Raw genomic sequence first — 64,892 nt, 5'->3', positions numbered from 1 at the left:
AGACCCTGCTTGAATACCTTCTGCACTTGTCTGAGTCTGGTCTCAAGACCAACTCGGTAAGGGTTCACCTTAGCGCAATCAGTGCATACCATTACCGTGTGGAAGGTAAGCCGATCTCAGGACAGCCTTTAGTTGTTCGCTTCACGAGAGATTTGCTTTTGTCAAAGCCCCCCGTCAAACCTCCTACAGTGTCATGGGATCTCAATGTCGTTCTCACCCAGCTGATGAAACCTCCTTTTGAGCCACTGAACTCCTGCCATCTGAAGTACTTGACCTGGAAGGTCATTTTCTTGGTGGCAGTTACTTCAGCTCGTAGATTCAGTGAGCTTCAGGCCCTGGTAGCCCAGGCCCCTTACACCAGATTTCATCATAATAGAGTAGTCCTCCGCACTCACCCTAAGTTCTTGCCAAAAGTAGTGTCGGAGTTCCATCTGAACCAGTCAATTGTCTTGCCAACATTCTTTCCCCGTCCGCATTCCTGCCCTGCTGAACGTCAGCTGCACACATTGGACTGCAAAAGAGAATTGGCCTTCTATCTGAAGCGGACACAGCCCAACAGACAGTCCACCCAATTGTTTGTTTCTTTTGATCCCAACAGGAGGGGAGTGGCTGTGGGGAAACACACCATTTCAAATTGGCTAGCAGATTGCATTTCCTTCACTTATGCCCAGGCTGGGCTGGCTCTTGAGGGTCATGTCACGGCTCATAGTGTTAGAGTCATGGCAGCGTCAGTGGTCCACTTGAAGTCAGCCACTATTGAAGAGATTTGCAAGGCTGCGACTTGGTCATCTGTCCACACATTCACATCTCATTACTGCCTGCAGCAGGATACCCGACGCGACAGTCGGTTCGGGCAGTCAGTGCTTCAGAATCTGTTCGGGGTTTAGAATCCAACTCCACCCCTCTAGGCCCATGTTTATTCTGTTCCAGGCTACACTCTCAGTTAGTTGGATAAGTTGGTAGGTCAGTTATGTCCTCGCCGTTGCGAGGCCCAATTGACCATGTTTGTTGTTTTGAGTGAGCCTGGAGGCTAGGGATACCCCTTCAGTGAGAACAAGCAGCCTGCTTGTCCTTGGAGAAAGCGAATGCTACATACCTGTAGAAGGTATTCTCCGAGGACAGCAGGCTGATTGTTCTCACAAACCCGCCTGCCTCCCCTTTGGAGTTGTTTCTTCCCTTGTCTTTGTCTTGCTACATACGGGACTGACAAACACGAGCCGGTTCGGGCGGGAAGACGGCCGTGCGAGGGCTAGCAAAGGCCTTTGCTAGTGAAGTTTCCGATTGGAGGCGGCTGCCGTGGACATCACCCATCAGTGAGAACAATCAGCCTGCTGTCCTCGGAGAATACCTTCTACAGGTATGTAGCATTCGCTTTAGTTTAGTTGTGTTGCAGAGATCAGGCATTTATGTTGGGTTGGTAGGGTATGCCTTTTTAAACAGATAAGTCTTTAATGTTCTCTGGAAGTGTAGGCTTTTGGTAATGCATTCCACAATTGTGTGCTTATGTAGGAAAACTGGATGCACAAGTTGATTTGTATTTGAGTCCTTTGCAGCTTGGGTAGTGCAGGTTTAGGTATGTTTGTGTTGATTCGGATGTGTTTCTCGTTGGTAGGTCAATCAAGTCTGTCATGTATCCCGGGGCTTCACCGTAGATAATTTTGTGAACCAGTGTGCAGATTTTGAAAGCAATGCGTTCTTTGATTGAGAGCCAGTGTAGTTTTTCACAGAGGGGTTTTGCGCTATCAAATCGGGTTTTTCCCGAAGATAAGTCTGGCTGCCGTGTTCTGAGTGGTCTGAAGTTTCTTTAAGGTTTGTTCTTTACATCCCACATAAATTCCATTGCAGTAGTCTACATGGCTTAGTACCATTGATTGTATCAGGTTGCGAAATGTTTCCCTCGGGAAGTATTGTTTCACGCGTTTGAGTTTCCACATTGAGTGAAACATTTTCTTTGTTGTGGATGTCACTTGGTTCTCTAGTGTTAAGTTGCGGTCCATTGTAACACCGAGGATTTTCAGGCTGTCTGAGATAGGGAGGGTGTAGTCTGGGGTGTTGATAATTGTGGGGTTGTCCACGCTGTGTTGGGATGAGACGAGAGAGTGTGTTTTTTCTTTTTTGAGTTTTAGTTGAAATGCATTTACCCAAGAGTCCATGATGTTTAAACTGATCTTGATTTCACTGGTGATTTCTGTCAGATTAGCTTTGCAAGGAATGTGTATTGTGACATCGTCTGCATAGATGAAAGGGTTAAGGCCTTGGTTGGATAGGGTCTTGGCTAGAGGGGTCATCATTAGGTTGAAGAGGATTGGTGATAGTAGTGATCCTTGTGGTACTCCACAGTCTGCTTTCCACGGTGATGATATGTTTGAGTTTGATTTTACTTGATATGTTCTTGTGGTTAGGAAACCTTTGATCCAGCTTAGTATGCTACCACCAATCCCGAACTTATCTAGTAATCTTAGTAGTATAGTAGTATATTATGGTTTATCATGTGAATATATAGATATAGATATATAGATATATAGATATATAGATATATATACACTTTATTCACTTTTATGCACTGTTTATGTTTTGCTGCACTTATTTTACACACAGTTGTGTCTGATGATGGTGTGAAGTTTCAGCCAGTTTGTGAATATTAATTCCACTTGCCTGTATGCTAGGAAAAAGAGACAATGCTCTTCCCTATCTTTCAAATTCCACGCTGAGGACCCAACATACATAATTATTATTGTTTTTTCATATGTAATTATTTCTCTATTATTTACACACACTATATATTATTTTGAGAGAATTTTTTGGATTCTATAAATGAATATTGGACAGTTCAAACTCCCCAGTGTGACATCTCTGCACTCTCTTTTTGTCACGTCTGTGGCTGTGACCACCTCAGACTTACCCTTCTGGTGGCCTCTGTTTGCTTCTGTGTTAGTTCTGTCTCTGCCTTGTGTGCTGATTACTTCACTAGATGGCACCTGTGTGGGCTATGCCTCTCTGGGGAGCCAGCATCTAAGATAGCTTTCTGCCTGTGCTATGCCAGCTTCCAAAATGGCTCCTGTCTGTCCTTCCTGTGTGCTCACTTCCTATGTGTTCCAAGCCTCTCCTTGGTGTCAGTGTGTTTCCTGCTTCTGTCCTGCAGTCGGTGACATCATCAGTGAGAGCCTTTATAAGTGCTGTACTTGCTTTCAGGGCCTTTGCATTGCCAAAAGGTCGTCAGGTTAGTCAGTGTACTGTTGCGCTACTACATAGCCTTGCTTTGGGCTTTCACTCTTCCTGTTCTGGGCTCTTGCTAGTCCTTCTGGTGCTTTACTCAGTGTTTGAAGCTTCAGCCTTTGTCTGTTCCCTGTCCGTGTTTGGAGCTACTGAAGCTTCAGCCTGGGGTTACTTCCCTGGCTGTGTTTGGAGCGGCTGTAGCTTCAGCCTTTAGCCTGCTATTCCTGGTTTATTCTATTGCCTGCTGCCTGCCCCAAAGACTCTGCTAGTTCCTGGTCAATTCTCCTGTCCACTGCCTGCTCGAAGACTCTTGTTTTCCCTGGTTATTCTATTGTCTGCTGCATGCCCAAAGAATCTGCTAGTTCCTGGTTAATTCTACTGCTGCCTGCCCAAGACTCTGATTTCCCTGGTTTATTGTACTGTCTGCCGCCTGCCCAAAGACTTTGCTAGTTTCTGGTTTATTCTACTGTTTGCTTCTGCCCAGCTTGGGTGTATACTCCGAGTACTGCTTCTGCCCAGCTTGTATGTAAATCCTGAATCCTGCTTCTGACCAGCGTATGTCTTTATCCTGAGTCCTGCTTCTATCTAGCTTGTATGTATTTCCTGAACCCTGCTTCTGCCCAGCTTGTGTGTATATCCTGAATCCTGCTTCTGCCCAGCTTATGTGTTTATTCCATACCCTGTTTCTGCCCAGCTTGTGGGTTGATCCTGAACCCTGCTTCTGCCAAGCTTGCCTGTATATCCTGAACCCCATTTCTGCCAAGCTTGCCTGTATATCCTGAACCCCATTTCTGCCAAGCTTGCATGTATATCCTGAACCCCGTTTCTGCCAAGCTTGTCTGCATATCCTGAACACCGCTTCAGCCAAGCTTGTATGTATGTCCTGACCCCTGCTTCTGCCAAGTTTGTATGCATATCTGAGCCCCTGCTTCTGCCTAGCCTTTGCGTTTACCCTGTCTGCTTAGTCTGTCTTGTGTTCTTGCCTAGTGGCTGCGTAGCAGCCTTCAGTCCTAGTCTAGTACCTAGCCAAGCCTCCCTCGTGTACCCTAGACCCAGTGGGGGGGGGGGGGTCCTCTGGGCCTTCAGTTCCTGCCCTGTCCTGCAAGTCCTGCCGGCCACCTGCACTCAGGGGCTCAACTCCTGGGGGTGGTCAAGCGCAGGTGAAGCTGTTCCTGTTCTGCCTCAGTTGCCTGCCTCAGTCCCGAGTTCCAGTCCTGCTCTTCCTTGTATCCGGTTCCAGGGTGGTCTTGCCTGCCTCTGCTGCTCCTTGGCAGTGGTCCAAAGGCTCACGAATTCTGGTTCTGCCTTGCGAACCCGACACTTTTATTGTGAGCTCAAAAGAGAGATCTGTAAATTAACTGAGTTCTGCAAAAGAGATCATCTCAAGCCCTTTTAATTTTTATTTTTTTTAGTTATTTGCATTTCTAAACCCACTTTCAAAGCAAATTACATTCAGATACAGTAGGAATCTCCCCACTCCAGACAGCTTACAATCTAAGAGCCTCATTTAATGACATGTGTTAAATATAACTGTTAGTGTGCATTAAAGGGTTAACTCAAATTCACAAGCATTAAGGGATAATTCTATAAGGACCCACCCAGTTGCAGCTGACAAGAAGGCATTTAAATGGCAGTATTTTAGTTGCTGACACACGTAAGTGGCCTTTCATTTATTTATTATGTATTTGGAGTTTGCTCACACCTTTTTCAGTAGTGAGTTACATTCATGTAAACTGGGTATTTCTCTGTCCCTGGAGGGCTCACAATCTAATTTTGTACCTGAGGCAATGGAGGGTTAAGTGACTTGCCCAAGATCACAAAGAGCAGCAGCCACCTCTGGATGTCAAGACTGGTGCTCTAACCACTAAGCTACTAAAACACCAACTAGTGGAAGAGTACCATGCAGGCACAGGCCTTACACCACTTATTGGGCTGGTATAAATGCTCGTATCTTAAATGTACACGTGTTTTCGGCCATTTGCACTAGTTTTCTATAAACAAAAGTGGCCACCAACTTTTCTTTACCGCTGGTCTGGCGACAGCCTAATCAGTACATTGTAAGCCACTTTGAGTCTGCACAATGTGGAAAAAAGTGGGGTATAAATGTGCTAAATAAATAAACAGGCTTGAAATGGACATGTTATAGAATATGAGGTTAGAGCTCTTCAGCTTAGAAAAGAAACAGCTGAGGGGGGATATGATTCAGGTCTATATAATCCTGAGTGATGCAGAACAGGTGGAAGTGAACTGATTTTTCACTTTTTCAAAAAGTATAAAGACCAGGGGACACTCAATGAAATTACATGAAAATACTTTTAAAACAAAGAGGAGGAAATATTTTTTCACTCAACAAATAGTTAAGCTCTGGAACTCGCTGCCGGAGGACGTGGTAACAGCAGTTAGTGTATCTGGTTTTAAAAAAGATTTGGACAAATTCCTGGAGGAAAAGACCATAGTCTGCTATTGAGACAAACATGGAGAAGCCACTGCTTGCCCTGGGATTGGTAGCATGGAATAGTGCTACTAATTGGGTTTCTGCCAGGTTCTTGTGACCTGGATTGGCCACTGTTGAAAGCAGGATACTGGGCTAAATAGACCAATGGTCTAACTCAGTACGGCTGTTCGTATGTTCTTAAAATTGTTCTCCATTTGCATAATGCATGCATGTTAGTAGAAGAGGCCCTCAGTACCTGACACAATAGAAGAAGTAATTTGCTCTGGGTCATATAAGCAACAGTGTGCTTGGACCCTGACTTCCCTCATTCTGAGCCCACTGCTCTAACCATTGGGCTACTCCTTCATGCTACTCTTCCAATCACTATGACTGCAATTCAAATGTAAAGTCCTGTAAAATGACACATGCGAGGAACTACTTACATAAAGCCATCGATATAGGTGTTGGACAGTCCGGGTGACCCTCCTCCGTAGGCCGAGCTAGTTTCTCCCAGCCAGACCTTTCTGTTGGGCACAGTTTCATTCACAATCTAAATAACATGAAGCACAGGAGGACAATGAGCTCAATGTGGGCCCTGGACTACATCACAGATATGCAAACCGTACAGCAGTTACCTATCGACTGGCCACATAAAATATTTGGATCTGCCACCCAGGATTTGCTAGTATTTACTGTGCTGCAGAATTAATCTTAAGACATTTAAAAGGTGCTTTTCAGCCTGGAGGACTGAAAAACAAAATATCACCTAGGCTATAACACACACACACTCAGGTATACAGCTTTCATTACCATTTCCTGTTTATTTATTTATTACATTTGTATCCCACATTTTCCCACCTATTTGTAGGCTCAATGTGGCTTACATATTACCCATTTGCAGACTCCGGTGAGAACAAAAAGTGTGCATATTATTAAACTTTATTTTTACAATAATTCTGGGGCTCCTTCCTGTATGTGCTGAATCCAGGTCTCCTCTAACTACTAATCATGGAGCAGCCATGGGGCAGCAAGGCGCTCCATGACCTACTCTGCAAAGACCTGGAGTGTCACTAGGGATAACAAAAGATTTCAAAGCTTTTGTCCAGCCTTGCTAGGGGAGTATGGCAGTTTAGACTGTGATACTGAAATAGCAGTAAACTGCTTTAAAGAATCCTTTCTTCCCCTTCCCAGTATCTCTCCCAGGTTTAATCTGTCTAGCAGCAAAAGTGCAATCCAGGGCCCCAATGCTCAAAGGTCCAGCGTTAAAGCCAACAGTGCAAAGCCCCTAGTGCAAGAACAGTGCAAAAACCCAGTTCTCAAATGCTCAAAGCAAATTATGTGTGTGCTATGAAACTGAAAGCAAGGGGAAGGAATGTGCCTGGTGCATGTGCATAACAGTTTTATGGTAATCACAGTTCTTGTACACATGCCCAGGCAAGACAGGAAGTGCAAGCAGACTGGATGTGGAAGCATAGCATACATCTGCACTGTTGTTCTTCTATGCCTTTAAAAATACAAGCATCTCAAAAAAAGTTTTTCACTTCAGAGGCTCTTATGTAAGCGCAGAAAAACAGGCATCAATGTGTGCTTGCACGTTCAGTTTTGCTCGAACTCACACACATTTATTTCTCACTATCAACCTTTATAGGTTGCACAAGCTTCCTTCTGCTTCTAAAAGAAGACAAAAACCAGCAGTTTAAAGTGAGAAATTCTGAAGAAATCCTCTCTTCAAAACCTTGAATGCCATCCCCAAGCTGGTGGTAAGTTTCCAGAGTTAAGAGCAGCATTTCTTTCTGCAATGTTCTCCGACATAGGCGTAATTTGACTGTTTCATTTGGGGGGGCAAAGGATGGGCGGAACATATTAGCGTATGGGCGGAGCTTATTAGCATATTCATTTGCATATATACATATGCAAATAAATATGCTAATATGGAGGAAGGAATTGAAATTTACAGGCAAAATATCACAGATGCACATTTCAAAAAGCTGACATAGTTCAATTAATAAATTCTGAATAAAATACTTGTATCTACCTTTGTTGTCTGATCATTTAGTTTTTCTATTCGCTTTGGTCCCAGTGTCTTCTATTTTATGCAGTGTCTTCTTTCCAGTAGGCTTCCCTCTGCTCCCCACCCTCCGAGTCCCATCCATCTCTTGCTCCTTCCCTTTGCTCCCCACCCCTCCCATCCATCTTCTGTTCCTTCCCTCTGCTCATCATCCCTCCGTCCCATCCATCTTCTGCTCCTTCCCTCTGCTGTGCCTGACCTGTCCCAATCCCATCCATCTCCTGGTCCTTCCCTCTGCTCCCCACCCCTCCCAGTCCAATCCATCTCCTGGTCCTTCCCTCTGCTCCCAACGCTCCCAGTCCCATCCATCTCTTGCTCCTTCCCTCTGCTCCCCACCCCTCCCAGTCCCATCCATCTTCCATCTGCTGCCCTTCCCCCCCCCCCCCGCACGAGGTCCAAGATTGTGACTCCGCCTACCCCCTCTCTTCCTCCCTCCCTCCGGAGCAGGCAGCAGTCTTTTTCAGCGTTCCTGGCAGCGGTAGCGTTGTACACGCTGCCTTCGGTCTGCCCCGGAAGCCTTCTCTTCAAGTTCCTGTTCCCACCTATGCGGGAACAGGAACTTGAAGAGAAGGCTTCGGGGCAGAACCAAAGGCAGCGTGTACAATGCTACCGCTGCCAGGAACGCTGGAAAAGACTGCTGCCTGCGCCGGAGGGAGGGAGGAAGAGAGAAGGGTAGACGGACACGCTCCTCTCCGTCCGCTTGGCTTCCCTGCCCTCTCTGTCTGCGTCCCGCCCGAAAGGAAATGACGTCAGAGGAAGGCGGGACGCAGAGAGGGCAGGGAAGCCAAGCGGATGGAGAGGAGCGCGTGCCTGCTTGTTTTTTTTTGTTTTGTTTTTTAACTACTGGCGTGGCGGCGCCTCGTCGTCGTTTGGGGGGGCATTGCCCCCCCCCCCCCCCCCAGTCTACGCCCATGGTTCTCCAAGCATCGGTAAGGAATACCAAATGACCTCATCAACATCCCTTTGAACACATTTAATTACAATTTGCGACCATGCTAGAGCCCTCTGATCATTCTGCACACATTAACATGCAGGCTAGTCCGGCGCAAATTGCATCTAACGCCAGCGTTACATTTTTGAGCATCGGCCCCCTGGTTTTTCAGAAGATACAGCACCTGAAAAACGTTTTTTATCATCAGTATCAAACCATCCAACACAATGGGATTCAGGAAATCCTTTTCAGAAGCAGTTCTTCCATTCACGTAATAACTGGAAAACAATAACAACAAAAAATTTAAAAAACAAAACAAAACCCACAGACACCGTTCAAAAAAAGAGTAATTATGTCTTGCTCTCTAATCTAGCAGAGGGTGTCCAGTATATTAAGCTCAGATTTTATCAAGAACTTGATAAGTTAAAAGTTTTAAGAGTCCTTTTCTAAGCTGTGGTTAAGTACTAACGCATGCTTGCTGCAGCAACAGATGGCTTACTGCGAGGCGTCCCACAGTAACTTTTAGATGTGCAAGCGCTGCCCATGCACTAAAAAATAAAAAATGTGTTTATTAATATGTGATAGAAATTTGTTTTTTTTAGCGCTGGGGGCAATGAGTGGGCGTGTTCTGCACTAATCAGCGCAGCTACATTGCCACTCGCTAACCAACTACAGCATAGTTTACTGCGTGAGCCCTTACTGCTTACATAACGGATGGCAGTAGGGACTCATGCGCTAATGGCCACACAGTAATGGGAAAATTAGCACGTGGCCATTAATAGGGTAAACAGACAAATTGGCCATTTTACCCCTGTAGTAAAAATGGCCTTAGCATGTGGGAATGACCTGAATAAGGGAGCTAAGGCCACTTTTTACCACACTTTGATTAAAGGCCCCCTTAGCTTGGTAGGAATGCCAGGTTTACTTGTTCACCCTTTCTTTTTATTTCTTCTGTCTGATAAGTGATGTCTAAAACAGCAATGCACATTAGCAGACTGGGGGAGTGGCCTAGTGGTTAGAGCACCAGTCCTGCAATCCAGAGGTGGCCAGTTCAAATCCCACTGCTGCTCCTTGTGATCTTGGGCAAGTCACTTAATCCTCCATTGCCTCAGGTACAAACTTAGATTGTGAGCCCTCCTGGGACAGAGAAATATCCAGAGTATCTGAATGTAACTCACCTTGAGCTACCACTGAAAAAGGTGTGAGCAAAATCTAAATTAATAAATGTTTTAGAGCTCAGTTCACTTAGGGGGTCTTTTACAAAGGTGTGCTGGCATTTTTAGTGCACACTAAACACAGACATGCGCTAAACGCTAAAGACACCCATAGGAATACATTGGCATCTCTAGCGTTGAGCGCTATTTTTTAGCATGCACTAAAAACGCCAACATGCCTTAGTAAAAGACCCCTTAAAATCTAAGGATTTTTTTTTACTAAGGCGTGCTTACGTTTTTAGCATGCACTAAAAATAGACACACGCTTGAACTATGACAAATCCTGGGCACTCCCACTGATGCCTTCGGTAAGGAGCGCCTGGCGTGGACCTTTCCCTCTCAGGTGGGCAGAAGATTCCCTCAAATATTTGGGGATACAAATACCAGCAGACTTGAAGAAGCTGCATGAACTTAATGTGACTGTTTTAATGTCAGATACTAAGTCGAAGCTGGAGGCGTGGGAGAACCTCCCAATATCCCTATTTTGGCGAGTGGCACTGTATAATATGTTTATTATCCCAAAATGGCTATATGTCTTTCAAACAGTGCCTCTTTACCTTTCCAAAACGGATGAACGACAACAGAACAGACTTTTAAATAAATTTCTGTGGAGAGGGAGGAAGCCACGGCTCCCATTAATGATGATGTGCACCCCAGTGGAATATGGGGGGGTGGGCCTCATTAGCTTACGACACGTGACTGTCGCCTGCGGAATGCGGCACATCAATGACTGGCATAGACGAACCTCAGATTTTTCAAACACCCCCCTGGAGAGGCGGATGTCCCCGGTTGCGGACTTGGGATGCCTCCTACACTTGCCGGATAGGGAGACCCCTGTGGAACTACACCAGTCAGGCATAATGCCAGCAGCGCGGGCCACATGGCGCTGGGTGTGCCGCCTACATCATTTCTCGCCAAGGGTAACACCATTCTTACCTATATGTGGCAATCCGAGGTTTCCAGCGGGTAATTTGTACCCAACATTTGAACGCTGGGAGAGACAGGGACTCAAATATTTACTACAGGCAGTGACCGATGAAGGAAAAATTAAACCCTTTACGGAGCTACAAAGGGAGTACAATATTCCCAACAAAGACTATTGGCATTATTATCAACTGGCACATTATATTCGGGGTCTTCCTTGGACGGACCTGACTGAAGATGTCAGAGAGGAACTATCGACGGCATTCTCCTTTGAGGCACAACAACGAGTGCCACTGACCTTCTACCACAGACATATCAAAGACTCAGCCTCAGAATTGGATTATAAAAAATTGGCGGAGGCCTGGACCATAGACCTTGGAACCCCTATTGTAGTAGAACACCTTAAATCCTTTATTCTGGGCATTCGTAAGAGGTCCAGGTTCACTGAACACTGGGAGACATGGTATAAATTTGCGCTCCGAATGTACATTTCACCGCGTAGAGCATTCCACATGGGGACCTCCTCCTGGGGAGAGTGCCCAAGATGTGGTGCGGAGGGCGTACTGATTGGACACATGTTCTGGGGATGTAGGAGAGTGGAGAAGTTGTGGAGGGAGGTACTGTTGCAGGTCTCTACTTGGTGGGGATCAAGGTGGTACTATGATGTATTATTACTGTTTGGCAGACCCCGCCTAGGGCTACCAGCGCCTAGAGGCTATAAATCATTTGCCAATAAGGTGACTTTAACAGTACTACTACTACTACTACTACTATTTAGCATTTCTATAGCGCTACAAGGCATACGCAGCGCTGCACAAACATAGAAGAAAGACAGTCCCTGCTCAAAGAGCTTACAATCTAATAGACAAAAAATAAATAAAGTAAGCAAATCAAATCAATTAATGTGAACGGGAAGGAAGAGAGGAGGGTAGGTGGAGGCGAGTGGTTACAAGTGGTTACGAGTCAAAAGCAATGTTAAAGAGGTGGGCTTTCAGTCTAGATTTAAAGGTGGCCAAGGATGGGGCAAGACGTAGGGGCTCAGGAAGTTTATTCCAGGCGTAGGGTGCAGCGAGACAGAAGGCGCGAAGTCTGGAGTTGGCAGTAGTGGAGAAGGGAACAGATAAGAAGGATTTATCCATGGAGCGGAGTGCACGGGAAGGGGTGTAGGGAAGGACGAGTGTGGAGAGATACTGGGGAGCAGCAGAGTGAATACATTTATAGGTTAGTAGAAGAAGTTTGAACAGGATGCGAAAACGGATAGGGAGCCAGTGAAAGGTCTTGAGGAGAGGGGTAGTATGAGTAAAGCGACCCTGGCGGAAGATGAGACGGGCAGCAGAGTTTTGAACCGACTGGAGAGGGGAGAGGTGACTAAGTGGGAGGCCAGCAAGAAGCAGATTGCAGTAGTCTAAACGAGAGGTGACAAGGGTGTGGATGAGGGTTTTGGTAGAGTGCTCGGAAAGAAAGGGGCGGATTTTACGGATGTTGTAAAGAAAGAAACGACAGGTCTTGGCGGTCTGCTGGATATGAGCAGAGAAGGAGAGAGAAGAGTCAAAGATGACCCCAAGGTTTAGAGCTGAGGAGACAGGGAGAATGAGAGAGCCATCAACAGAAATAGAAAACGGGGGGAGCGGGGAGTACTGCAATCGCTCCTGGCAGGGTGGACAACCGGGCAGTGTCCGGGAATTCAACAATGGCGTGTCAAGTTGATTGTACTGATGAGACTTGAAAGGCTGGATATACAGGACTGGAACTCGGAAAGAGGTGTAGAATTCCAGGACTGTTGGAACCCCTTCTGGAAATCGTTGTCACCTGGAGTTAGAAGCAGACTTTTAAATGTTTGAATGCTTGCCTGTTCTTCTGGGAAGGAGGGAGGAAGGGAGGGGACGGGGAGTTAATTTGGGGGGGGGGGGGGGGGGGGGAGAAAATAAATGTTTGGTGACGCAGTTAGAGATGATGTTATGATACAGTTTCGCTTTATGTTCGTGTTGGAACATTGTATAAGTTGTGTTACCACTAATAAACAGAATTAAACATAAAAATAGACGCACGCTAAACGTTAGAGACGCCCAAAGGAATACATTGGTGTCTCTAATGCTTAACATGCGCCTATTTTTAGTGTGCGCTAAAAACCTAAGCGAGCCTTAGTAAAAAAAAAAAAACCCTGAATGTAGCAACATCTTCAGTCAAAAATGAATTCACTGAGTCTGGCAAATAAGTATAACTGGACTCCTTGTTTAACAAATGCATCTCAGGTAACTGAATAAACCCCCCTCCCCCTTGAGCAAGTCCAGTCCTCAGTCAGAGGAGTGTCAGCTTCATTACAGTGTACACAGCCCTCCTTTAGCCCTTTATGGACATCAGTAATGTCTGGAACTGGCTGCAGGAAGTAAAATACATAGGCTTCCACTATGCTTCCACTATGCTGTCAGCTGGAACAAAGGGACAAGACCCCCAAAACATTCATTCTCTCTTCAGCCAATACATTGTTCAATTTAAACATGTGCCACAACTCAGCTTCAGAGGACGCAATGGAGGAAATAAAGCAAATGAAATCAGAAACATACTTTTTCCGTCACATACAGGGTCATCCTATAACAGGCTGTCTGATAGGAGTCCATTCTGTAAAGGAATCCAAGTATTTACTTTCCTTTGGACAATACTACCAGGTATTTCTGTGCTTAACATTGAAGCAAGAATATAAAACATCCCAATGCTGGCATCCAATTTATATTCCAAAGCTCAAATTCAATCGAACCATAGGAGCCCTTTCACATGAGCTACTGCTTGTGACTGGCCTTACTCTTCACTGACTCCAAACTAAGTGCTAAGATTGCAACTATACTTAAAGTCAAAATTAGTATTGGTGAAAACTTTATCATTTCAGAAAATCAACTGATCTTGAACTTGACTGGTAAAGGACAGACCGACCGACATGGGCCATGTTTCGACTCTGCATCAGGGAAGGTTCTGTAATTAAATTGCTAAAGCTGCCTTCTTCAAAGTGCTCAAATTTACTTTACCAGTCAAGTTTACTGTTCTGGGATCTTGTCAGGTACTTGCAGGGCTTTTTTTGAGGGGGTACTTGGGGGTACTTTGCCTGCTACAATTGACCCATGGTCCTCATATTTTAATGAAAGAGCTCAGGCTCTACATACAAATTCTGCCTTGTCAAAGATGCTGTGACTGTTTGCAGGGGGCCTGGCTATTGTGGGGTGGGTCCCTCAATGATCATCCCACCCCTGAAGGGTGCCCTGGCATTTGAGTACCGGCACCTTTTTCGCTAGAAAAAACGCGCTGGGTGCTTGTAACCTGGATTGGCCACTGTTGGAAACAGGATACTGGACCAGTGGTCTGACCCAGTATAGCTATTCCTGTGTTCTTAAGTTATGTTCTTCGATTGATTTTTCTAGTTTTAATTGCAAGAATCCCGAGTTTCACTATAAACGCAGAAGAGAATGCCAGTTTGGTTTATTGCATCATTCTTACTCAGGAACAACTGTTTAAAATGGGGACAGCAGACTCATCTCTTTTGCCAAAAATGTAATTTGGACATAAACTTCCTGTTTCATGCGTGCTGTACATGCCCCTGAGTAAAATCCTTCTGGAATGCAATAATAGTGTACTTGGAGAAGATATTACAATCCCTATACCGGCTTGTACAGTGGGATTTCGTTTGGATCACTAAGACTTTTGCGCTGCAGGACAGAGGAGACTGTTAACTCATTGGGAAAGCAGGGATTGTTGGTAAAAAGATTATCTTGGGGGTTTGGACAGTTTCACATACACCCTCATATTGGGTGTAGTGTAATAAGTTCCATACCTTGATGATTTTGGAAAGAAATGTGGCTAGGGCATCCTTTAAGTGTAAAAGTGTAATCCTTATTGATGTGGGATAAATATATACAATCCTTATCGCCTAGAGCACGTAGCAGAGTATTAAACTCTCTTTGAGAGGCCTTTGGGATCCTAATGTGGACACTGAATCTCTGTTTTGTTTTGTTTTTATTCTAAATATCTCAAATTGTCTAGAGTGCACTAACATATATCAAAAACTTGCGGATGCACTCTTGCTATACAATCTGTGGATAATTGCACAATCTTGAAATATGCCGGATATTTTATAAAGTAGCCTCAATAGCCCAGGGAACCATTAATTAGGACTCCACTGAATTGGCCTGTATCATGGGCTCCTCCTACTTTCCGAAAAAACATCCACAAGTAACAAAAAACTCCCTACTCAAGGGAGAAAAAGATCTTGTGAACAAAAAAACGGATAGAGGGGTATTTTAGTAATCTAGTGCAAATATCAATATAACTATAAGTGCATTACACCACAGAGAGTAATAAATGGAAGTAAAGAAAATATGTATATAATCACTTCATAATCCTCTAAAAATGTATACTGAAACGATATTCAAAAGAGAACCACCATTCATTAAATTACTACTTGATTAGAAACTTTTTCAATGTTGGAATATGCCACTTATCTTGAAGCCTGGAACTGCTATCACTTCAAAATTCGAGTAGCCAGATCCACCAAAAGCAATTATGAACGGTTTCCAGCCCTGGTTCATGTCTTTCAGTCACATATAGTTCCGGTTGTGAAGTGAAATTTATATGCGTGGGTACTGCTACAGCGGTTTATATACTCAGCCGTAATGTCTTCTTAATTTTCTCGACAGCAAGGGACCCCACTGTTTCGCGTTCTTCATTAGGAGAAATATCCAAAAACAAATAGATTTGTTTCTTTTCTATCCATCGCGAACCTTGGTCCAGAACATGGCGACTATTAATATAGAACGCCAACATTAATAGCTCCACCCTATGGGTGTTCTTTAGTTATTTAAGGTAGCCAATCGGTGAGTTGACCTGCTTGTGTTCTATTGTCCAATCACTTCTATTGAGAAATTTAAAGAGATAAAATCCTCTTTAGGGAAAGTCAACTTGCTATAGTTAATTGATAGAAATTCTGTAATGAAAAGATGTTATACTATGCGATTTGAAGTTACTTTAGAATAAATCTTGAATTTCCTAGAGAAGTTAACACTCACCACAATTGATTCTATCGATAATCTTGCATACTTAACGTGTTGAAAAAATATATGTATACACACAAAAAAAGTCCTCTCTTCTCTAGGAAATTCAAGATTTATTCTAAAGTAACTTCAAATCGCATAGTATAACATCTTTTCATTACAGAATTTCTATCAATTAACTATAGCAAGTTGACTTTCCCTAAAGAGGATTTTATCTCTTTAAATTTCTCAATAGAAGTGATTGGACAATAGAACACAAGCAGGTCAACTCACCGATTGGCTACCTTAAATAACTACGGAACACCCATAGGTTGGAGCTATTAATGTTGGCGTTCTATATTAATAGTCGCCATGTTCTGGACCAAGGTTCGCGATGGATAGAAAAGAAACAAATCTATTTGTTTTTGGATATTTCTCCTGATGAAGAACGCGAAACAGTGGGGTCCCTTGCTGTCGAGAAAATTAAGAAGACATTACGGCTGAGTATATAAACCGCTGTAGCAGTACCCACGCATATAAATTTCACTTCACAACCGGAACTATATGTGACTGAAAGACATGAACCAGGGCTGGAAACCGTTCATAATTGCTTTTGGTGGATCTGGCTACTCGAATTTTGAATTTTGAAGTGATAGCAGTTCCAGGCTTCAAGATAAGTGGCATATTCCAACATTGAAAAAGTTTCTAATCAAGTAGTAATTTAATGAATGGTGGTTCTCTTTTGAATATCGTTTCAGTATACATTTTTAGAGGATTATGAAGTGATTATATACATATTTTCTTTACTTCCATTTATTACTCTCTGTGGTGTAATGCACTTATAGTTATATTGATATTTGCACTAGATTACTAAAATACCCCTCTATCCGTTTTTTTGTTCACAAGATCTTTTTCTCCCTTGAGTAGGGAGTTTTTTGTTACTTGTGGATGTTTTTTCGGAAAGTAGGAGGAGCCCATGATACAGGCCAATTCAGTGGAGTCCTAATTAATGGTTCCCTGGGCTATTGAGGCTACTTTATAAAATATCCGGCATATTTCAAGATTGTGCAATTATCCACAGATTGTATAGCAAGAGTGCATCCGCAAGTTTTTGTTTTTATTCTGCAATTTTCAGAAGGTCATAAGAACACAGGCCTCCTGATACTGGATTAAAGTTTTGAATAGGTGGTATTTGGGTTGGGGTGGGGGAAAGTTCTATTCAAATATTTTTCCTGATGACAGTCAACTGCTTTGTTACTTGCGGTTTGTATTATACTGGTCATCAATATAAATGATTTCTCAACATAAAATTCAATAAAGAGACAATTTTGGAGACAGTGCTTCCCTTAAAACCTCCGTTCTGCTTACAATATTTTTTTGCATACGGTACTTGCCATGGATTCCAACGTAACTGCACTATGGGAACTTCTAAATGTCATTCCAGTAATATGACTCTGAGAAGCACCAGTGATGTAGCCCCATGGATTTCATGCATGCACTAACTTCAGAACTCAAGATTCCACAAGCACAGCACCACATTAAAAAAGAACAGATCCCATTTTCTAGATCATAGCCCTGTGTGTAGTTAGTGACTGCTGCATACAAGAAAACAGTGAAATGCATTCTCAAGAGGAAAGGGAAGGGAAATGGGACTTGATATACTGCCTTTCTGTGGTTTTTGCAACTACATTCAAAGCGGTTTACATTGTATATACAGGTACTTATTTGTACCTGGGGCAATAGAGGTTTAAGTGACTTGCCCAGAGTCCAGTTATGTCAAAAGATTAATTGTAATAATAAGGCACATAAGGGCTAACTCTGAAAAGATTTTTCCCATCTAAACAGAAATATTTATAAATATGGCTAATGCATATATAGGGGAGAATTCTATAAATCATGCTTAAAAAAATTGGTGCCAAAAAACCTGCTTAAGAGCTATTCTATAAGCTGTGCTTAAAGTTAGGGGCAGTTTATAAAATAGCGCTTAAGTGCAGGGGTCGTGTATAAATTTAGGCGCGTCCATTTGTACCAATGAAAACATGGTGCAAATGCCCCGCCTAAATTTACACGCAGAACGCCCTTATTCTATAATTCCATGTGTAACTCAAAGCCACACCCATTTGCCCCAAAATAACCATGATCCTCCTATTTCTGTGCCCCCTTTTCCAGGACACAAGTAAAATGTAGGTGCAGATCACACACCTAAACTTATGTGTTTACATGTTAATCGATTTCAATTAGTGCCAATAATTGTTAAAAAGTCAATTATTGACACTAATTAGCTCATTATTCAGTTAACTTGTGCATGCAAATTGGGTGCACTGCACACCCAAATTTGCATACACAATTTATGGCTACTTTTATAGAATTAAGGGGGGGGGGGGGGGTAGAGCCTAATATTCAAAGGATTTATGCTTCTAACTTTGAGAGTTATGCTCCTGAATTGGCTGTTTGAAAAATGTCTAGGACAGAGTGCCTAAAACTCATACTCAAAATTTCACTAAACTCCTAAATTTAGAAGCATAAAACGTGGATGTCAATAGGGGTGGATTTAGGGCAGGGAAAAGAAATTAGGAATTTAGCACTGATTTTCAGGACCAGCCTCATAAATTAGGCTCATAAATCTAAGTAGATGAACGGCAGGATTACATTTTTAAGAATAACTTTAAGCTCCTAAATTAAGATGAATTTTCAGCTGAAAATCTAAGCTAAGTTTGGCTAAAAACAGAGCTCATGTACTTTTTAAATCCTGGGCTCATAATCTATATAAGAGCCAGATACTTACTGGTGCCAAGTAACAGAACTGATGGCGTTTCCTCCTGCTTTAAGGAAACTGCAAGGAAGAGAGAGTTAGTGTGGTTGTTTCATTGTATTGCCTCATGTTCTAGAATCACTGAATGCTGGGTGGGGACGCACACAGGGGCCCTTTTACAAAGGTGTGTAGGCGCTTATGTGCGTTCAACGCACGTCAAATTGGTGCTACCACGTGCCCTGGGTGGTAATTTCATTTTTGGCGTGCGCCTAAAATACACGGTAGAAAATATTCTCTATTTTCTACTGTGGGGCCCCTGCCCAGCGGTAATTGGCAGTCGGCGCACGCTGCACGCTTACCGCCCAGTTAGCGTGTGAGACCTTAGCACTAAGTCAATGGGCAGTGTTAAGGTCTCAGGCCGAATATGGATGCGCGCTGGTTTTCATTTTGCCGCACGTCCATTTTCCGGCACATTAGAAAACCCCCTTTTTTCCAGGCCTGCTTAGGAAATGGACCTGCGCGCGTTCAAAACATGCACCTACACCAGCACAGGCCACTTTTGGGCGCACTCTCACAGTGATTTATTTCACACTGTACACTCATCTAGTAATCAGATTATGAAAGCTGCAACTGCAGCGCTTACAATTCATGAGTTCAAGAATACGTCCTCCAACTATTCCTTTAGGATCATTTATACAGCACTGCCAATATACATACAGTTAGACAGAAAATGCAGCAGTGTTGTATTTGGAATTAAAAATCACAGGGTTGAATAGGGGGACTGATCCAGGCCTGTCAGTTTAACTTAACTCTCTCAATCTGTCATTCCTAGATAGGTGAATAAATCATATCCTGAGATAAAACCCTGCTAAAACTGAACATTAGACCTGCCACAGTATGATAGTAGAATAAAGGGCTGATGAAAATGAAAAGAAACTAGGGCTGTGCATTGATTAAAATTTTAATTGCGTGATTAATCACACAATCCAGCTTTGACTGGGGTCGACAGCTCCGAGTGATGATGGGAGATGCCCCCATACAACCTGATCTTAGTCACACTCCTTCCAACAACACAGCTACATATGCGTTAATTGTGCAGCCCTACTAAAAAATACAATATTTTTTTTAACCTTTGTTGTCTGGTGATTTTTATTTTTATAATCATCTTCCCCTCCCCTCTCCTGCCCTCCATGATCATATTTTTTTCGCTTCTCTTTTTCCTCCCCTCCCTTCTATGGCCACCATCTCTGTTTTTTGATTCTTCCATCCCCTATTTCTAGCATCTGTCCCACTAATGCCCAAGCTCCCCCCCCCCCCCCCCCCCCCTCGGTCTGCATTTTTCTTTCTCTCTTTCTTTTTCCCCCCAGCACTCCAGCAGCCCCCTCTGCTCTGTGCATTTCTTCTCCCTGCTCCTCACAGCCCTCAACCTTGACTGCTGCAGTGAACAAACGCTGCTTCTCACCTGGTACTAAGCCTCTCTTTGTAACAGGAAGTTCTGTCAGAGGAGGCAGGCACCAACTCTTATCATCTCCCTCCACTCCATAAGCACCATCTCCTCCCTTCCCTTCCCTTCTCTTCCCCTGGCATCATCTCCTCCCATCTCCCTCCCCTCCATGGGCATCATCTCTTCCCTTCCCCTCCTATGGCTCCATCTCCTCCCATCTCCCACTCCTCCATGGGCTACATCTCCCCCCTTCCCTCCATCCATGATAACCATTTTTTCACTTTTCCTCCCTTCCCTTCTATGGCTACCATCTTCCTTCTTTAATTCTTCCATCTGTTATTTCCAGCATCTGTCCCTCTAACATCCCCCCCTTGCATCTCTCTCTCTCTTCTCCTCTTTGTACCGCTGCAGTCCCCTTCTTCCCCGCATCATAATCTCTCTCTCAGTTTCTCTTTTCCTCTTTTTCCTGCTGTGGTCCACCCTCCCCCACATGGTCCACATCTTTTTCTCTCTTTTTGCCCCAGGGTCTCACTCTCTCTCACGAGAGGATTGTGAAAAATTACAAGACAACCTTACAAGACTGGGCATCTAAATGGCAGATGACGTTTAATGTGAGCAACTGCAAAGTGATGCATGTGGGAAAGAGGAACCCGAATTATAGCTACGTAATGCAAGGCTCCACATTAGGAGTCACTGACCAAGAAAGGGATCTAGGTGTCGTTGTTGATGATACGTTGAAACCTTCTTCTCAGTGTGCTACGGTGGCTAAGAAAGCAAATAGAATGTTAGGTATTATTAGGAAAGGAATGGAAAACAAAAATGAGGACGTTATAATGCCTTTGTATCGCTCCATGGTGCGACTGCACCTTGAATATTGTGTTCAATTCTGGTTACCGCATCTCAAAAAAGATATAGTGGAATTAGAAAAGGTGCAGAGAAGGATGACAAAAATGATAAAGGGGATGGGACGACTTCCTATGAGGATAGGCTACAGTGGCTAGGGCTCCAGCTTGGAGAATAGAGAGCTGAGGGGAGATATGATAGAGGTTTATGAAATAATGAGTGGAGTGGAAAGGGTAGATGTGAAGCATCTGTTTACTCTTTCCAAAAATACTGGGACTAGGGGGCATTTGATGAAGCTACAAAGTAGTAAATTTAAAATGAATCGGAGAAATATTTTCTTCACTCAACGTGTTATTAAACTCTGTAATTTGTTGCCAGAGAATGTGGTAAAAGTGGTTAGCTTAGCGGGGTTTAAGAAAGGTTTGGACAGCTTCCTAAAGGAAAAAGTCCATAGACCATTATTAAAATGGACTTGGGGAAACTCCACTGCTTATTTCTGGGATAAGCAGCATAAAATGTTTTGTACTTTTTTGGGATCTTGCCAGGTATTCGTAACCTGGATTGGCCACCATTGGAAACAGGATGCTGGGCTTGATGGACCTTTGGTTTGTCCCAGTATGGCAATACTTATGTACTTATTTCCCACCGCAGTCCCCCTCCTCCCTAGCATCACTCTCTCTCTCATGTTCTCTTTTTCCTGCCGCGATCCCCCCCCCCCCACACACACACATCACTCTCTCTCTTTCTCTTTTCCATCTTTTTCCCACCGTGGTCCCCCTCCCCCCACCCCACATCACACTCTCACTTTCTCTTTTCCTCTCCCCCCCCCCCAACCATCTGCATCTTTCTTTCTCTTTCTATCTCAGGGCTTACCCCGCAGCGACTTCTCAAGGCGCGGCACAAGGACAAGCAGCTCCTTCTCCCTGCCTCACTCGCCTTAAGCCTCTGTAGCAGAAGTTCTACCCCCTCTGACAGAACTTTCTGTTACAGAGAGAGGCTTGGAGCGCACAGAGGAGGCAGCTGCTGGAGCATCGGAGAGGTAAGGTTCCAGAAGGAAATAAAAAAGGGAGAGAGACTTGGCCAAGTGCCGAGCTAACTCGTGTGAAAAATGTTAATGCAAGTTAAACATTTAATGTGTTAATTGCGTTATTAATGCATTAAATGTACAACCCTAAAAGAAACGAATCCACTGATATTCAGCACTATTTAACCAGCAGGAATGGCTCCTGGATGGTTAATAGCTGGTTATCTCTGTTGAATATTAGCACTTAGTGGCTAACCAGATATATCGAGCGATATAACTGACTAGCTGTCAATATTCAGTACTTCACTGGCTAAGTTTAGCGGCCAAACCAGACCGCATAAATAGCAGTCCTATCCTTGGCTGCTATAAACGGGTCAGTTTAAGCTGGTGAAAAAACCCCGGCTATTCAATACTGATCACCGGAAACAGCCTGGCATTGAATATCTGGGCTGAACGCCAGTCGCAGCACTTAGCCAGCTTGCCTCCCACGGGCTGAATATCAACTGGCAAAACTTGGTCAAAATAACACTAACATAAAAGAGTGTCCACCATCAGCCAGTGTTCAGTACCGTACTTGCATAGCTACCTAGGCAAAGCTTGAAACTGCCTTTGATGTGGTCCTACATGCCCGGCTCATTATGCAGGCATCGGCAATGAATATTACTGGTGTCCACATAACTCTTGGCTCCTCCCCAACTCCTGGCAAGTGCCATGGGGGTCACACTAGATTTTCGGTAGCACTGTGCGCTTAAATGTTGCCGAAAATCTAGCGACGGCCCACTCATTGTGATTTAATTGGGCAAGAGCCTGTTCTGAATATAAGGCTCCTTGATTTCAAGTTGTAATGTAACCTGTAGGAACATTTAAAAAATGAACCCCACGTCCACCTTTTTCTCTTTTACTCAGTTGCCTGATGGTTAGAGCATTGGGCTGTGATCCAAGGAAGCCTGGTTCAAATCCCGCTGCTGCTCCTTGTGATCTTGGTTAAGTCACCTAACCCTCCATTTCGTTAGGCAAAGACTTAAAGGACAATTCTATAACTAGGTGTGTGTAGTCATACACATCTTTCACATGTAAGGGCACAAAACAGTGGTACTTTCATGCATAAGTGCGCTACACACTATTCTATCAGGTAGCGTGTAAGTGGTTTAGCATGTAACATACACATGGGTGAAGCATGTCTCCAATTTACATGCATAACTATTAGTTATGTGCATAGGCCTACATTCTATATATGGCACCTGAAAAATCTGCATGGAAAAAAAAATACGCCTAGGCATATTCTATACTTTGTAGAGTAGGCCTAAATTTCTGCACGGATTACAGAATATGCCGAGTGTCCATCCTCGTGACTAAATTTAGTTGTGGGCAGTTATGCCAAACTTGGTGTAAATGCTGATGCCTAAATTAGGAGTGGTCTGGGTGTACTCTATAACAATACGCATAGATTTGTGAAGTGCCCATGACCTGTCCATTCCACACCCATGGCCACGCTCCTTTTTCAACTATGAAACTTAGAATTTATGGGCATCATGTTACAGAATACACTTACACTCCGGTTTACTAAGCAGCTCTAGCGGCTGTCCATGTGCTAGTGCCGACACGGCCTATTCAAAGCGAATGGACCGTGTCGGCCCTAGCGCATGGACAGCCACTAGCGCTGCTTCGTAAACAGACCTTTTACACAGTTGTGCATGTAAATTCTAATTAATGCCAATTAGTGTCAATAGTTGTTAATTGGCAATTATCGCACTGACTGGCTTGTTAACTAATTAAGTTGTGCGCGCAAATCCAGAATACGACCGGATTTGCAAGCGGAGCTTAAAATGTGCTATATAGAAACCAGGGGATAGCGTGGAACTCTTAAGTACACCCATTTGTGCCTGCCATTGATCTGGCATAAAAGTTCCCATCTATCTTAAGTGCGCCAATGCTGACGTGCTGGCATTCTAGCATAGCATCTTGGCGCTCAAAGCCATTATAGTAATGGTGCTCAGGACACCTAATGGGAAGGGCCCTGCTATAGAACTGTCCCTTATATTATAAGCTCTTCGGAGACAGTCAAATAACTACTGTAACACAATGTAACTCACCTTGAACTACTACTGAAAAGGGTGTATGCTAAAGCCACATAAATACATAACTATATAAATAACTTCATTTTCCAGTAATTTAGAAAAGATCACCAATTTTTATCTCCCATCTACGAATGGCCAGATACAAATGATTTTTACCCTAAAAGTCTCAGGACTCCTTTTACTAAGCGGTAGTAAGCCCAATGCGGGATTAAGTACTGCCGGGCTACCGCAGCAGCCCGGTGGTACTTCCCAGCCCTAGCACGCCGTCATTTCCAGTGCAGCTCGGTTACCAACGGGTTAACGCGAGAGCCCTTACTGCCACCTCAATGGGTGGAGGTAAGGTGTCTCCCCCTCCCCGAAATGGCCGCACGGCAATTGCTTTGCTTGCCACCTGGCCATTTCCTGTAGGAAAGCGAGACTTCCCTTTTACCAGCTGTGGTAAAAGGGGGCCTCAGCACGTGTGTAAAACACGAGCTGACGCCAGAAAACTAGACATCTACTGTGGACCTTGGACACTGAACTGGCCAATGTGATGGAGTACATCCAGAACTATTTTGGAAATGGAAAAATTGTTTTACCTCTGTAGAAGCTTTTGAGTTTTCTTTCGAGGTTGCCCAACATCGGGACCATAGAGGCCAGAAGATCTAAAGATACTGTAGCTGCTCAGAAGCTTATGAAGTTGAACAAAGTCTTGGCCAAGCTGGCTACCATCAATGTAGATGCCTGCTTTCTTCCTGAAACTGTTGGGCTCTAAAATGAACAGCAAGAACTATAAAAAGTCTGCAGTGAAAGCACTTGCACTGATTTACAATGTGAAATGTGGAAACTGATTGTAAACCACAAAGTACTGTTAACAGTGAGTAATTACCAGAATCCTGACCAAAGAATACATCTATTCTGGGATCCTGGAAGGGAAGGAAGAAGAGAGGCTAAAGATGAGAAACTCTAGTTTTGCATTAGTTCTTGGTTTTCTGAAATAAAGTATGAAAAAGTCTTGGTTCTTTTTGAAAGGCCCACCATTGGAGACAGAGAGACAGAGATCTCTGTTTCAGAGTATGAATACATAACTTGTGTTTTATCTGCTTCTCTATTACCATTATGGAGTTTTTTCTGCTTATATTCATTTTGTGAACTGCTTTGACTTGTATCGCAAATGAAGCAGTCTAGCACGAATGAAATAAATGAAAAATGATAAAACTGAACATTCCTATACAGAAGGGAAGGATGGATTAGGAAACAGACCGGATGACCTGATCTGTGGTTCAATTTCTTCCCAAGTAATTGTAAGAAAACAGTTAAGTTGTGCTACCAACCTTAAGACCCATAGCATGGTAGGTTCAAGCAATGTGGGTGTCTAAAGCGAATGCTACATACCTGTAGAAGGTATTCTCCGAGGACAGCAGGCTGATTGTTCTCACTGATGGGTGACGTCCACGGCAGCCCCTCCAATCGGAATCTTCACTAGCAAAGTCCTTTGCTAGCTCTCGCGCGCCCGCGTGCACCGCGCATGCGCGGCCGTCTTCCCGCCCGAAACCGGCTCGAGCCGGCCAGTCTCGTATGTAGCAAAAGAGATACAAGGGAAGACTCAACTCCAAAGGGGAGGCGGGCGGGTTTGTGAGAACAATCAGCCTGCTGTCCTCGGAGAATACCTTCTACAGGTATGTAGCATTCGCTTTCTCCGAGGACAAGCAGGCTGCTTGTTCTCACTGATGGGGTATCCCTAGCCCCCAGGCTCACTCAAAACAACAACCATGGTCAATTGGGCCTCGCAACGGCGAGGACATAACTGAGATTGACCTAAAAAATTTACCAACTAACTGAGAGTGTAGCCTGGAACAGAACAAACAGGGCCCTCGGGGGGTGGAGTTGGATCCTAAAGCCCAAACAGGTTCTGAAGAACTGACTGCCCGAACCGACTGTCGCGTCGGGTATCCTGCTGCAGGCAGTAATGAGATGTGAATGTGTGGACAGATGACCACGTCGCAGCTTTGCAAATTTCTTCAATTGAAGCTGACTTCAAGTGGGCTACCGACGCAGCCATGGCTCTAACATTATGAGCCGTGACATGACCCTCAAGAGTCAGCCCCGCCTGGGCGTAAGTGAAGGAAATGCAATCTGCTAGCCAATTGGATATGGTGCGTTTCCCTACAGCCACTCCCCTCCTATTGGGATCAAAAGAAACAAACAATTGGGCGGACTGTCTGTTGGGCTGTGTCCGCTCCAGGTAGAAGGCCAATGCTCTCTTGCAGTCCAATGTGTGCAGCTGACGTTCAGCAGGGCAGGAATGAGGACGGGGAAAGAATGTTGGCAAGACAATTGACTGGTTCAGATGGAACTCCGACACGACCTTTGGCAAGAACTTAGGGTGAGTGCGGAGGACTACTCTGTTATGATGAAATTTGGTGTAAGGGGCCTGGGCTACCAGGGCCTGAAGCTCACTGACTCTACGAGCTGAAGTAACTGCCACCAAGAAAATGACCTTCCAGGTCAAGTACTTCAGATGGCAGGAATTCAGTGGCTCAAAAGGAGGTTTCATCAGCTGGGTGAGAACGACATTGAGATCCCATGACACTGTAGGAGGCTTGACAGGGGGCTTTGACAAAAGCAAACCTCTCATGAAGCGAACAACTAAAGGCTGTCCTGAGATCGGCTTACCTTCCACACGGTAATGGTATGCACTGATTGCACTAAGGTGAACCCTTACAGAGTTGGTCTTGAGACCAGACTCAGACAAGTGCAGAAGGTATTCAAGCAGGGTCTGTGTAGGACAAGAGCGAGGATCTAGGGCCTTGCTGTCACACCAGACGGCAAACCTCCTCCATAGAAAGAAGTAACTCCTCTTAGTAGAATCTTTCCTGGAAGCAAGCAAGATGCGGGAGACACCCTCTGACAGACCCAAAGAGGCAAAGTCTACGCTCTCAACATCCAGGCCGTGAGAGCCAGGGACCGGAGGCTGGGATGCAGAAGAGCCCCTTCGTCCTGCGTGATGAGGGTCGGAAAACACTCCAATCTCCAGGGTTCTTCGGAGGATAACTCCAGAAGAAGAGGGAACCAGATCTGACGCGGCCAAAAAGGAGCAATCAGAATCATGGTGCCTCGGTCTTGCTTGAGTTTCAACAAAGTCTTCCCCACCAGAGGAATGGGAGGATAAGCATACAGCAGGCCCTCCCCCCAATCCAGGAGGAAGGCATCCGATGCCAGTCTGCCGTGGGCCTGAAGCCTGGAACAGAACTGAGGGACTTTGTGGTTTGCTCGAGATGCGAAGAGATCCACCAAGGGGGTGCCCCACGCTTGGAAGATCTGGCGCACCACTCGGGAGTTGAGCGACCACTCGTGAGGTTGCATAATCCTGCTCAGTCTGTCGGCCAGACTGTTGTTTACGCCTGCCAGATATGTGGCTTGGAGCACCATGCCGTGACGGCGAGCCCAGAGCCACATGCTGACGGCTTCCTGACACAGGGGGCGAGATCCGGTGCCCCCCTGCTTGTTGACGTAATACATGGCAACCTGGTTGTCTGTCTGAATTTGGATAATTTGGTGGGACAGCCGATCTCTGAAAGCCTTCAGAGCGTTCCAGATCGCTCGCAACTCCAGGAGATTGATCTGTAGATCGCGTTCCTGGAGGGACCAGCTTCCTTGGGTGTGAAGCCCATCGACATGAGCTCCCCATCCCAGGAGAGACGCATCCGTGGTCAGCACTTTTTGTGGCTGAGGAATTTGGAAAGGACGTCCCAGAGTCAAATTGGACCAAATCGTCCACCAAAACAGGGATTCGAGAAAACTCGTGGACAGGTGGATCACGTCTTCTAGATCCCCAGCAGCCTGAAACCACTGGGAAGCTAGGGTCCATTGAGCAGATCTCATGTGAAGGCGGGCCATGGGAGTCACATGAACTGTGGAGGCCATGTGGCTCAGCAATCTCAACATCTGCCGAGCTGTGATCTGCTGGGACGCTCGCACCCGCGAGACGAGGGACAACAAGTTGTTGGCTCTCGCCTCTGGGAGATAGGCGCGAGCCGTCCGAGAATCCAGCAGAGCTCCTATGAATTCGAGTCTCTGTGCTGGGAGAAGATGGGACTTTGGGTAATTTATCACAAACCCCAGTAGCTCCAGGAGGCGAATAGTCATCTGCATGGACTGCAGGGCTCCTGCCTCGGACGTGTTCTTCACCAGCCAATCGTCGAGATATGGGAACACGTGCACCCCCAGCCTGCGAAGTGCTGCTGCTACTACAGCCAAGCACTTTGTGAACACCCTGGGCGCAGAGGCGAGCCCAAAGGGTAGCACACAGTACTGGAAGTGACGTGTGCCCAGCTGAAATCGCAGATACTGTCTGTGAGCTGGCAGTATCGGGATGTGTGTATAGGCATCCTTCAAGTCCAGAGAGCATAGCCAATCGTTTTCCTGAATCATGGGAAGGAGGGTGCCCAGGGAAAGCATCCTGAACTTTTCTTTTACGAGATATTTGTTCAGGGCCCTTAGGTCTAGGATGGGACGCATCCCCCCTGTTTTCTTTTCCACAAGGAAGTACCTGGAATAGAATCCCAGCCCTTCTTGCCCGGATGGCACGGGCTCGACCGCATTGGCGCTGAGAAGGGCGGAGAGTTCCTCTGCAAGTACCTGCTTGTGCTGGAAGCTGTAAGACTGAGCTCCCGGTGGACAATTTGGAGGTTTTGAGGCCAAATTGAGGGTGTATCCTTGCCGGACTATTTGCAGAACCCACTGATCGGAGGTTATGAGAGGCCACCTTTGGTGAAAAGCTTTCAACCTCCCCCCGACCGGCAGGTCGCCCGGCACTGACACTTGGATGTCGGCTATGCTCTGCTGGAGCCAGTCAAAAGCTCGCCCCTTGCTTTTGCTGGGGAGCCGCGGGGCCTTGCTGAGGCGCACGCTGCTGACGAGAGCGAGCGCGCTGGGGCTTAGCCTGGGCCGCAGGCTGTCGAGAAGGAGGATTGTACCTACGCTTGCCAGAAGAGTAGGGAACAGTCCTCCTTCCCCCAAAAAATCTTCTACCTGTAGAGGTAGATGCTGAAGGCTGCCGGCGGGAGAACTTGTCGAATGCGGTATCCCGCTGGTGGAGATGCTCTACCACCTGCTCGACCTTCTCTCCAAAAATATTGTCCGCACGGCAAGGCGAGTCCGCAATCCGCTGCTGGAGTCTATTCTCTAGGTCGGAGGCACGCAGCCATGAGAGCCTGCGCATCACCACACCTTGAGCAGCGGCCCTGGACGCAACATCAAAGGTGTCATACACCCCTCTGGCCAGGAATTTTCTGCACGCCTTCAGCTGCCTGACCACCTCCTGAAAAGGCTTGGCTTGCTCAGGGGGGAGAGCATCAACCAAGCCCGCCAACTGCCGCACATTGTTCCGCATGTGTATGCTCGTGTAGAGCTGGTAAGACTGGATTTTGGCCACGAGCATAGAGGAATGGTAGGCCTTCCTCCCAAAGGAGTCTAAGGTTCTAGAGTCTTTGCCCGGGGGCGCCGAAGCATGCTCCCTAGAACTCTTAGCCTTCTTTAGGGCCAGATCCACAACTCCAGAGTCATGAGGCAACTGAGTGCGCATCAGCTCTGGGTCCCCATGGATCCGGTACTGGGACTCGATCTTCTTGGGGATGTGGGGATTACTTAGTGGCTTGGTCCAGTTCGCAAGCAATGTCTTTTTTAGGACATGGTGCAAGGGAACAGTGGACGCTTCCTTAGGTGGAGAAGGGTAGTCCAGGAGCTCAAACATTTCAGCCCTGGGCTCGTCCTCCACAACCACCGGGAAGGGGATGGCCGTAGACATCTCCCGGACAAAGGAAGCGAAAGACAGACTCTCAGGAGGAGAAAGCTGTCTTTCAGGAGAGGGAGTAGGATCGGAAGGAAGACCCTCAGACTCCTCGTCAGAGAAATATCTGGGGTCTTCTTCCTCTTCCCACGAGGCCTCACCCTCGGTGTCAGACATATGTTCACGGACCTGTGTCTGCAACCTCGCCCGGCTCGACTCAGTGGAGCCACGTCCACGATGGGGGCGTCGAGAGGTAGACTCCCTGGCCCGCATCGGCGAAGCTCCCTCCGCCGACGTAGTCGGGGAGCCTTCCTGGGAGGTGGCCGCAGTCGGCACCGCACGCGGTACCGACGTCGGGGACCTCACCCCAGGCGATGGGCCAGCCGGCGCCACGCTCGACGATACCGGAGGCGCAAGCACCGCCGGTACCGGAGGGGTAGGGCGCAACAGCTCTCCCAGAATCTCTGGGAGAACGGCCCGGAGGCTCTCGTTCAGAGCGGCTGCAGAGAAAGGCATGGAGGCCGATGCAGGCGTCGACGTCAGAACCTGTTCCGGGCGTGGAGGCTGTTCCGGGCTGTCCAGAGAGGAGCGCATCGACACCTCCTGAACAGAGGGTGAGCGGTCCTCTCGGTGCCGATGCCTGCTGGGTGCCGACTCCCTCGGCGACCCAGAGCTCTCGGTGCCGACGCGGGGAGGAGACCGGTGTCGATGCTTCTTAGACTTCTTCCGAAGCATGTCACCGGAGCTCCCCGGCACCGATGAGGAGGACGTAGAATCCATCCGTCGCTTCCTCGGGGCCGAGGTCGAAGCAGGTCGATCCCGGGGGGGGGGGGGCTGTACCGCAGGAGCCCTCAGGGTAGGGGGAGACCCACCCGAAGGCTCACCGCCACCAGCAGGGGAATGGACAGCCCTCACCTGCACTCCTGACGATGCACCACCGTCCGACGACATCAGGAGACGAGGTCCCGGTACCACCGACGTCGATGCAGCTATCCGATGTCTCGGCGCCGATGCAGAGGGCCGATGCCTCGATGCACTCGATGCACTGGCGGCCGAGGATGAAGGTCTGGACGCTGATGACGTCGATGCACTCGATGACCCCGGTGCCGATGCCGACGAAGAGCCCGAGAACAAAACGTTCCACTGGGCCAATCTCGCTACCTGAGTCCGCCTTTGTAACAGGGAACACAGACTACAGTTCTGAGGACGGTGCTCGGCCCCCAGACACTGAAGACACGAAGAGTGCCTATCAGTGAGCGAGATTACCCGGGCGCACTGGGTGCACTTCTTGAAGCCGCTGGAAGGCTTCGATGTCATGGGCGGAAAAATCACGCCGGCGAAATCAAAATCCGAAATGACGAATTTGAGCACCAAAACTTTGAGGGAGAAAAATCTCGACCGAGGCCTAAAAGAGGCCTACCCCGACGACGAAAGAAAACTTACCGGGGCAAAGACTGGAAATATAGGAAGGGGCAAACGAAACCCAAGGGGGTTTTCGGAGCACTTTCCGCACGAAATTAGAACTTTTCCGAAGAAAAAACACGTCGATTAAAACAACGGACGCGCGAGGTCGACTCTCCGGGGCTTGACACGGCAAAAACACAGCCGTACCGAGTGCGGACGAAAGAAGACTGGCCGGCTCGAGCCGGTTTCGGGCGGGAAGACGGCCGCGCATGCGCGGTGCGCGCGGGCGCGCGAGAGCTAGCAAAGGACTTTGCTAGTGAAGATTCCGATTGGAGGGGCTGCCGTGGATGTCACCCATCAGTGAGAACAAGCAGCCTGCTTGTCCTCGGAGAAAGGGAATTACTTTGTAAACATTACGATTACAAGAGTATAGCATGGCTCCTTGAGACACCAGCCAGTGCTAATGTGGATCACTGAGCAGAGCAGGTACACAGGATCCCAGCACCAAAGGGCCCCCCTGGGTGAAACTGAGTGATGTCACTGAGGCAGAGCTTCAGAACACTCAGCATTGGATGGGCCCAGTCCTGTCTTTGCCCTGGGTTTCAGTGTGTCTAAGGCTGCTGACAGATGGAGATGCCTTTGGAACCCAAAATATGTTAAACCTGTGGTGAGAACTTTAAGTACTCATTTTATATACACCTACTTTGTTTAAAGAACCATCATTCACTTTGAAAAAGTAAAGAAAGTTTTCTATGATATATATCGTTGCTTCCTGATCTGGCTATGTTACAGTTGGAGGCACAGCCAGGCAACACTATCAAGTCAGGTCAAGCCAACAGTCTAGCACAAGTAGGGTGGTCTCTTAGTTGGTAGGGCAGTGCCACAGGTAGTATGATGGCCCTGGTAAGGGCATCTGTAGTGAGTCTTTTGCAATGCAGTCAGTTCTGAGCAGCTGCAGTAAAATAATCAGATGCCACAGAGGCAACACTGTAATATATGCTATGTAAGCAATTGTTGAGGGAGACAGTTTCTGATCATCTAAAGCAGCGATTTTCAGAGTGGTTGGTCAGATGGTACAGTACATTATGGCTGAAAGCACTCAATGGCCAGGTGACCATATTCTCTCTGACAGGACTGGTGTTAGACAAACAGGAACCCAGGGCAGAAATTGAGAAGGGAGCCCCCCACTCCATCCCCTCTCCTACCTGCTCCCTCTCTTGATCTCCCCACCCGCCATTACTACCACACATAAAACAACTTTAAATGACTTCTTCACACACAAAACACAGACAGACCTTCACCAAATATAGAGCAAGGGATCTCAAATTAGAAACAGAAATAAGACCACCAAAACTGAACCGGCAACCCAAGAACTTAAACTCGGCAAGTACTGCAACACTGGAAAATGCACTTTATTTTGTACTGAACACAATCAGTGACATAACCATGACAGGAGGAGAGCTGGACCCCCCACTGTGGGCTTAGGCCCTCAAAATTAACATCTCCCTTGCTGTGGCTGGTGGGGATCCCTAAGCCTTACCAGCTGACAACCACCTCCTCCCCCTCCTCAGGTCCAGCAATCAGCAATATTTCAGAGCTGTTGCTGACCCCCCACCTCTGCTCAGCTTTCACACATGCATGAAAATTGAACATACTTGGGGGGGGGGGGGGTGCCAGTGGCAGCTCAGGGATACTGCCACCAGCTGCAGAACTTGAAGATTTCTGGCTGCTGGATCAGAGGAGGAGAGGTCTTCAGTTGGTGGGGCTTGGGGATCCCCAACAGCTCAGCTATTCATATTTTGCATTTGGGAGGGGAGAAAATTTGGTGCCCAACCATTTTGGGCTCAAGCCCCCTCCCCTAAATCAGTCATCTGGCTACACCACTGAATAGAATACAAAAACATCTATGATGCACATATCCCAAAGCTAACATATTCCAATTAATAAATTCACATACAACTTTTTTTTTTTTTTACCTTTGTTTTCTAGACATTTTGTTTTTCCATCTTCTTGGTCCCAGGTTCTCTTTTCTGATTTCTTTTTTGTCTTCTGCTAATTCTCTTTCCAGTGTCTGCTGTCCATTTTTGTTTTCCCCTCTCTTCTCTCTTGCTCCATTCCTTCACTACACCTGTCTCTAACATATTGATGTTTCCCTTTCAGTTATTTCCTCCCTTTTTTTTTCTTTTCTGCCTCTACTCAAATTTTACCCTCTCTCCTCACCTTTCTCCTTTTTACATTTTCAGCTGCTTATCAATTTTCCGTTCTTTTCTCGGTCCATAGTTCTCCCATTTCCTTCCTTTCCCAGCCTCCTATTTCCTTCCATCTACTCTTCATTACCACATTTCTACCTCTACCTCTGTACTCACTATTTTCCTCTCACTCATCTTTTTACCACCCCCATTTTGACCTCTCCCACATGGTTCCACCATTTCCAGAATCTCCTCTCCCTCTGTCTACTCTTGTAGCCCACCCCACTCTCACTGCCTGACATCTCCCTGTCCCTTTCCCTCCACTACCTCTCTTCCCTACTGCTGCCCCCTCCCATAGGTCCATCTCTCCCATTCTCTCGCCCCACCCCCATGGTCCAACATTACTCCCTCTCTTTTCTGTTCTTCATCCCTCTTCCTTGATGTAGTATCTGTTTCCTCCCTCCATCCCATTGTTCAGCATCTCTCCCTCCCTTCCACTCCAGACCCAACATTTCTTCCTCTCTCTTCCCTCCCTCATGCCCATCTGCAGGTCCAGTTTTTCTCTCTTTCTTCTAGATTGCCCTCCAGCATCTCTCCCTTCCTCGCCACCCCCAGGTCCAGCAACTCTCCTTTGCTCTTCCCAACTGCCCTTCTATCTAGCATCTCTCTCGCCCTCCCTCCCCTACACCCCCAGGTCCACAATATCTCCCTTTTTCTTCCCAACTGCTGTCCCATCCAGTATCTCTCTCTCTCCTCCCTCCATACCCTCTCCCCAACTTCTATCCCTTTCTCTTCCTTCCCTCCATCCCATTGTCCACCATCTCTCTCCCTCTCCTCTGTTTCCAGGCCCATCAGTTCTTCCCCTTCACCTCCCCCCTACCCCTGGTCCAGCATTTTCCCCTCTTTGAATCCCCTACCCACAATCTACATCAAAAACAGCTGCTCCAAAGGGCCCCTATAGACTGGCATGTCTTCCTCGTCTCTCCACCACTGCCCCAGGTCTCTCTCATCTTCCCGGTCTAAATTTAAAATGCATTTTCCTTCGCAGGGGTGTTGCCAGCTCAGCAGCAATTTCGATATGCTGCCTGCGGCATCCTCAGCACTTTTCTTCTGTCATGATCTGCCCCCCCCCCCCCCCCCACGAAGGAATTTCCTGTTTCCACCTGGGTGGACCTTGGCCAAGGGAAAGTGTTGAGGAGGCCACAGGCAGCATATCAGAAACACTGTTGCGCCAACAACCCCCTGCGAAGAAAAATGCATTTTAAAGATAGATCGGGAAAGTGAGGGAGATGTGGGATGAGGTGGAAAAAAGACATGCTGACCCAGAATTCCCCTCCTCCCCCCAACACTGGTCCTGCTCTCTGATATGTGATTTTAGTGTAGTCAGGACCCCTAAAAGCTACATCTTCACCAGGAGCTGGACATGTACCTCCTGTAAACATTGTCTCATCAGCTCCTACAGCAGTTATTCATTGCAAGGTTTTCTATCCTAAGTGTGGCCCTCTGACTCTTTCTTTCTCTCCATGAGTCAAATCCATGACCCTTTACCCTTTAACGACACCGCATCCATATCAGTTATTCTGTTGCTGCCTTTGCTGATAGGAATGCTGAGCCTCACCAGCCAAATAAAGGAAATGCCAACACTCCCAAAGCCCCCTTTGACCTCTCCCAAATAGTTCCACCATTCCAGCATCTTCCTCCCTTCTCCCTTCTAGCCCAGCACCTGCTCCCTCTTTCTCCCCTCCCCACTCTTGTAACTTGACATCTCCCTGTCCCATCCACTCCCCCCCCCCCCAGCATCTTCCTGTCCCTTCTCTCTTCCCTCCTGCCCCATCCCCTGTGGTCCATCATTTCTCCCTATCTTCTCTCCCGCCAGTTGTCCAGCATCTTTCCCTCACTCCCTTCTGTCCCTGGATCCAACATCTTCCTCTTTCTCCCTGCTCTCTCCTGTGCATATCTCTTCCTCCCTCTCCTCCAGGTTGCAGAGGTTGGAAGTGGAGACAGGACAGTGAAGGCTGACTGGTGGAGATGGGATGGGGATTAGAAGTAGCTGGATTGGAAGTGGAGGAGAAAGTGCTGGGGTAGGAGGTGGGGAACAGGGACAGAGAATGTGTGGGGGGAGATGGGCTTAGGAAAGAGAAAATGTGTATGGGGTAAACTATTTTAGTAACAAACAAAGAAAGTGAGGTGACAAAGAAGATGAGGATTCCAAAAGATTAAAAAATGGAACCTTAACTCTTGTAAGCAAAACCGATCGTCTAACAGACTCGACATAACCATGAGTCAAATCTCCCATCTCCCTCCTCCCTTTCCTATCCAAGATACTTGAACGTGCTGTTCACCGCCGTTGCCTTGACTTTCTTTCCTCTCAAGCTATTCTTGATCCACTTCAATCTGGCTTTCGCCCCCTTCATTCAACTGAAACAGTGCTTGCTAAAGTCTCCAATGATCTGTTCCTAGCCAAATCCAAAGGTCTCTATTCTATCCTCATCCTTCTCGATCTATCTGCTGCTTTTGACACTCACAGCCTACTCCTTGATACGCTGTCCTCAATTGGATTTCAGGGCTCTGTTCTTTCCTGGTTTTCTTCTTATCTCTCCCAGCATACCTTTAGTGTATACTCTAGTGGATCCTCCTCTACTTCTATCCCACTGTCAGTTGGTGTACCTCAGAGATCTGTCTTGGGACCTCTTCTTTTCTCCATCTATACTTCTTTCCTTGGTACTCTGATCTCATCCCATGGTTTTCAATATCATCTTTACGCTGATGACTCCCAGATCTACCTCTCCACACCAGAAATATCAGCATTACTTTGACTGTCTGACAGAGTGGGAGGGTGGGGGTATGAATGGGGACATCAAAGCACCTTTAAGAGTGGACTAACACGGCTACCACACCTCTCTAATTAAAATATAAATGAATCGAGGCGAGAAAATGTATAGTGAAGAGAAACTAACCAAACAGAACCGTGAAGGTGAATAGCGATAAAAGCAACTAAAGTCAGAGAAAACAGAACCTTTAAATATTGTGACCACTAAATTCCAAAACATGAAAAGTAAAGGTTACCTGGCACTTGACAAAAAAAGCAGAAAGTGAGACAATCAACCATGTTCCTGCTGCGGGAGAAATCCGGCAACATTTCGTATGCAAATTAGAATGGCTGCACATGCAAGTGAAGTTTAAATGCCCGATGTGGCACCCAAACTGAACTGCTGTGACGTGTAACAGAGGTGTAAAGGAAAATAAACATAGTAAGTTGTATGTGAGCAGAATAAGCCATGAAGGAGGAAAGATAATACAGAACTAAAAGCTAAAATGAGTGAAACAATAATAGAAGACTAAGTGAAGATAAACAATACTATTCGACAATTACAGTGTGTGTCTGGCTACCTTAGAGAAAAAAGGAAATATGCCATCATTATATCCCACCAAAATGGATCACAATTATGTAAACAATAGTATTTTGAGTTGTGCTTCGTGTGTGACAAAGTTGTGCGAATGCACGGTGATAACTATAAAAAATGTAAAACTCAGTGAGTGTAGAACAGTAGACAAAAAAGTCACACTTGAAATACAAACATATAGGACATGATCTACCCAAGGAAAATGTAATATAACCTTAACTAATGGTGCTGTATTGCAAATTCAAATGCTTCCTACAAAAAGGACCAGTGTATACTTAAATGATGCATAAAGTGTTCAATGTACTGTGCATCAGAATCACAAAAAGGCAACAGCAATAAAGAAGGGTATTTTCGATATGAAGTCTTAAGTCAGATTTGGATGTTTTGCGCTAAACATCCCAAATCCAAATAGCAAATGTAGTCATTTTCGAAAAAGGAGGGAAGAGAGATTGGACATGGGGGTGCAGGAGAGGGAGGAAGAGATATACACAGGAGAGAGCAGGGAGAAAGAGGAAGATGTTGAATCCAGGGACAGAAGGGATGCTGGACAACTGGCGGGAGAGAAGATAGGGAGAAATGATGGACCACAGGGGATGGGGCAGGAGGGAAGAGAGAAGGGACAGGAAGATGCTGGGGGGGGGGGGGGAGTGGATGGGACAGGGAGATGTCAAGTTACAAGAGTGGGGAGGGGAGAAAGAGGGAGCAGGTGCTGGGCTAGAAGGGAGAAGGGAGGAAGATGCTGGAATGGTGGAACTATTTGGGAGAGGTCAAAGGGGGCTTTGGGAGTGTTGGCATTTCCTTTATTTGGCTGGTGAGGCTCAGCATTCCTACCAGCAAAGGTATGCCTATCGCACCTGCATGGGGGGGGGGTATGTGTTGACCCCCCTCCCAGTCTACCACTGCCCCTCCCCAAAATTGCAGGGCTAGCTACACCCAGAGAGAGAGCCCAGTGTTAAAAATTTACCACTGGCTACAGCTATAGATAAACAGTATGCTTTGACTCCTTCGCAAGCATTACATTCACTGGAACCTTTTTTAGTGTACTCACCGTTGCCTAGCTCCCAAGATAAGTTGTATTGCTTTGAAGCACAATAATTTAACAGTAATTTAGCATTTGAACTGTCCCACTGGGAGTTCCCCTTCCGGAGTAAAGCATTCAGGCCAAAAATCAGAGACAGACCAGAACAATTTGCAAAACTGTACAGCAAGTCCACTGTGCTTCCTGGAAAATGAATCAGAATAGAATGCTGGTTACATGCTTGACGGGAGAAAGGGAATTTTCCTGGTACTAAAACATCAGTAAGGCAGAAATGTTATGGAATAGGGCAATATGCCATTAATGCAACCAATCATGGTGTTTCCTTGCAGAATGTCATGTGACCTGATTTGAGTTGAGGCGAGGCGTAATATTCTGAAGTACTTCAGAGTCAAATTCAAAGCCGTGTGTGCATATGCGTACCTATACACAAAGCAGTATAACCACAAAATTAACACTTTGTATATGTAAAATATGGAACCAGAGATCTGGAAGCTACTAATCAACCTGGAGTGGAGAAGTAGTCTAGTGTTTAGAGCACTCTTGATAACCCGAGGTGGTTGGTTCGAGTCCTACTGCTGCTCCTTGTGATCTTGGACAAATCACTTAGCCATCTATTATCTCAGGTACAAAATTAGATTGTGATCCCTCCAGGGACAGAGAAATACCCAGTGTACCTGAATGTAACTCACCTTGAGCCACTACTGAAAAAGGTGTGAGCAAAATCCAAATAAAAAAAACCTGGGGTGCTAGAATGATTACAACATCCAGCAATTTTAGTTAGGAACATAAAAACAATTCCAGTTTGATTTGTATGGATATCTTACTTGAAATAGTAGTATTCTTAAATTTTTTCTGCAATTGATCCTTGAGTATTTGCTGCTCCTGAAAGGGCCACTGAGTCTTCAAGTTCTTCTCCACAGCAAGGGGAAGATATCTCTTTTCACACAGACCTACAGGATAAATAAGCCAAGGGGGAAAAAAAACAGAGATCAGCAGTTCAACATCATCCAAAGTAATCTGAAGACAAGTCAATTGACTATTTTGTTGACAACCCTAAGACTCTAAGGGCCCTGTTTACTAAGCTGCGATCGCTTTTTTTGCGCTCGCTAATGCTAGAGGCACCCATAGGAATATAATGGGTGTCTCTACTGTTAGCGCACGCTAAAAAGTTAGCTTGCCTACAGCACGGCTTAGTAAACAGGGCCCTTAGCACAATGGTTTCAAGCAGCATGCTCATACTTTAAAATGCAGATTAAATGGAATATTAAGATAAGAAGATATAATATGCAGGTCACTTTATCCACAGTTCTTCATTGCCTGGGATCAGTTTTGGCACTGCTCCATAAAGTGACGTAGAATTGAGATAGACCTGGGGAAGCCACTGCTTGTCCTGGGATTGGTAACATGGAATGTTGCTACCATTTCGGTTTCCATCAGGTACTTGTGATCTGTATTGGCCACTGTTGGAAGCAAAATACTGGGCTAGATGGACCATTGGCCTGACCCAGTATGGCTATTTTTATGTTCTCACCCTAATAATCAGTCATATTCAGTGGTGACAAGCAGCACCTTGTTTTAATCATCAACTGTGGCATTTAAAAATAAATGTGTATTCAGCAGCATTGAATATGCATGTAATACGTTGACTTCCAGCCACTGTACATACAGTAGTGATATTCACCTGCTACCGGTAGCCCTTCACCAGTGGTGTGTTGGAAAATTTTTAACAACAGAATCTCTCTCCGGGCATAGCCAGACCTGCAATTGGGGGGGGGGGGGCAGGAGGGGTAGACTAAGGGGGCAATGCATTCCTTTCTCTCCCCCTCCCCCATGCTACTTTAACAACCGGCTCCCAAAATTCTGAAAAAAAGTTACAAACGGCTCTTGCGAGTTGGTGCAAGACAACTCCAACACACCATTGCCCTTCAGCCACTTTGTTCCCACCCTCACTCTGCCCTAATATATAATGCTGGAGCTGTAGAGGGACTTTTGTCTACAGGAGTTATATATCTGGAAGACAATTCTATAAAGCAGAGTCTATTTTTAGGCGCTAAGAACGACCTAGCTGGAATGCGAGGGAGTGGGTGGTACAATGCAGGGTTTTCTTAGAAACTCTCCTTCACTGGTGCAGCTTAGTCACCTTACAACAGGTGGCGCTAGTCTGCTGAGGCTGAGTCAGAAGGGCGGGGCTCAGACCAGGCTGGGGTCAAAAGCTCTCTGGCAGATCAGGATAGTGAGGCCCTGAGTGCAGAGAACTCCTTTCTAAGCTCAGCTGTAGTACCTGAGGAGAGGATCAAGGACGCACTGTGGCTCAAGCTTAACTCTTCAGAGTGGGTGTGTGAAGATTACTAAAGTAGGAGATAACCTGGAATTGTATGCAGAAAGTACTTGCATTCGATGTATATCCAGAGGGAACCCAGGAAGGTGTTAATTGGCACTGTGTTGGGCTAGGCTGGGAGCCAACCCTAAAGAGAGAGTGATGACAGTAATATGTGAAGAACCAGAGAGAAATAAAGAGACTGTATTTGAGCTGGACTAAGGCCCAGATGCACTAAACTTTAACGACCCTTTAACAAAGAATTTTTGAACCGTGGCATGCATTAAAGGCCATTTTCCGATGACAGTAGCAGAAAACGAAAACAGAATGCAGATGAGCGAATTGTGTAGAAACCCTACTGAAACGAGACGCACTAAAGTTTTCCATCTGCCCTAACACTGTAAAACTGCCAGAAAGCTAACGACAGGTCTGTACCTGTCATTAGGGCTGTCCGACTAAAATCTTCTATGTAAAAACCACCCAAAAAAAAGTGAGGGGGCGAAAACGCGTGTCAGGGGCGTCCTTTATTGATGCCCAAGGTTGCTGCTTCTCCCCGCTCCTCCTGCTTCAATCTAAAACTGAAAAAAAAAAAAAAAAGGATCAGGAGGGGGCAAAGGCGCTCATCAGGAGCGTCCTGTATGGATGACCTTGCCCCCCCCCCGCCCGCGATCGCTGCTGCTCCCCGCTTCTCCCTGTATGAAAAAAACCCTCAAAATACAAATCAAACCTTTTGCAGCGCCGGGCCCCCCTCCCTTCCTGTCTCTCTCTTCTCCTTCTCCCACCACTGCTCCGCCTCCCGCCATCCTCCGCCCCCGTGCCTCTCCCCCCTCCACCGGTCCCTCCTCCTCATCGGCCCGCGCAGCGCCTCTCACCTCTGTGTGAAGGCGCTGCACGGGCAGAAAGAACAGCTGATGCCTCCAGTCTTCGCGTCTCTCCTTTCCTCCTGGGCCCGCCCCCATCTGACGTAGGTTACTTACGTCAGACAAGGGCGGGTCCAAGAGGAAAGGAGAGACGCGAAGACTGGAGGCATCAGCTGTTCTTTCTGCTTGTGCAGCGCCTTCACACAGAGGTGAGAGGCGCTGCGCGGGCCCGCTAAGGAGGAGGGGGGAGCGGTGGCGATGACCTCAGGGGGGCGGGGCATGGGGCGGAGGATGGCGGGAGGCAGAGCAGTGGTGGGAGGAGGAGAAGAGAGAGACAGGAAGGGAGGGGGGCCCGGCGCTGCAAAAGGTTTGATTTGTATTTTGAGGTTTTTTTTCATACAGGGAAAAGCGGGGAGCAGCGGCAACCTCGGACGGGGGGGGGGGGGGGTGGGCAAGGCCGTCCATACAGGATGCTCCTGATGAGCACCTTTGCCCCCTCCCAATCCTTTTTTGATGTTTGTTAAGATTTTATATTGTATGTAGGGGAAAGCGGGGAGCCACGTGTTTGTGTTGGTTTTTTTTTTGTTCGTTTGTTTGTTTTGACGTTTGTGGCATGCGCAGAGCAGCCAGCATAAAGCTTATCTGCGCATGCTTTAGGGGCCGATTACCGACGGGGATTACACCAATTTAATGTATCTTTAATGCATGGTACTTTACAATACCGTACCAAACATTAAAGACTTGTTTTTTTGGTGCATTCTTCGTTTTTTAAAATTTGTGAAGGACTTTTACGTTTTACATTTTTTTACGAAAGGCTGATGCATCTGGGCCTAAAGCCTGTGAAGTAACAGGGGACACATTATGAATCAACTCTTTTCCTTTTTGCTTGTAACCCTGTATGTACGATTAAGTTTGTACCTGATTAAAACCACACCTGCCATCACATTACCACATGGAGCCTATTCTATGGGTTGAAGGGATCATGTAGCAAGAACACAGCATAGGGAGTTTCAATTCACAGAAGAAACATGCTGCAGACTAATTTTCACAGATCCAACAGAGAGAGAAGAGGGAGGGGGAGCGACTTGCCCAGTATGCTTAGAGACAGTGCTTTTTTTGTGCCGGTACGCAACGGTACGGCGTACCGGCACCTTTTTCTCCTCCTCCCCTCCATCCATATAAAGCAATAATTCTCTCTCCCCTCTCCTCCATCCAAGTCAGCATTTCTCCTCTCTCCTAGCCAACTCCTCCATCCATCCATGTCCAGCAATTCTCCTCTATCTCCTGCTCTCCTCTCCATCCATTTCTAGCATTTCTCCTCTCTCCCCTCCATGTCCAGCAATTCTCTCTTCCCTGTCCTTCCCTCCCCGTCCAGCGATTCTCCTCTCTCCCCTCCATGTCCAGAAATTCTCTCTTCCCTGTCCTCCCCTCCCCGTCCAGCGATTCTCCTCTCTCCCCTCCATGTCCAGAAATTCTATCTTCCCTGCCCTCCCCTCCATGTCCAGCAATTCTCTCTCCCCTGCCCTTCCCTCCCATCCCATGTCCAGCAATTCTCTCTTCCCTGCCCTTCCCATGTCCAGCAATTCTCTCTCCCTTGCCCTTCCCTCCCATCCCATTTCCAGCAATTCTCTCTCCCCTGCCCTTCCCTCCCATCCCATTGATTTCCAGCAATTCTCTCTCCCCTGCCCTTCCCATGTCCAGCAATTCTCTCTCCCCTGCCCTTCCCTCCCATCCCATGTCCAGCAATTCTCTTTTCCCTGCCCTTCCCATGTCCAGCAATTCTCTCTCCCTTGCCCTTCCCTCCCATCCCATGTCCAGCAATTCTCTCTCCCCTGCCCTTCCCTCCCATCCCATTGATTTCCAGCAATTCTCTCTCCCCTGCCCTTCCCTCCCATCCCATGTCCAGCAATTCTCTCTCCCCTGCCCTTCCCATGTCCAGCAATTCTCTCTCCCCTGCCCTTCCCTCCCATCCCATTGATTTCCAGCAATTCTCTCTCCCCTGCCCTCCCCTCCCATTACTTCCAGCGATTCTCCGCCTCTCTCATGCCCTCCCATCGATGTGCAGCGATTTTTCCGTCCCTCCCCTGCCCTCACCTCTCTCATATCCAGCGATTCTTCGTCCCTCAGCGTCCTCCTTCACTGCCTGCCAGCCAGTCGGACTCAGAAGCGAACGGTGCAGGCAGCGATTGGCTGGCAGCGTCGTTGCTTCCCTCTGCAAGTCCCGCCTATGCGTAAACAGGAAGTTGTAGGCGGGACATGCAGAGGGAAGCTACGACGCTGCCAGCCAATCGCTGCCTGCACCGTTCGCTTCTGAGTCCGACGCTGGCTGGCAGGCAGTGAAGGAGGACGCTGAGGGACGAAGAATCGCTGGATATGGGAGAGGTGAGGGCAGGGGAGGGACGGAAAAATCGCTGCACGTCGATGGGAGGGCAGGAAAGAGGCGGAGAATCGCTGGAAGTAATGGGAGGGGAGGGCAGGGAGAGAGAATTGCTGGAAATCAATGGGATGGGAGGGAAGGGCAGGGGAGAGAGAATTGCTGGACATGGGAAGGGCAGGGGAGAGAGAATTGCTGGACATGGGATGGGAGGGAAGGGCAGGGGAGAGAGAATTGCTGGAAATCAATGGGATGGGAGGGAAGGGCAGGGGAGAGAGAATTGCTGGACATGGGATGGGAGGGAAGGGCAAGGGAGAGAGAATTGCTGGACATGGGAAGGGCAGGGAAGAGAGAATTGCTGGACATGGGATGGGAGGGAAGGGCAGGGGAGAGAGAATTGCTGGACATGGGAAGGGCAGGGGAGAGAGAATTGCTGGAAATCAATGGGATGGGAGGGAAGGGCAGGGGAGAGAGAATTGCTGGAAATGGGATGGGAGGGAAGGGCAAGGGAGAGAGAATTGCTGGACATGGGAAGGGCAGGGAAGAGAGAATTGCTGGACATGGGATGGGAGGGAAGGGCAGGGGAGAGAGAATTGCTGGACATGGAGGGGAGGGCAGGGAAGATAGAATTTCTGGACATGGAGGGGAGAGAGGAGAATCGCTGGACGGGGAGGGGAGGACAGGGAAGAGAGAATTTCTGGACATGGAGGGGAGAGAGGAGAATCGCTGGACGGGGAGGGGAGGACAGGGAAGAGAGAATTGCTGGACATGGAGGGGAGAGAGGAGAAATGCTAGAAATGGATGGAGAGGAGAGCAGGAGATAGAGGAGAATTGCTGGACATGGATGGATGGAGGAGTTGGCTAGGAGAGAGGAGAAATGCTGACTTGGATGGAGGAGAGGGGAGAGAGAATTATTGCTTTATATGGATACAGAGGAGGGAAGAGAGATGAGAAATGCTGGACATGGATGGAGGGAAAGAGAGAGGAGAAGTGCTGGACATGAATGGAGGGGAGGAAAGAAAAAAGAAGATGCGCATGGATGGAGATGAGGGAAAGGGAAGAGAGGAGAAAAACTGCACATGGATTGAGAAAATAGGCAAAAGCTGGATCCATGTTATACCTCCTCTAGTCAATTCCATGGAGGAGGACCCAGCTTTTACTTATGGATGCAGGGCAACAAAAGAAGAAGAAAGGAGGAAAGTAAAGAAATAAATGGAAAGGAAGCCCTGGAAACGGAGTTAAGAGAACAGATAGAGAGCAGCAGAATCAGAGACTGGGACCAATATGGATAGAAAAACAAAGTCACCAGACAACAAAGGTAGAAAAAAATCATTTTATTTTCATTTTAGTATTTGGAATTTGTCTTATTTTGCACTGGGTATACTGGAGCTGTAACAGCTTACAGAAATTATTTATAATGAAAAAAAATCACATTATTTTTTCTCCTATACTAGTATAATATTTTCAATGATGTCTGTTTATATGCGCTATGGCTGGTATAAGGGGTGGCTAATGTGGGTGTGGCTGTAATAGGGGCGGTGCCATGTGTGGTGACCCCGCCCACAATGAGTACCGGCACCTTTTTTTCTACAAAAAAAGCACTGCTTAGAGATCAAGACAAGCCAATAAAAAGAGCCCCATAAGACACAGGAAGCTGGACATGTGCTCTGAGAGAGCCTATTACAGGGAACTAAAAGACTACAGGGACTTATAGTCCTATTATATAACCCTTTTACCTACCTCCAAGCAAATGGGGGCAGAACATGTGCTCTACGCCCACACTCTGCCCAAACTACTACTACTACTATAAATCACTTCTATAGCGCTACCAGTTGTACGCAGCGCTTTACAATTGAACATGAAGAAGACAGTCCCTGCTCAAAAGAGCTTACAATCTAAATCAGGACAAATTGACAGGACCAAAAAGGATAAGGGAAGGACAGACAGAAGGACACATAAGGATAGGGTTACCACACGTCCGGATTTACCCGGACATGTCCTCTTTTTGAGGACCTGTCCGGGCATCCGGACGGATTTGGCCAGCCTGCCCGTTTGTCCGGATTTCTGGACAAACGGGCTGGCTGGCGGGGGTGGGCGCGGGACTCCCATCCTCTTACTCTACTATCCCTGGTGGTCTAGAGGTACCGCTTCGTCTTCGGGGCAGGAAAGAGCCCCCTCTTTCCTGCCTGGAGCGCTGCTGCTAGCTGCCCTGCATACTGTCTGTGAGTCCGGCTCTCGGCGTTTCAAAATGGCCGCCGAGAGTTGACGCAGCCTCGTGAGACTGCAACTCTCGGTGGCCATTTTGAAACACCGAGAGCTGGACTCACCACAGGATGCAGGGCAGCTGGCAGCAGTGCTCCGGGCAGGAAAGAGGGGGCTCTTTCCTGCCCCGAAGAGGTACCTCTAGACCACCAGGATAGTAGAGTAAGGGGAGGGGAGGTGACGGGGGGGGGGAGTGGAGATGACAGGGGAGAGACAAGGTGATTGGGGGAGGAGGTGAATATGCGAAAGGGGCGGGGCAAGTGTCCTCTTTTTATGAGGACAAAAAATGTTAACCCTACATAAGGATAAGATAAAAGTTACAAGTCAGGAGTCGAAAGCAGCATCAAACAGGTAGGCCTTTAGCTCGGATTTGAAGGCAGCCAGGGATGGAGCTAGACGTAATGGCTCAGGAAGCCTATTCCAGGGATAAGGTGCGGCGAGATAGAAGGAACAGAGTCTGGAGTTAGCAATGGAGGAGAAGGGTGCAATTAGGAGAGATTTGCCTAGTGAACGGAGTTCTAGGGAAGGAGTGTAGGGAGAGATGAGGGTGGAGAGGTAGTGAGGGGCTGCAGAGTGAAAGCACTTATAGGTCAACAAGAGGAGCTTGAATTGTCCACTTCTAAGATGCCCACTGGAGAAATATGCACTAGCTTGCACTACATGCTCTTTTAGGTGGGACCTAATTTTGTAAGAGTGTTTTATGCAAGCCTATGGTTCATAAAATTATTTCCTTACTGGCTGCCGGTAAATACATAACTCCTTTTGCAAAATGAATGTGTTAAAGTTCTGATATAATTCCATTTAAAAGGTACTTTTCTAGATCCATTTAGTTTTTGTTATCAAACATTTAATAGCAGAAGATATACCAGCAGTCTGTAAGATGACTGACTACGTTTACAGTGATTTAAGTGTGCAAATGTATGATGAAGCTGCATCTCACAGCCCAGCTGCTCTCTGGTGACATTGGAAATCAAGCAGGACGTGCTGCTTTTCAGCAAGGGCTAGCAAGGCAGCCCCACATGCAGTGTAATGAGGAAGAGATTCACATGACTTCCCGTCCTAAAAATAAAAGTTGCAAGTGAGGTCCTGTGGCTTTATTTCACCAGCTCTGTGTTTCCTGCTGTGTTAAATGTATTGCGTAAAACACAGCCAATGCATGGAAGGCAACCCCTCTCTGTAGTGCAGGAAAACACCACCACTACGTTTCCTTTTACAACAATGTGGTCAGCTGACTTGCCAAACGTGACAGTATGAGAAGAGGTACATGAAATGCAGAGTATACAACACAGGAGACTTGTAATTGATTTAAAGTAAATGAAATTATTACACCCATGAATCTTCTCTTTATGGACACTGCGTGTGGGGCTGCTTTAATAGCTGTGACTTTTGCCGGTTTACCCCTACTATTTTATAAAGACATATAGACATTCATGTGCCTTTATAATATATATTTTTATTAGGATTTATTTACCGCCTTTTTGAAGGAATTCACTCAAGGTGGTGTACAGTAAGAATAGATCTAACATGAGCAATAGGCATTTACAGCAGTAAAAATATTCAAATAACAATACGAAGTATAGCAGAGTATACTACTTACAATGTCAACACAATATGTAATAGAACATTATAATTGATAGTGAAGGATAAAGCAAAGATGTAACACATAGATAGGTAAGACAGTAGGAAGAGTTAAAAAGTAGGTGACTGATTTAGAGAAAGTTGCACAGCTAGGGTAGGAGTGGATAAACATGTCCTGCTGCAGTATGTGCAGCCTGAGTCACTCTGTGTGTGTGTGTGAGTGAGACTAACACTTTAGTTACTTCTTCTATTAAAGGCCTGGTTGAAGAACCAAGCTTTCACCTGGTGTATCATTAGTATTATGCTAACATTGTATTATATCTCTGGTATTTGAATTCCAGTGCTGTTAAATGTGTATATTTTTGATACTGTTTCACAGTAGTTCTATTATTAGGTTTCAATTTACTGTTTTCAAGTTTACCTCATTTATTGTATTTATGATTTTCTTGGTTATTTTACTATTGCTATGCTGTTAACAAAACTGTTAGTTTTATGCTAAACTGTACCTGCTATACACCGCCTTGGGTGAATCTCATCACACAGGCGGTTAAGAAATCCTAATAAATAAATAAATAAATAATGCCTGTGTGTTCTGATTTATTTTATATTGTAAACTGAATTGATAAGTTTAATGGAATGCAGTATATCAAGTACCATGATATTAATAAAGCAGGATTCCTGGCATCTTAATTTATTTATCCCACCACACAAAAACCTAGATTATGTTTAAACAGTCCACATTTCACATATAACATGCAAATATATTATCACCTGGACTGGTCTGCGATTCCCAATACAGTTTCTCTTCTAAGGAGGGCTCTGTGTTTGGATCGAAAAGCAAGAAGTCCGTTTTGGTGCCGCCAAATCTCAGATAGGCAGGAGACAAACCTTTAGCTAAAGTCCGCAGTTTTGGAGAGCTGGGAATGAGAGCACCATGAAATAGGACAAATTGGTTAGCTATGACTATGCTTTTAACTGTGAGGACTTATTTCAAGATTCAGAACTACAGATGGTTGATTTCAAGTGAAAAACAAACAAATAAACAAAACCTCCCCACATTCTTGAATCCCTTTTCCATTAGATTGCAAAGCACTTAAAGGATTCTGACATTCCTCACAAGTCAACAATTGTAAACTGTAGCTGTGGTCTTTATCAGGCTACCACAGCAGCAGCAAACCCTCAAACTCATAGATAAGGAGGCAGATTATCAGCCCCAATAACTTCCTGTGCTCCTTGCTACCTCTTCCATCCTGTTACTGTCCTTTCTGGAAGGAATCTGTCACTTCAATTATTTTACTGTTCTTTCTCCTATTTGTAGATTATCCTTCCAGACTCAGGAAACTGTCTACTGTACCTAACTCCCTTGAAATTCTGAGAAGGGCATGAGCTAAATCCAAATTCTTTTCCTCTTTACCACTTAGAGAGTAATTTTATAAAACATTTTCTGCATGTAAAGTATGGTTTGCACATGGGATCTGAGTACTATAGAATTGTACATGGGTATACATGCATAAATATGTGTGTGCCCTTTCGGGGTCCCCCAAATTTTGCAGTAATTGTTTGAAAGGGGGTTTGTACAAGGAAGGAGATGTTTTTGCATTTTGACTTTCAACTATTACTTGGGGTTGATACTACCATTGGATAAACTAGCCAGTTGCCTACAATGCTAAACTTGTGGGGGTGGGGGCTGGGTGGCAGAAAGTACTGCCGCTGCCCCCCCCCCCCCCACTCAGGCTGCTGCCACCAGATCCCCCCCCCCCCCCCCACACTCGGGTCACCGTTGTCTGCCCCTCCCACTCGGGCCACTGCCCCCCTACCCGGGCTGCTAATGATGCCCACCCATTCGGACCACCCTTGCTGCCCCCCTTACCTAGCATCTACTCCTCCCTCGGTCTGTCATTCTCCTGCTCCTGTGAGCCGGAACCCAGGTTATTGCGTTAACATAATCACCTGGGTCCCAACACAAGAGCAGGAGAGAGACAGACCGAGGGAACAGAACTTTCTGCCTGCCTCTGAAAGCCTTGCTGGCACTGGGCCCCCCCTTGGAGGCCAGGCCCAAGGAATCTTGCCCCCTGCCCCCCTCTCACAAGTCTTGATCAGCTGCAGCTGGACAGTGGGCCTTTAAAACAAAAGCGTAACCAGGTTGAGGAATTGGGGGGAGCGAACAGCAGCCTGCCAATTGTGCTGGCTCTTATTTTTCATGCGACAGGTCGTGTGAAAAATAGACGCTGGTGGGAGTCCATTTGGGGGAGCAGTTGCTCCCCTGATGACCCACCTAGCTACGCCTCTGCTCTGAACCCCTGTGTATTGCATTCTGAGGGGTTGATATTCAGGCAGTAGTGGTCAATATTTTGTTGACTGCCAATGGTTTTATACCCAGATATTCAATGTCGTACCATGTCTGAGTGCCGGCATTGAATATCTGGACATATGTGGCCAGATAAAACTTAGCTGGTTAAGTGCAATATTCAGCTTAAAGATAGGACTATGTTCAGGATCGCTTATTTAAGATAGGGGCGGTACAGACACCAGTGTGTCAGAAATGTAAACAGGGATCGAATTCCTTTTCTCACTCATTGTGGGAATGCCAAACGACCCAGGGAGATTGTTAGGCTGTGAAATACCATTCTCCCCGGTGGCAGTGCTGTTAGATAAATATGAAGAATTCCATATACGCAATAGATCATATACTTTACTTGTTAGGAAAGCAGGAATTTTGGGGAAGAAAGTGATTTTAGGGGTTTGGGTGGGAGATGAAGCACCATCGTTTTGGACATGGAGAAATAGATTGCATGCCTTGATGCTTTTGGAGTGTCAATATGCTAAGCATATACCTAAACGATTAAAGTTATTTCAAGCTGTGAGGGGCGTTTATGTTGAGCCCCTTCCACACAGGGCCGGGAGTCTGCTTCTGAACTCTATTTAAGGACTGGAGGGGCAGGGTGGGGATGTTTTGTTGCAATCGGAAGAGGAAATCAGAACAAGAAAACACATTCGTAAAAATGCTGGCCGTGTGGGCCCCCCCCCCCCCCCCCCGCATTTTTTTTAGCTGTACGGGATAAGAGGTACATTCTAAGAGTAACATTAATTAAAACATAGTTAAAACACAACAAGAGAGGGAGGGATGGGATTGGGTGTGGGGGGGACGGGGGGTCATGGTTTAAATATACTTGATGATGTAAGCACTGATTTGTTTACACTTAGATGACTTAGTTTACAAAGTAGCCTTGCATTGTATATTGAAGGTGGTAATTGTTTGTTTAGCTGAATCATCAATAAAAATTGTTGAAACATAAAGATAGGACTGCGTTTTATGTGGTCCTATTTATGTGGTTAACGTAACCAGCTAAGTACTGACTCCGCTCTCCCCCCCCCCCCCCCCCCACCAGAATGCCCACAATCTAGCCAATTTCAGCTTAGGCGTTAGCCAGGCATTTTCAGCAGCAGTATCTAAATATGTGCCACTGAACATGCCCAGTCACCCTCAGACAATGTCCAGCCAGGTGCTGCCTCCATGCAAACAGGATGCCTGAATTGGCAGGGCAGGAGAGGTAGGGTTAAGTGGTCATTTCTCTCAACAGAGGAGGGTGAACAGTGGAGTGCCACAAGGATCTGTACTGGGACCGGTACTATTTAACATATTTATAAATGTTATGGAAATCGGAACGATGAGTGAAGTGATCAAATTTGCAGACGACACAAAACTATTCAAGGTTGTTAAAAAAACATGCAGACTCTGTAATATTGCAGGAAGACCTTAGGAAATTGGAAGATTGGGCGTCCAAATGGCAGATGAAATTTAATGTGGACAAATGCAAGGTGATGCACATTGGAAAGAATAATCCGAATCATAGAGGTTCATAATCGAAAGGGATGCCCAGGTTTTGATGAGGACGTCCTCGCAAAACGTCCTGGCGAAGGGGCGGGGAAACCCATATTATCAAAATAAGATGGGCGTCCATCTTTCGTTTCGATAATACGGTCGGGGACGCCCAAATCTTGAAATTTAGGTCATCCTTAGAGATGGTCGTCCCTAGACTTGGTTATTTCTGATTTTCGGTGATAATAGAAACTAAGGACGCCCATCTCAGAAACGACCAAATCCAAGCTCCCAGGTACATAGCTCCCTTACCTTGTGTGCTGAGCCCCCTAAATCTCCCCGAAAACCCACTACCCACAACTGTACACCACTACCATAGCCCTTACAGGTGAAGGGGGGCACCTAGATGTGGGTACAGTGGGTTTCTTTTGGGTTTTGAAGGGCTCACATTTACCACCACAAGTGTAACAGGTAGGGGGGGATGGGCCTGGATCTGCCTGCCTGAAGTGCACTGCAGTACCCACTAAAACTGCTCCAGGGACCTGCATACTGCTGCGATGGACCTGAGTATGACATTTGAGGCTGGCACGACATATTTTTAAAGATTTTTTTTAGGGTGGGAGGGGGTTAGTGACCTCTTGGGGAGTAAGGGGATGTCATCCCCGATTCCTTCCAGTGGTCATCTGGTCAGTTCAGGCACCTTTTTGTGGCTTGGTCGTAAGAAAAACAGGACCAGGTAAAGTCGGCCAAGTGCTCGTCAAGGACGCCCTTTTTTTTCCATTATGAGTCAAGGATGTCCATGTGTTAGGCACGCCCAAGTCCCGCCTTCGCTATGCCTCTGACACACCCCTGGGAATTTTGGTTGGCCCCCTGATGGAAAGCAGTTGGGGGCGCCCAAAATCGGCTTTTGATTATGCTGATTTGGGCGACCCTGTGAGAAGGACGCCCATCTTCCGATTTGTGTCGAAAGATGGGTGTCCTTCTCTTTCAAAAATAAGCCTGATAGTTACTTAATGCTCGGGTCCACCTTGGGAGTCAGCACTCAAGAAAAAGATCTGGGTGTCATTGTACCCCATCAGTGAGAACAAGCAGCCTGCTTGTCCTCGGAGAAAGTGAAAGATACATACCTGTAGCAGGTATTCTCCGAGGACAGTAGGCTGATTGTTCTCACAAACCCATCCACCTCCCCTTTGGAGTTGTGTCTTCCCTTGTCTTTGCTTTCTATCTGACTGAGGGGCACGCTCGCGCTGCGGGCAGGGGGCGGTCGCGCATGAGCGGTGCGCGCATGAGCGGTGCGCACATGTGCGTGCGAGGGCTGGCGGGCTTTGTTGCTGGGGAGGTCTCCGGTCTTGGGGCTGCCGTCAGGTGTCGCCTATCGGTGAGAACGGTCAGCCTGCTGTCCTCGGAGAATACCTGCTACAGGTATGTATCTTTCGCTCTCTCTGTGAGCTAGAGCAGTCCCCCATCCCCTTTGAAATGGTCTAAGGCAGCTGGTGTTAAATTGAAGTCTCCACCAAGAACTACCTCTCCAGCAACAAAATGAGAAAGATCCTCCCTCACAGAACCAAAAAATCCCCCCTGCCCTACATTCGGGGCATATATATTAATCAACGTCTCCCATACCCATATGCCACCCCCTATCTTTTCCATCCTCCCTACGCCTACCTCCTAATGTTCATTTCCTTCTATACTCAATCCCTCCTATGCTCAATTTACTCATCAGTTTACCCCTTTATTATTACGTTTACTACAATTTGTATAATCTTCTTAAAGACTTTGTAACTCTGTTACTATGTAAGCCACATTGAGCCTGCTACGTGTGGGAAAGCATGGGGTACAAATGTAATAAATAATAGATAATACACTGAAATCGTCTGCTCAGTATGCGGCGGCGGCCAAAAAAGCAAATAGGGTGCTAGGAATTATTAGGAAAGGGATGGTGAATAAGACCGAAAACACTATAATGCCTTTGTATTGCTCCATGGTGTGTCTGCAACATGAGTATTGCATTCAGTTCTGGTCGCCGTATCTCAAAAAAGATATAGTGGAATTAGAAAAGGTTCAAAGAAGAGCGACCAAAATGATAGAGGGGATGGAACTCCTTTCATATGCGGAAAGGCTAAAGAGCTTAGGGCTCTTCATGTTGGAAAAGAGACAGATGAGGGGGAGATATGATTGAGGTCTACAAAATCCTGAGTGGTGTAGAATGAGTAGAAGTAAATCGATTTTTTACTCTTTCCAAAAGTACAAAGACTAGGGGACACTCGAGGAAGTTACATGGAAATACTTTTAAAACAAATAGGAGGAAATATTTATTCACTTAACGAATAGTTAAGCTCTGGAACTTTTTGCCGGAGGATGTGGTAACAGCAGTTAGCATATCTGGGTTTAAAAAAGGTTTGGACAAATTCCTGGAGGAAAAGTCCATAGTCTGCTATTGAGACAGACATGGGAAGCAACTGCTTACCCTGGGAGTTGTAGTATGGAGTGTTGCCACGATTTGGGTTTCTGCCAGGTACTTGTGACCTGGCTTGACCACTGTTTGGAAAACAGGATACTGGGCTAGATGGACCATTGGTCTGACCCAGTATGGCTACTCTTATGTTCTGTTCTTATGTAGCTGGCCATTCAGAGCATAGTCCACAGGAGTTCAGAAGCTCACTGCCAGCTTCTGTTCTCTTTCATGGCCATCGATGCTGCCATGACTCCTGGGCACATGCTGCGGCAGTGGTGGAGGTAAGGGCGTGGGTAGGAAGAGATGGCACAAGAATGAAGGTTCACCTAGGGCACCTGAGGTTCTTGCACCAGCCCTGCAAAGATATTAAAAAGATTCAAATACAATTTTCATTTTAGCTTAATGGATAAGGCATAAATGTCTTTAGGGAGGGGGGGAGTTATCAACATGGGTTACTGTTAAGTCGGGTTACATAGTAACATAGTAGATGACAGCAGAAAAAGACCTGCACGGTCCATCCAGTCTGCCCAAGATAAACTCATATGTGCTACTTTATGTGTATACCTGACCTTGATTTGTATCTGCCATTTTCAAGGCACAGACCACAGAAGTCTGCCCAGTACTAGCCCCGCCTCCCCAACCTGCTCTTTTAGTTATTTAGCTATTTTAGCACAGTGACCCATTTTATGCAACCAGATCCTGTGTGAAAAATAACCCCCCACAATAGCCTAAGTTGATAATTTCCCCCTTTCTTGATTATAGTTTATCAAACTTTAGATTCTAAGTGGTCCCAAAATGATTCTCTTAACCAAGGTTTTCTAAGAACTCTGAAGTCACCACTAGCAGTCTTTGCAATAAACTAGGAAGCTTCTGCACCAAAGAAAACTTTTATTGTAAGTCACTACATAACTATATTTTGTAAGTTTTAAGTGCTTTGAAAATATGCCTCCACCTCCCTCTCCTGTGGGTCAAAAGGTTTTGTTAGCTAACCTCATAAGGTAAAAACTGCACAAATAGAACCTTTAAACTACCAAGTATATTTGCTTTGGGTTAAATACACTGGTGGTGCAGTTTAGGTTTAAAATTTCAAGCTTTTGAGCTAGACGTGGGCAAGAAAAAAACCCTGTTGTAACTCAAAAACTATCATGCAGAGTGAAATAGCCTCTCTTTTGACCCCGTGTTAAGGTAACGTGATAGCACTGAATGACTGTGACTAATCCGAGGGAAAGGTAGGCACTCACCCTAGGAAGGTCATGTATTTGGGATCTGAAGCCAGACTGGCATCGATGGTTACAGAGAGGAACTGCGGGTTGAGCTGGGCTCCTGCCTGCTGGAGTTCGACCTTCAGTTCTGCAGAGGAGCCACCTGTCATCAACATCCGGCCATTGAGAAGTAATAAGAACAGGGCAATCTCACCCATCCCCCGGCTCTGCCAGGCAACAATCATCACAGCCCCTTTCCCTTTTCCTCGCCGCCTAGACGAGGACTCACTCTTCAACCCAAGGAATAATCTACCTGTTTCACGCGATCGCTTTCTCGCTGTCCCACATGAATTAGAGCTTAATTTAGTTTACATTACTTCCTGGAATGCCTATGTAAAAAAAAAAAAACCCTCTTTCGGTCAGATTGCAGCTGTGCATGTTTTGTGTTTACTGTTCTCTAGCAAGGAATTCTGTCTTGCAATCATGTGACCCGTGGGTGGCCACAGGTAGAGGGAGGAGACCTGCACTATATGTGGCTACTAGCTGAAATTAGTGACTGTGAATACAATAATAAATTACAGAGCTACCAAGATGTCCTAGGAAAAGAGACCTTTGCATCAGGCTTGGTTTTGAAGTTGGGACTACCTTACCAGCAACATACTTATCACCCCCACCCCCCTTCTCTTTACCATTTTCATTCCTTATTTAACGCAATTTTACCCCTTCCAAAATATGCAGGCCAACAGCCCCAACCCTACTTAAAATAATTCAATAACACACAAATTGGGAGTAAACAGGAGGCTGCAGCTTTGTTTATTCACAACGCATAAATTGGCAATCTTAAATCGGAGTAGTAATATCCTGAACTACACATAGGGCCATGTTTACTAAGCAGCATTAAGGGTGCGCTAGCATTTTTAGCACATGCTAAACGCTAAAGACACCCATAGTATCTCTAGCATTTAGCGCACGCTAAAAATGCTAGTGTGTCTTAGTAAACAGGGCCCTTAAAATGTTATGAAACACCCCATCACATGGCTACTCACCTTGTCAACTAAGTAACAAGTCCATCGTGATTCATCACCACCGATCTCAGTTCTACTACTACTATTACTTAACATTTCTAGAGCGCTACTAGGGTTACGCAGCGCTGTACAAATTAATAACTAAGGACGGTCCCTGCTCAGAAGAGCTTACAATCTAAAGGACGAAATGTCAAGTTGGGGTAGTCTAGATTTCCTGAGTACAGGTGTTGTGGTTAGGTGCCGAAAGCGACATTGAAGAGGTGGGCTTTCAGCAATGATTTGAAGATGGGTAGGGAGGGGGCCTGGCGTATGGGCTCAGGGAGTTTATTCCAGGCATGGGGTGAGGCGAGGCAGAACGGGCGGCCTGAAGTTGGCGGTGGTGGAGAAGGGTACTGAAAGGAGGGATTTGTCTTGAGAGCGGAGGTTATGGGTAGGGACGTAAGGGGAGATGAGGAGGTAAGGAGGGGCTGCAGATCGAGTGCATTTGTAGGTTAGTAGGAGAAGCTTGAACTGTATGCGGTAATTGATCGGAAGCCAGTGAAGTGACTTGAGGAGAGGGGTGATATGAGTATATCAGTTAGGGCAGAAGATAAGACGTGCGGCAGAGTTCTGGATGGACTGAAGGGGGGATAGGTGGCTCAGTTCTCTCAGCTCTGCCTTGACAGCAAGAGCCCTGATGTGGGCATGGGCCTCCATGCCCATTAACAGGGTCTTGCAACCCACCCTGATAATTCAATCTTGTCAGTTGCTTATTGTTATGACTCATCCCCTTGAGCCACAACCCCCTGTAGCTTGAGTGTCCGTCTCTGCGACAGCCCTAGCCACTCACTACCACATAGCCTTCCAGCCTCTCAGGATCCTGGCCCATAACCTAACAAAAATAGGGAAGGTGGGAGGGTAAGCCACTTCCAAGAAGCAGGAAAAACCCTGATCCTCAAAGGGGCTACCGTAAATACTCAGCCAGCAATCCACCCCTTAAGAGCATTTGCCCAACAGGGTCCTGAGGGTCCAGCAGGAAAAAAACAGTTTGGATTTAAAGAGATCAATCCCCTGATCCACCATGGAAGTGCACCCACCTCCTATGCAAGCACAACCCACTCGGAACCACTCCAGGTGACCCACACCTGCAGTCTTGGTAAGTGACCTGGCCCAAGGTTAATTGGACCCTTCAAAACAGGCTTTTGGGCTTGTCTCTAACCATTGGAGCTGGGACTGCCTTACCAGTGACGTCCATATCAGCACCCCCTCCTATCTCTTTATCATTTTAATTCCTTATTTAACATGTTTTTATCCCTTTCAACACATACATGCCAACAGCCCCAACCCTGGTTAAAATAATTCAACAACATACAAATTGGAAGTAAACAGTAGGCCACGGCTTTGTTTTTTCGCAACGCTTAAATTAGCAACCTTAAATCTGAACAGTAATACCCCGAGCTACGGTTAAAATGTCATGAACTATCCCACCCCATGGCTACTCGTCTTTGAGCTATGTAGCAAGTCCATCACCGATCCATCGCCGCTGATCTCAGTTCTCACAGCTCCGTCTTGACAGCAACAGCCCTGATGCAGGCATGTTCATAACCATTAACCAGGTCTTGCGACCCACCCTGATAAATTTGTCTTGTCACTTGCTTACTGTTATGACTCATCACCCATAAGCTACAACCTCTGTAGCTCGGCTGTCCACCATAGGGGCCTTTGACATGAATCAAAGACTGTCCAACCCTCAAAAGGTCACAAAACTGCTGCCTACAGCTCCTCACTGAGGCAATAGCACTCAATAAATTCCTGCACATCATTGAGAAAAAGATCCACTCCTAAATCAGATAAATTAATTTTATCCCTTCCCAACAGTCTGGCACACCATGTGCTAAGGGAAGAGAAGAAAAGTGGAAAATAAGACCACGGTTTCCAGAGACTGGAACGCATTCAATCTTGAGTAAAAACAGTGTTTGTTGAAAATCAAAATGACTCAACACAACGTTGTGTTTCGGCCAGAAGGCCTGCATCAGGAGTCTGTGTCCAAATGTCAAAGAATAAAATCTTGAGTCACAAGGATTGGCTAAGATGGTCTTTATAAGGACCGTTGTATGTAAACGCTGTTAAGTGATAAGACTAATTGCCTTACACAGTAGTGTTGAGTCGTTTTGATTTTCAATAAACACTGTTTTTACTCAAGACTGGGTGCTTTCCAGTCTCTGGAAACCGTGGTCTTATTTCCCACTCTTCTTCTCTTCTCGAGTAACTCCGTGGGATTCTCTGAAGTTCTCTGCACACGTGGATTTATTTTGTACACCATGTGCTAATCCAATCATATCTGAGCTGGCTGCCACTCCCCCTCCCCCCCCCCCCCCCCGGGCCAACAGGCAGACTCCAACCTACCTGCTGATTTTTGCCAGACCACGAGTCCACTTCTTTCCTGACAGGCGAGCAAGCCTGGGAATTATATCAGACCAAATCACCCTGGAAGAGGAGTATCAAGAGAATATGAACCTAAAATCGTCCTTAATAGTGTCAGTGAGTCTCTTTCCAGTCCAGTCATCCACATTATTTCCTCCCAGGTGAATTTATTTTTAATTATTTTTTAATTTATTTCTCAAACTTGATATACCACAAATAGATCCAAAGAGGCAACTAAGTGGTTTACAAAAACAGATAAAATAACACTAATGACTGAGAAAGAGAGTTAATAGAGCGGAAAGGAGGAAAACCTGAAAGGAAGACAGGTCGGAGGCAAAAGAGAAAGAAAAAGGTGAGAACTCAGGAGAGTTAGGAAGGAGGGAAAGGGTAGAGCTGAGGGGAGAGTCCAAAAGCAAGGGTAGAGAAAGAAAAAGGCAGTATAATGGGGGATAGAGTGGATAGTGGGATGGAGTGGAAGGGAGCCTAGGAGGGGTGGAGGTCAAAAGCTAAGGAGAACAGGCAAAGGAGCCAACTTTTTGAAATTAACGGGGCTGCTAAGCCCAAAGGAAATAACCCTTCCCTGGCTAGATTCAATGAATTTTCTCAATATTGGGGGTGCTCAAGCACCCACAGCACCCACAGAGTCGGCTCCAATGAGAACAGGTGAATTTTGAGAGGGGCTTTGAATAATGGAAGGGAAAGAGCAGATCCGAGGGAAGAGAAAAGCACGTTCCAAAGCTTGGGGCCAAGGTAACTAGAGGTGGTTTCATGAGAGATGATGAGATGTAAAGTAGAGGGAGAGAAACCCAAGAGGAGCGAAAGAGATGAGCAGGGTTTTCAAGTAGGCTGGGGCATCAGTATTATATAGAATAGTGTAGAAAAATGAGCACAAAATATAGAGTTTTTAATGGCTGTTTCTACCAGCTACAATACTTAAAAAAAATATTTTATTGAGTATTAAAGTAAAGCGGAGATAAGGAGGGCAAAAAAGGACTTTGAGAAGAAATTAGCGTTGGAAGCAAAAATACATAGTAAAAATTTTTTTAGATACATTAAAAGCAGGAAACCGGCCAAAGAGTCGGTTGGGCCGCTGGACGAAAATGGTGTTAAAGGGGCGATCAAGGAGGACAAAGCCGTAGCGGAGAAATTAAATGAATTCTTTGCTTCGGTCTTCACCGAGGAGGATTTGGGGGGGACACCGCTGCCGGAAAGAATATTTGAAGCGGGGGAGTCGGAGAAACTAAACAAATTCTCTGTAACCTTGGAGGATGTAATGGGTCAGTTCAGCAAGCTGAAGAGTAGTAAATCACCGGGACCTGATGGTATTCATCCCAGAGTATTAATAGAACTAAAAAATGAACTTGCGGAGCTACTGTTAGAAATATGCAATCTGTCCCTAAAATCGAGTGTAGTACCGGAAGACTGGAGGGTAGCCAATGTTACTCCGATTTTTAAGAAGGGTTCCAGAGGAGATCCGGGAAATTATAGACCGGTGAGTCTGACGTCGGTGCCGGGCAAGATGGTGGAGGCTATTATTAAGAATAAAATTGCAGAGCATATACAAAAACATGGACTGATGAGACAAAGTCAGCACGGATTTAGTGAAGGGAAGTCTTGCCTCACCAATCTAATGCATTTTTTTGAGGGGGTAAGCAAACATGTGGACAATGGGGAGCCGGTTGATATTGTATATCTGGATTTTCAGAAGGCGTTTGACAAAGTGCCGCACGAAAGACTCCTGAAGAAATTGCAGAGTCATGGAATCGGAGGTAGGGTATTATTATGGATTAAGAACTGGTTGAAAGATAGGAAGCAGAGAGTAGGATTGCGTGGCCAGTATTCTCAGTGGAGGAGGGTAGTTAGTGGGGTCCCGCAGGGGTCTGTGCTGGGTCCGTTGCTTTTTAATGTATTTATAAATGACCTAGAGATGGGAATAACTAGTGAGGTAATTAAATTCGCCGATGACACAAAATTATTCAGGGTCGTCAAGTCGCAGGAGGAATGTGAACGATTACAGGAGGACCTTGCGAGACTGGGAGAATGGGCGTGCAAGTGGCAGATGAAGTTCAATGTTGACAAGTGCAAAGTGATGCATGTGGGTAAGAGGAACCCGAATTATAGCTACGTCTTGCAAGGTTCCGCGTTAGGAGTTACGGATCAAGAAAGGGATCTGGGTGTCGTCGTCGATGATACGCTGAAACCTTCTGCTCAGTGTGCTGCTGCGGCTAGGAAAGCGAATAGAATGTTGGGTGTTATTAGGAAGGGTATGGAGTCCAGGTGTGCGGATGTTATAATGCCGTTGTATTGCTCCATGGTGCGACCGCACCTGGAGTATTGTGTTCAGTACTGGTCTCCGTATCTCAAAAAAGATATAGTAGAATTGGAAAAGGTACAGCGAAGGGCGACGAAAATGATAGTGGGGATGGGACGACTTTCCTATGAAGAGAGGCTGAGAAGGCTAGGGCTTTTCAGCTTGGAGAAGAGACGGCTGAGGGGAGATATGATAGAAGTGTATAAAATAATGAGTGGAATGGATCGGGTGGATGTGAAGCGACTGTTCACGCTATCCAAAAATACTAGGACTAGAGGGCATGAGTTGAAGCTACAGTGTGGTAAATTTAAAACGAATCGGAGAAAATTTTTCTTCACCCAACGTGTAATTAGACTCTGGAATTCGTTGCCGGAGAACGTGGTACGGGCGGTTAGCTTGACGGAGTTTAAAAAGGGGTTAGATAGGTTCCTAAAGGACAAGTCCATAGACCGCTATTAAATGGACTTGGAAAAATTCCGCATTTTTAGGTATAACTTGTCTGGAATGTTTTTACGTTTGGGGAGCGTGCCAGGTGCCCTTGACCTGGATTGGCCACTGTCGGTGACAGGATGCTGGGCTAGATGGACCTTTGGTCTTTCCCAGTATGGCACTACTTATGTACTTATGTACTTATACAAATTACAATATGTATAATAGTAACAAGAACAGTACAACAAAGTACTACAGGGAAAGCATGAATTTGGTGAATGAATATCTAGGATAAAAGTGTAAATAGTCTCGGTTAACATAGTGCTGACCTCTGAAAGTTATTTGCTAGATAAATAATTATCTAAAGTTTTCCATTTTAACAACTTACGAGATTTCTAGAGAGTGCGACAACTTAAATTATTTTCATAGTTTTTATATAACATAACCCAATTCCACACATATGAAAAGAAAGAATTGAGTTATCCTTCTAGTGATTAACAATAAGTTTAAGGGCAACAGAAATTAGAAAATCAAATAGAAATTTGTCTAATTCTTCAGTTAGTTCAGGTAAGATGAGTGATTTCCAAATAATGAGTTTCAAAGATAGTAGTTGACAAGTGATGGATATCTGATATTTTACTCCAAACGTCAGACCAGAAAAGTTGGAGACTACTAACTACAGTCAAATAGCATATGGGAGAGTGTACCAGTTGCTTTGCAGCATGACCAGCATTGATCTGACAGAGATTGACCACTGGCCATTGCTTCCCTTGGTGTCCAGAGTGAGCGATGATATATAAAGTAAAAGGACTGGGTGATTGAAGTGGACTTTGAGACTCTAGGGCCATGGCTCATTTAAATTCAATATATTGCATGTCTTTATAACACAGGCTTCCCAAGGCAGATTACAACAACAGTTAAGATGAACCAACTCATCAGGAAACAGGATATCCTCACTGAAATTTGGCCATCTGTATTGTATAGAACAGTGTAGAAAAATTAGCACAAAATACAGAGTTTATAATTGCTGTTTCTACCAGCTACAATAATTTTTAAAGCTGTTTTAGTGATATTCAATTGTTATTCCATGTTATTTAAATCTACAAATGGGAAACTTTCAAATAAATTAAAAAGCTGTCCAATAAGTAAAAAATATATATTTTTGTCTCTTCTGCCTTTTAAGACACTGCCTATCCAACTGAAACAGCTTTAGACTTGTTACAGATGGACCACGCATAGGCAGTACCTTATTTGTATTAATCTTTTGCTATTGTTTTCAATAGCGTTTGCTATTGTTTTGGGTGTACTAAAACCGCGGGAAGCTCCGCCTACTCTGGCTCCTGTTTTATCCAACCTCTATAGTAGCCCCCATCTTGGGGAAAAGGGGTGTGGCTATGACATAATTTCCTCTGATGTCACTAAAAGGGGTGGAGTTTCAGGTGGGGTTATGTGAAAAGGGGTGACATTTGGAGTAGGCTTATGCAAATTAAGTGAGGTTAGGGGCTGGTTATGTAAAAAGGGCAGGGCTGACATCACATCCGATGGTCATCGAAGGGGTGGGGTGTGGGCAGGGCTTGGGTGTGTTCTCACGTTTGGCTGTCAGGACTGGAAGTGGGCATGGCAACCTGTCCAAAATATGCAAATTAGCATTGACAAATGCTGGTGAGATACACTATTCAGGATTTTGGTACAATCTTGTATTATGAGACATTTAGATTATTGTAATGCTCTTTACTCATCAATATCAGTGAAATAACATTTAAAATTATAATTACTGCAAAATACTGCTGCTAAACTCATTTTGGGTCTTAAGAAATTTGATTACTCCTCTTTGGCTATTGCTACTTTACACTGGCTTCCCATTCATGTTAGAGTTTTATTTGTTAGCTTGCTTAGGGGCCCTTTTACAAAGGCGCATACGGGCCTACTCGCATCCAATGCATGCCAAATTGGCATTACCTCCCAGCTACCACAAGCCCCGGGTGGTAATTCTGAATTTGGTGCGTGCTGAAAACATGCGGTAGAAAATATTTTCTATTTTTTACCTTGGGGCGTCTACCTGGCAGAAAACGGCAGTTGGTGCACGCTGCATGCTTACCACCCAGGTAGCACAGGAGACCTTACCGCTAAGTTAGTGGGTGGCGGTAAGGTCTCAGGCTGAAAATGGATGTGCACTGGTTTTCATTTTGCCGCTCGTCCATTTTTTGGCCTATTTAAAAAAATCCCTTTTTTCCAGACATGGTACAATAAGGGTCCAGTGTGTGCCAAAAACACATGCCCACACTGCCACAGGCCAGTTTTTGGTATGCCTTTGTAAAAAATATTTGATGGTACATCTCCAGAATATGTTTTTAATTTAATATCTTTTCCCTCGGCTTGTGATACCTTAAGATTAAGAGACCCATTTCGTTTGTTACTTCCTTTTCTGGTTTAAACGTTACTTAACACTATTTTTTGTTGCTTGTTTCTAAATTCTCATTTTAAATTTATTTTTGTGAACCACTTTGAACCACTAGATAGTGGGAGTTAGTGGGATACAAGAAATAAGTCACGTCACGTCACATCACATCACAACAGTAAACGGTAAAAGTGGTAAAAAGCGAACAGAAACTGGTAAAATAACAAGGACTCAATATTAAAGCTAAGTAAACACTTTGTACTACCTAAGTAGTACCTGGGGATGTCAGGAAAAGTAACTGCTCACAGAATTTGAACAGGGTCTCAGAGCAGAGATCTACCCCCTCCGCCCTTCCACTCTGAGACTGGAGAATTCCAACAGCACCTTCTGGGCTAGACCTTGGGTTTCAGGGCCAATCAGAGTACAGAGCATTAGCCCTAAGGGTGTTAGACCAATGGTATTGCAGATTACTCTTCCTCTGGGGGATTTTCCTCTTTTCTTTGGGGAAAGTAAGCTAAAAGGAGAACAGACCCGTGCAGCTATAGTGCAGAGGACAGACACCACCTGCTGGCCAAACAGGGAAAATACCATGAAAGGGAAAAAGTGTCATAAGGCATTACAAATCAGAAGCATGAAAGCTCCTGTTTTGCCACACTCTCAGTGTAGTTTTGGCTGACAGTGTGGTAGAGATAAAAAGCTGTAAACTTGAAGACTTGCTTAATTTTTTTAGTGACTCATTTCATTGATTTATTTCCCCTCATGCCAATAAACTGAACATGCTTTAGGGTGTGGACACCATGTGAATTCTTTCTGTAGCAGGTTAATCAAAGACAACACTCTACTGCTGGGCTGGCAGTGTTTTAATGTTGTTTTTGAGTACATTTTTAGAAACGGCTTTCCAATATCATCGGACTCCTTTTACTAAGGTGTGCTAATGATTAGTGCATGTTAAATGCTAAGAAGCCCATAGGAATAAAATAGGCTTCTTAGCATTTAGCACATGCTAATCATTAGCACACCTTAGTAAAAGGAGCCCATTGTGTGTTCTTGAAAGCATATGTGAACCAATTTAAAGATCTCAATAAGTATACTTTGGAAGAAAAGAGGGGGGGGGGGGGAGATGATCCACCTGGGTGGATGAACAACAAAATCCCATGAAACCAACAAATAGCAAACAAGAGTGGGAAGTGGACCAATGACTCCAGAGACTAAGACAGTTGGCTCGAACTGAGAAATTTTATTACAGACTCGGCACAGATCTGTGTTTTGGCCACAGGCCTGCCTCAGGAGTCTAGAAACATATAAAATAACATGTAAAACAATATCAGTGTTAAAAATGCAAAACATATATAATATAAAATATGTAAAATAAGGAACAACATAAATAATAAAAATACTAAATGTATGTAATTTAAAATAATACAAATGATAAAATGTGGGTAGTAAGAGAAAACGGAACATACATGTGTGTACTGGCCGGAACAAACTATACATAACCATATACTCTCTGTATCTTAGGAATGTGCTATAATTTGTATCAAAATACACAATACACATATTTGTAACAGGCTTAATAGGGTGTAAAGTGATTATGTATATTCTAGAACAATATCAATTAAGGTAAAAAGAAATACAATGGTGTTCTAAAAATATAAGACAATTGGGCTCATTTTCGAAAGAGGACGCCCATCTTTCGACATAAATTGGAA

The 64,892-nt window shown here is 45.8% G+C and overlaps 1 protein-coding gene across 1 annotated transcript; it reads right to left on the bottom strand.

The window, feature by feature from the left end:
- Positions 1-6,089: 6,089 nt before the first annotated feature.
- LOC115459306 (heparanase-like) lies at positions 6,090-55,036 on the bottom strand. Its single transcript, XM_030189152.1, has 8 exons — positions 54,657-55,036; positions 47,912-48,057; positions 38,574-38,699; positions 37,759-37,932; positions 24,522-24,693; positions 18,588-18,635; positions 8,834-8,927; positions 6,090-6,200 (listed from the first exon to the last, which is right to left on the bottom strand). The coding sequence occupies exons 1-8, from the start codon at positions 54,860-54,862 to the stop codon at positions 6,090-6,092; spliced, it is 1,077 nt and encodes a 358-aa protein (XP_030045012.1). The 5' UTR covers positions 54,863-55,036.
- Between the last annotated feature and the right edge of the window lie 9,856 nt (positions 55,037-64,892).

This window comes from Microcaecilia unicolor, unplaced genomic scaffold (genome assembly GCF_901765095.1).
Source record: "Microcaecilia unicolor unplaced genomic scaffold, aMicUni1.1, whole genome shotgun sequence".
NCBI classification, from domain to species: domain Eukaryota; kingdom Metazoa; phylum Chordata; class Amphibia; order Gymnophiona; family Siphonopidae; genus Microcaecilia; species Microcaecilia unicolor.
The sequence above is the reverse complement of the archived record's forward strand: the minus strand, read 5'-3'. Positions and strand labels throughout refer to the sequence as shown.

Coding starts and splice junctions, on each gene's coding strand:
- LOC115459306 (XM_030189152.1), bottom strand. CDS start 54,862: ATGATTGTTGCCTGGCAGAGCCGGGGGATGGGTGAGATTGCCCTGTTC. Junction 38,700..47,911: donor GGAATCGCAGACCAGTCCAG/GTGATAATATAT, acceptor TTTATCCTGTAG/GTCTGTGTGAAAAGAGATAT. Junction 6,201..8,833: donor TGATAAAAAACGTTTTTCAG/GTGCTGTATCTT, acceptor CATGTTATTTAG/ATTGTGAATGAAACTGTGCC.